This window comes from Epinephelus moara, chromosome 4, assembly GCF_006386435.1.
Source record: "Epinephelus moara isolate mb chromosome 4, YSFRI_EMoa_1.0, whole genome shotgun sequence".
Lineage (NCBI taxonomy): Eukaryota > Metazoa > Chordata > Actinopteri > Perciformes > Serranidae > Epinephelus > Epinephelus moara.
The window spans coordinates 9281061-9353149 of NC_065509.1; the positions used below are offsets into that span (position 1 = coordinate 9281061).

General features: G+C 39.2%; 4 protein-coding genes across 7 annotated transcripts in view; all 4 read right to left on the reverse strand.

The window, feature by feature from the left end:
- Window positions 1-15226: 15226 nt before the first annotated feature.
- Window positions 15227-24287, reverse strand: LOC126388674 (caspase-3-like). Its single transcript, XM_050041894.1, has 7 exons — window positions 24167-24287; window positions 21642-21722; window positions 20622-20782; window positions 18649-18777; window positions 17691-17866; window positions 17081-17201; window positions 15227-16911 (listed from the first exon to the last, which is right to left on the reverse strand). Exons 2-7 carry the CDS (start codon window positions 21716-21718, stop codon window positions 16682-16684), a joined length of 894 nt encoding a protein of 297 aa, XP_049897851.1. The 5' UTR covers window positions 21719-21722; window positions 24167-24287; the 3' UTR covers window positions 15227-16681.
- Window positions 24288-24397: 110 nt separating this feature from the next.
- On the reverse strand, window positions 24398-33729 carry cenpu (centromere protein U). Its single transcript, XM_050041893.1, has 13 exons — window positions 33627-33729; window positions 31894-31948; window positions 31543-31630; window positions 30913-31144; window positions 30324-30417; window positions 28608-28697; window positions 28398-28488; window positions 28168-28294; window positions 27924-28002; window positions 27231-27278; window positions 26514-26575; window positions 26047-26203; window positions 24398-25852 (listed from the first exon to the last, which is right to left on the reverse strand). The coding sequence occupies exons 1-13, from the start codon at window positions 33629-33631 to the stop codon at window positions 25739-25741; spliced, it is 1242 nt and encodes a 413-aa protein (XP_049897850.1). The 5' UTR covers window positions 33632-33729; the 3' UTR covers window positions 24398-25738.
- A 566-nt stretch (window positions 33730-34295) lies between these two features.
- LOC126388759 (long-chain-fatty-acid--CoA ligase 1-like) lies at window positions 34296-59073 on the reverse strand. Of its 3 annotated transcripts, none has more exons than XM_050042025.1 (21): window positions 58989-59073; window positions 51918-52320; window positions 48804-48918; window positions 48042-48106; window positions 46621-46722; window positions 44587-44686; window positions 44300-44475; window positions 43907-43939; window positions 43755-43806; window positions 43525-43598; window positions 40431-40508; window positions 40139-40273; window positions 39859-39993; window positions 38521-38616; window positions 38226-38298; window positions 38018-38106; window positions 37818-37934; window positions 37532-37675; window positions 36281-36385; window positions 35775-35846; window positions 34296-35626 (listed from the first exon to the last, which is right to left on the reverse strand). In XM_050042025.1, exons 2-21 carry the CDS (start codon window positions 52110-52112, stop codon window positions 35486-35488), a joined length of 2097 nt encoding a protein of 698 aa, XP_049897982.1. In that variant the 5' UTR covers window positions 52113-52320; window positions 58989-59073; the 3' UTR covers window positions 34296-35485. The 3 variants fall into 3 exon arrangements, with proteins under 3 accessions (XP_049897982.1, XP_049897981.1, XP_049897983.1); XM_050042024.1 differs by lacking the exon at window positions 58989-59073 and adding an exon at window positions 55263-55418; XM_050042026.1 differs by lacking the exons at window positions 40431-40508; window positions 58989-59073 and adding exons at window positions 40669-40746; window positions 55263-55418.
- Window positions 59074-63479: 4406 nt separating this feature from the next.
- Window positions 63480-72089, reverse strand: part of st3gal5 (ST3 beta-galactoside alpha-2,3-sialyltransferase 5) — a 22639-nt gene continuing 14029 nt past the window's right edge. For both annotated transcript variants that reach the window (XM_050042238.1, XM_050042237.1), the window contains 4 exons: window positions 67281-67417; window positions 66930-67116; window positions 65565-65723; window positions 63480-64501 (listed from right to left, as the gene is read on the reverse strand). In XM_050042238.1, coding sequence (XP_049898195.1) covers window positions 64244-64501; window positions 65565-65723; window positions 66930-67116; window positions 67281-67417 — 741 coding nt within the window. In that variant the 3' untranslated portion in view covers window positions 63480-64243. The remainder of the gene's footprint in view (window positions 64502-65564; window positions 65724-66929; window positions 67117-67280; window positions 67418-72089) is intronic.

A 72089-nucleotide genomic window follows, 5' to 3' on the forward strand; every position in this document is an offset into this window, starting at 1 on the left:
GGAACATGTTGCATTATCAGCCAATCAGTATATAGAATTAAAAATTAAATTACACCATGTATGTGTTGGATTAAGCACATTGCCATACCAATAGCCTATGAGACAACTGTAGTGCAAAACAAGAGTTTGAATGCACTAATGCATTGTCTTGTATTGGTGTGGCAAATGTGCTTCAGCATATTACCAAGCAGTATCATTTATGATCGTATAGTTTTGGTGAAATACCTAGTTAGAAATTTTAGTTATTCTGTGTCATTTAATTTCTTATCGGGGACATAGCACCAAATTCTGAGCTTTACATAGTCTATCTCTCGATCCATGTCTCACTCATACACCTTTAATTTTCTTTTTTCACCGAGTCTATTTGCTCTCTATACCTTTCCTTCCTTCCTGTCTTTCTTTAGTTATTTTCCTTTTTGGCACTGACAGTGTATATTGGTGTTCCATGCAACATAAGCAGTCACTAGCTTGTATTTAACTGCATTTAGAGACATCTGGGTGGGAGGGGCCTTACAGAGCTTCAGCTGTTTTTTTACACAACGATCAGTCTCTCAACCAATTTATTTAGCCAATTTTAATTTAGTTATGGCACTAATTACTTAGAAATAAAATTAAAAAATCAAACAAAAACAACCCTTATCATTCCAGGCTTTTTGAGCCCCCCTCCCATGGGGGGCCTGGATAATCTGTCCCACTTTTCCTCAACTTCAACGCCCCTGTGTCTTTTATATCTTTTGGTTATGGTTTGCCTTTTTATGTTCCCCCATGCACCTCAGACACTGTCTATACGGTTGATATTCCACCTGTACACAGCTAAATTACCAAACATGACAAATACTATTAATGCCTTCTATTAAAAGGATGAAAGATTGAGTAAAAAAACAGTGTGAACCACCACTAGTAATGTAGTCTAACTGCAGAGGAGCACATGGGGAAAACTGCCGGCCCATCGTTTTCTGTTGAAGCATAGACGATCTTTGAGCTGGATTTCATTTTCACTTCCTCTAACCTCTCCTCCTCCCCTCCTCTCCACAATCTCCCCATTTCTGCATGGCTGAAGCTGGAAACGAAACAAGAAACTTTAAGCAAGTGTACATGTGCATGTGTGTGTGATTAGACGCCCCACCTGCAGTTATTTGGAAGATTCACATTTTCACTATATTTGCCTGTGTCCTTTGTCCCATGGTTAAAAATGGGTTAAAGAAAAAGGCCAAAGTGCACTTTAAACTGAACACAAGAGTTTCAATAAGGAAGTCTGCTTATAGACTAAAACTGCACCGTTGCAGTTTCTGATGAAAATGTGTGCATGATTAAAAACGCAACTGTGTCTAAATAGTAAATCATGATATTGCTAATACAATACAAATAATGTGAATTTATTATTAATTTGTAATAGTATTTACATGTAGATAAACCCCAAAGTTATATTACAGTTTTTCAGTTCTGCAAAAGTTCAACAATGGCATTTATATCCTATCTAATGTTATGAATTATTTAATTTTATGCACTTTAAAATAAAAAACATAATGTATGAATAGCAGCTATCCACGCTTGACATGCAGCATACATATGCATTTTTAGATAAGGTTCTGATCATGAAATTCCTGTCATTTCAGCCACACTTTGCCCCGTGCATGGCCCTTTCTGTTTACAACAAAGAGAAACTAGCTTTTGAAAATACAGGAACTGAAAATATGATGTTTGAAAAACACTGTTATGTACTACCTACAAACTAAATACGTGCTAACGATATCAGGAGGCTGTTAAGAGCAGTCATACTGTCAGGACACAGCCCTCTGGACTGGCAGATTCAGGGTTATCTCTAACACACACACACACACACACACACACTGCAGCCAAGACTAGGTAAACTAATAGAGGAAGTTTACACATTAACAACAAGACTGATGGGTCAAAAACAAGAGCAGCAATATAGACAGGAGGGAATATATCCAGGTAGAAGCACAGTTATATCTCACATCATACATTTAGTGTGTATTATACATAAAGAGGGATTTAACCAAAAACCCTTTAAATTATTGAGATACACAGAGACAAGAGTGGCAGCTGGAGTCAAACATGGCACCTGCTCATCTGCAGACACACACACCATGGAGAAAACCTTATTTATTTTGTATGCGATGCATGTTATCTGTACACCAAGGGTTAAATGCAGCCAGAATTTCAGTTCCTGGAATAGCACTGCTGATTCATTAAAGCCCCCCAGAGCTACTCTCCATGTTTCTCTGGCTTCCTCTAGTGGTTGCACGTTCACATGTCGCCACTAACTTAGAAAACAAGCCTGATAAACTGTCAATCATTCATTCATTTAAACTGTTTTTGACAATTGTCCAAATCAAAGTACACAGCAGGCTCAATAACAGGCTCATTAGCTTTATCAGTCTTCATGTATGGACAGGAAGTTCCAGGTAATGTGTTGATAATTTGGAACAAGGTACACAAAAAGTTTCAAACGTAGGACACGTCTCACTTTTTAATAGTAAGCCAGCAGAGAGTGTTATGATTCCACACCTTAATGTCAATAGGCTGAATTCTTGGCCAGGAAAGCAGCCCAGCAAGACAGTACATTAAAGATGTCATTTTGTTTGGTGCCACCTTGAATATGCTGCCACCTTCTGGTAAAAAAACAAAACAAAAAAAACAAATGTCTCAAAATAAGCTTATGAATGTTGTATCTAAATTCCATCTCTGTACACACTTGGACCTGACATGTTTCCAGGAACTTTTTTACAGTGGAAAGCCGAATTACTCAAAGCAAATTAGGTCTCACTAACAAATCTGAAAAGGGTGCAGTTCCTTGTTGCTTAATTCAACTTAAAAATTAATTTTTAAAAAACAACAACCTAAATTCAAGCTATGCAGGTGTTTACTTTCATGGCTTTATATACAATTTATTTATTCAGATATTCACATTAACAAAGAGCAATCACTTGGACATTAATTCATTCAATTTGGTGGTCAGAGGTCAAAGGTCAAGGTCACTTTGACCTCATAAAACATCTTTAAGCTGTAACGCAAGAATTCATTTGCTAACATTTTATACAATTGTCTAACAGGATAAAATGATGAAGTGATGACATCTTAATATCCAAAAGGTCAAAGGTCAACATCACTGTGACACTATAATGCTCTGCAAAAGCACGTTTCTGGCCATTATTCAGCATCATATCTCAGGAACACAAGGGTAAACATTTGGTCACATACTGAATTGCTGACTCTAATCTTGAAACTGTGCTGATTGTATAGATCTTCTGTGTGTGAAGCGTCCATGTTTTCACACACATGGATGGAAACTGTCAGAGAAACTTGACTGGTGTGCGGAGTTCAGTGATGTCATCCTCAGCTTTGAGGAAGATCTTGAACCATGTTACCTTGTGCCTTCCTTGTTAACACTACTCGACTTAAGCCCTGATTTGCCACTTGTAAATAGTTGTTGGAGCTCCCTAACAGAGGTTCTAGATAAGACGCAGATCAGTGTTGGCTTTGCACTTGTAAAATTGGTACTCGAACGCTAACTGTTCAAAGATGTGAGGCCAAACGTTGCCAATGCAATGCAGATGCACTCCAGATATCTAACATGCTGAGTATCTGGACCTGTCGGGGACTCTGTCGGCGAGCTCCAGCTGATGAGAGCCCAAGACACAGGTTGAGACCAGAGACAAGAACTGAGCCCTGTGGTTCCTGCAATCATATCACAAAAGATGCACTGTAATGTATTACTTTATCCAACAGTACATCAAGTACTTACACTTCAACCTGCTGCAACAAACACTGCTCATGCACTGAGATTATAATCAAATAACAGGTCTGTACAATAATACAACACTTACAGGGATCAAGGAGTTATTCTATATTTGATACTTAAAGTACATTAAGCAAATAAAACTGATGAAGGCAGTACTGTTACTTATAATGGAGTGTGTGGTATTGCTACTTTTACTTAAATAAAGGACGGACTTCTTCCATGGATGACTCTCATATGTCTTGTAATGACTTTTAACAGCTTTTTGTATCTAACATTTAATGCTTCAGTTGTACTTGCTTAGCGTTTGTGTTTATAAAGGTTTTATGGTATAAGATAATTCTTAAGGCTTTAATGTCCTTTTCCTCATCACGGCCCAGAAAGTGATTAAGGGGGACACACTAATAATCAGTCTGACACTTTCAGAATAAAAGCACTTAGCTATAGCCAGTTTGCACAGCGTGTGTTGTATTGGCTTTACTTGAAATGATGTGTATATTTTGTTCAAGAGATAAGGATTGCTAGCCAAGCACTGTTTGGATTATTCATGTGTTTGTTTGTTTGTTTGTTTGTTTGTTTGTTTATTTGCTTGTTTGTTTGGTGGTACACAAACAGTATATGGGTTTTACTCCTGTGACTTGTCTTTTATATTCCCATTCTTATTATTATTATAGATCCAAACTGATGTGTAGATCATAGAAGTCATGGCCTACCTTAATAACTTTCAGACAGTCACACAAATGGTGGAAAGATGAAAACACTGCATTACAAGGCATTGGCTGTAATATATATTGAGGGAGACATCCCCAATGTTCAAATATGACCCCTCCCCCACCCCCCAGTATATTGATAAAAATATATATATATAACAAAACAATATTGCTATGCTACAACAGACAACCCTACTGCTGTCCAGAATAATCAGAAGTAAACATAATCATAATCAAATATAAACTAGACTAATTATCATTATTATTACTGCTGGTTCTGGTATTACAGTGTGCTGCAGATCTGCGTGTGGTTTGTCCAGGTGGTGTTGCCATACCTCAGCAGAAGCTGTCAAACACTGTGCTGTCATTACTTTTCAGTGTGCTATGAAATGAAAAACTAGAATATGGGTGTTACAGTGTCAGTCATTAATGTTGTGCTGCATGTGTCATTTTTGTAGACATTAGCTGTCATTTATTGTATTCATAAAGGCTGTACTTGCTTCTGATAAATAATATAGAAAATGAGTTTTAATTTATTGATTTATTTTATCTTATTTTATTTATTACATTTTAGTGTCAACATTGGGTGGACCTGGCAGATTTGTTCCCCCACAATAATAACTCCATGGCTACAGTCTTGCTGCATTATAATGCTAAGGGTGGCTATGGTTTGATTTATAATGTTTTTAGTTATTCATGTAGCAGTAGCTAATTACACAGAAGCAGCAGCTACACTGTCATAAAAGAGAGATAGATGCTAATGAAAATCAGTGAAAAATAAAAGAAACAAGTAGCCTAAAAATAAAATGAAGATATGAACAAATATGAAAAGATAACTAAAAAATGTCAGTCTTTCTGTCTCTGTCACTCGCACGCGCTTTCTGTTTCTATGACACCAAATGCCATAGAAACAGAACGGTGACCCGGCCGAGGTCACGTTTATAAGGCCTTCAGATCATTGTGATCTCTCACTTTGCACTTGGATTTGGACCAGAACCAACCTGTGGAAAGATTACTCTGTGAGATTTGAAGCAGAAAGCACAGCTTTTTCAAAAACACTTTTCAACCTTTCGGACCACTCAACTTTGTGGAAAACCCGAAGATGACCCCCAGCGGACCCCCGGCGGACCACCTGTCTGTGAGGGACGTCAACCCCCCAGGTAAGACAACTTCTAGATTTATTTTTAGCATTTTACTGGTTGACACGACCTCTGAAATTGCTCAAAGCGTTATCAGTGTAGAAATGAGTGTAAATGTTTGGGTTTAAAAGTTGGACAGTTCACAGCATGTTATTAGGTCTGTCGGAAAACTCCAGATTTGGTGAAAACAGAGCCAATTTCTACTGATCACATTCTAGTTATCACACTAATTCACGATTTGTCGTGTAAATTGATGTATTTGATGGACAGGATGTGTTAACGTTAAATCTACCGGGACAGGTGCGGAATGTGTTAATAATTAATATAGCCTAGTGATTTGAAATCACAGCTAATTTTGTTTGAGGGTATCAAATTATCGACATGTGACAATCTGTGATGAGTTTTACTGAAGAAAAAAAATGGCGACCAGGCTGAATTTTAAACATTATCAAAAATGTTATCATGATGTGCGCCATAGCAACGATGGAACGTCAGGACGTGAGGACGCACAGGTGTAATCAGACCAGGGCACGGTCTCCTGAGTCCGTTTGTTTTGATTGTTGAAGCCTGGCTTTTTGTATCTGGTTCTCTTAGTTTCAAAGTACATCATATTAAATAAACTTATTTTTAACATCTAATATTGAAACGCACTTCGCTCGTTAGTGTGGTATTTTGTTTGCGAGAGACAAGAGAAGGATTTGTTATGTAACATTAACTGCGTGACTGACTGTGTGTGTGTGCGTCCTGCGTCCAGGATGAGATCACCTGCTACACGCACTGTGATTTGCAGCTCATAAACTTTTTGAATAATGTGTTATAAACCTGTAGTTTGGTCTGCATAGAGCTCACTGTGGTATTTTTGGATTAATGTGGCCATGGTGCGCTGTGCGTAATGACGCATGTGTGCGACGCATATGAAATACATTTACGCTGTTTATTGCAAACCACTGGGCGTTTTTTCATCGCTAAATGTGATCACATCGTTACTGTAGCTTTATTTTATGGTATATAATGCAGCGTTAATTGATTGTCATGCCATCATCTGTTCAAACTATAGGAGGCTGAGCTGCACAGTATTTGATATTGTACATTAATAATATGTGTGAGGTTTCCAGAACACTGAAAACAATTTTATTTGCGGATGATACACATTTACTCTGCTGTGGGGATAACTTGGAACAACTTTTGGATACAGTAGGAAATGAATTGAAGAAACTGAAGAGTTGGTTTGATTCAAATAAACTAACACTAAATTTAAGCAAAACAAAATTCATAATATTTGGGAATCATTCAACTAACTCATCATCATGCAAGAAACTCATGATCAGTGATGTACAAATCGAAGGAGTGTCTGAAATCAAATTTCTTGGAGTTGGCTAATAATGGACAACAAATTATGTATGTGTTATCTGATGTTATTTACAGCCTACTGTATTGCACTGGGGAGGGAGGAGGTGTTATTTGTTGTTATGTTTACTGTGCTGTTTGTCTGTGTTTTTATTGTATGCAGCGCATGAGTCCAAGACAGATTTCCCTAAGGGACAATAAAGTACATCATAACGTATATTTAGGCGAAAATATCAGAGTCAACTGCAATATTATATAAAGTCAAAGATCTCCTAAATCAACCATCACTATACACCTTGTACTGTTCCTTCATACTCCCATACATGACCTACTGTGTGGAAGTGTGGGGGAACACATACAAAACAAACACAGATCCAATCTTCATCCTCCAAAAAAGAGCCATAAGAATCATAAATGAGACCACTTACAGAGAACCAACAAACCCACTTTTCATCAAACTAAATGCACTGAAATTTAAAACTATTCAAATCATGTACAGAGTAAAAAATTAAAAAAGGGGTAGGACTAGAAAAGTTCTCTACTTCATCCTACACACTTTTCGAACACTGAAAGGTTATTATTTGTGTGGCTTACTGAAGGTGTAGCCCCTTGTGTGTTGGTGGATTTTGATACAGATGTAGTGCAGCTGTGTTTAGTATATGTGTATGTTGTAGTGTTTTACAATTTAGATTTTGTTTGCTGTTAATTTAATCCAAAATATTTAAAGAGAGACTTCATCCAAAATCCTTATAATATATGGCTAATATATTATAAATTTGATTTTTTTTTTTCCCTCAGGTGGTGTGTTCCACGTCATCGAGCGCCCGGCAGAGGAGGACCTCTCTGAAGTCATCAGGATCCTCGACGACGATGAGGTAGGTGAGGTTCAGGTAGGTGATGTACGCGCTGCTGACTTCATTCCCCTAGTTTTCTCTGATGATGAGGATGAGTCTGAGGCCGAGGAGGACCTGGAGAGCGAAGATTCCGGGTACGGGTCCCTTAGTGAGGAGGAAGAGGAGGAAGAGGATGAAGTGGACGTTGATGATGACACATTTCGGCCAGGATGGCGTTATTTTCCTGTTCCTTCCCCGGAGCGTCCTGCACAGCCAGTGGAGCATCCTGAAGATCTGCCCCCAGTCTCTCCTAGGTCTGAAGACTCTGCTCCCCCCGCCTCCGGCCTCAACTCATCCACCAAGAGGAGCAGGGAGGACAGCAACACACCTCAGGTAAGTATGAAGAGGCAGAGGAAGACCTGTGAGGACTGCGATGAAGAGCCAAGACCCTCCACTTCAGGCACCAGCTCCTCCACACACAGAAGCGGAGAAGAGGACTACAGGAACTCTGCACCCTCCACTTCAGGCACCAGCTCCTCCATGCCCAGAAGATATTGGCCGAGTTCTTTCCAGTACCCGAGGAGGCCCGATGACAGCGACTCTGATGAAGACTGACGGGGAAACCTTTGCGTCTGGAAGGACAGATAAAGGCCCAGGCAGCCTCTGCGTCTGGCGAGGCTAGCACAGCCCTCGGTAGCGTCTTGCACCAGGGCTTTTTATTTACATTTTACTCTTTTATTTTCGTTGATATTGCTGGATGCATCTACCAGTGATTGGGTAAAGCCCCATGCGGCCTCTGCGTCTGGCGAGGCTAGCACAGCCCTCGGTAGCGTCTTGCACCAGGGCTTTTTATTTACATTTTACTATTTTATTCTAGTTGATATTGCTGGATGCATTTACCAGTGATTGTGAAACCTTTGTGCCTGAAAGGACTGATAAAGTCCCAGGCAGCCTTTCCGTCTGGCGAGGCTAGCACAGCCCTCGGTAGCGTCTTGCACCAGGGCTTTTCATTTACATTTTACCTGTTCCATTATAGTTGATGACACTGGATGGATGTTCCAGTGGTAAGTTAATGATAATAATAATAATACACTATACTTATATAGCGCTTTCCAAGGCACTCAAAGGCGATTTACAAATTCAGGGACAAAACAACAACAAAAAAAACAGACAAGCAAGAGGAAGGGATGAGGAGAAGAAACTGTCAGCGATTACATAAAAGCAGCATTAAACAGGTGAGTCTTGATTGATTTTTTGAATACGGAGAGAGAAGGAGAGTCTCAGATGGATTTGGGGAGTGAGTTCCAGAGGATGGGAGCAGCGATGGAGAAGGCCCCCAGGATTTGTGCTTGTACCGGATGGGGGTGAACAGGAGGTTGGCATTGGCACAGCGGAGTGTGTGGTTGGAATGTGATGACGGAGGAGCTCAGACAGGTATTTGTGTGTTATGAGGAGAGTTTTGAAGTCCTGCAGCTGAGGAGGAGAGGGATGGATGGAGGCGGGCGATGTTCCTGAGGTGAAAGAAGGTTGTTTTGGTGATGTGTTTGATGTGCCAGTCGAAGGACAGGAAATGGTGGAAAATGACGCTAAGATTTCGGATGTGAGTGAGGTGGATACTGTGGTAACGGCGATGTTGAGGGTGAAGTTATGGGTTGATTTGGTGAGTGCTTTTGGTACAATGATGATAATTTCAGATGTGTGGCAGTTTAATTGAAGGAAATTGGTTTGAAGCCAGGATTTTATTTCAGTGATGCAGTTTGTCTGGGTTGAGTGGGTGGCAGTGGTGATTGTCTTGGTGGAGATTAGGAGCTGGATATGATTGACGATGCAATGGAACTGGACACCATGACGGCGGATTATGTGACCAAGGGGGAACAGGTATTAAATGAAGCGGAGGGGACCAAACTGAACCTTGGGGGACACCTTGGAGAAGGGGAGCAGTGGGGGATTTGCAGTTATTGATGGAGATGAACTGAAGTCTGTCTGAGATATATGATTTGAACCAGTTGAGAGCAGTGCCAATGATGTTAAAGACGGTTTCAAGTTGGGTGAGAAGGATGGAGGGATTGATGGTGTAGAAGGCGGCACTGAGGTCGAGGAGGATGAGGATGTTGAGGTGTCTGGCATCAGAGAAGAGAAAGAGGTCGTTAGTGATTTTAAGCAGGGCAGTTTCAGTACTATAGTTTGATTGATATCCGGATTGGAATGTTTCATACATGTTATTGACAGAGAGGTGGTGTTTCAGTTGAGAGGCTACAGCATGTTTCAGTAGTTTGGACAGAAGGGTAGGTTGGAGATTGACCTGAAGTTATTTGGGATGTCAGGGTTGAGTCCAGTTAACAGATGAAGCATGCCATACTGTCATCTATTTTCCTTTAGAGGTGGCTATACCCGAGAACGGTAAGTCAGGACTTCATGACAACATCAACACAAGTCTCACTGACCAGTATAATAATGTCATTGTCTTTTTTGCTCACTCTGCTGAATTGTCCTGTGTTTTCAGGTGGAGGTGGATACAACAAACAGAGGGAAAGTAATTATTACTAACAGAAAGAAAAGTCTCCAAGTCTCTTTTATTTAGGTATTTATAGGTGTACCAGATCCCCCCCCCACACAAGATGAAGCCAGGAATAGATGAGAAGGATGGATGACTCCAGGACCAGATGAGAAAGATGGATGACTCCAGGACCAGATGAGAAAGATGGATGACTCCAGGACCAGATGGAGAGTGATGGGCATGTTTCATTCAGTGGGCTCAGTAAGTAATCTCCTCACTAGACTACAAAAGTACCATAGTGACATAAAGTGGTGCTGAGATAACGTTAACTTTACATATGTGAATCAGTTTTATTAGAGGAGCCTTGTTGAGTATCATTCTTTGTTTATAATATCATTCCATGTATAGCTGAGTTCAAAAGTCTTCATTACTTGTGTTTCTGTTTTATAGGACAGGACTCCTCTGAGGTTTTGGTGCTCCTGGGGCAGCTGAGAGTGGACGTCAATCATCTCAGGAAGACCCAGCTCCATAGCAGATCATTGACCCACTCTCAGCACTTGAGTGAGTCCAGCATGCCCCTGCCCCTCCACCCCGACCCAGGACACCACCCACCCTCTTCACTCTCCAGACGAAACGAGGGGTGCCCTGTCCCCACCAGCTCAGAGGACGCTGTTAATGTCTGCTTCCTCTGTACTGGTGGATTCATGGCGCTCCTCACAATGCACCTACAAGCACACACAAATAGCTATAATAATAATAATAATCATAATAATAATAATAGTAATAGTTATAATAATAATAATAATAGTAATAACAATAGTAATAATAATAATAATAGTAATAGTAATAATATAATCATAATAATATTAATAGTAAAAGTAATAATATAGTAATAATATTATTATTAATAATAATAATATCAACAATAATAGTAAAAGTAATATTAATAGTAATAATAATAATAGTAACAGTAATTATAATAATTTTATTTGTATCACACTTATCTGAACAAGATTACAAGGTGCTTCACAAAGTGCATAAAAATAAGAACAATCACAATAAAAAAAATTAAATAAAAAAATGTGACTGTGTGTGTGTGTGTGTGTGTGTGTGTGTGTGTGTGTGTGTGTGTGTGTGTTGTTAAGTGGGCCTATATACAGTATGGGGTACACCAGTGTACAGGTTTCTGTAGATCTACAAAGAGTAATTTTCACATCAGATTTTCTGTGCCATTGGCCACTGTGCCGTCTCTTCCTGTCAAACATCTGCTGTGTGCCTCACTCACTCCTCCTCTGCTGCAGACCTCCATCCAACTATAAGAGAATGAGGACTGTCAGTAATGTCCTGACTGGCTCCTCCTCCATCAAACACCAATCATAATCTTTTGATCTCAGATAAAATCTATGACTAACAAAAGTAAGAAAAAGGTTTACCTGGACAGTAGGATTCACATTGTGGCAGAGACTGCACAGTTTTCACAACTATAGAATCTGATTCTCAAAGTTATTTTTGGACAGTAATGGTCCTCCTTCAGAAACAATTAAATATGAAAAAAAATCCTGTGCAATGGGCAGACCTTCAAGCCTTGCAGAAATGAATTTGGAGGGGATGTGACAAAAGGTGTACGGCACACATTTGAAAACCTTTCTGTCAAAAAGAGACCTTAGTGGAGGATGAGGGTCTTTGAATAGCTTGAGCTGGATTCTTCTGGAGTTAGAGGCACTGAAGGATTTGTGATCACCATGAGCTTTTGATGTCTCCCAAGAGAACATGAGAGCATAGCAGGAAATCCAGACCATATCCACCCTAAGCACATGACAGTGAACGGCATTTGTGACTTCTTGTGAAGCTCTCCAGGCTCTTCTGAAGTTTCTATCCATCTTTCTTGTCCTGCCTACAGTTAGATTCACATCACCAGGGGCCACATGTTGGTTGTGGGCAGTTAGTGTTAGTTGGTATTGTTAATGTTGAACAAAGATATTACATAATCATTCAGATCTTCATGTTATTTTAATTTGATCTGGTATGTGAAAATATTTTGTTGGAAGAATACTGAAAGGTAGCCATGGCTCAGCAAAGATGACTAAAAGAAATAATGGGGGGATTTATAGTTGCTGAATCCTTTCATACATAATTTGTTAGAAACTGAGAGAAGTGTTTTGCTTCGTGGTTTTTAGCTGCGACCAGCAGTTCTACAGTTCACTCTGTCAGCTGGTTCAGTCGCTCGGTTGGTACAGTTCACTCTGTCAGCTGGTTCAGTCGCTCGGTTGGTGAGACCGTTATCAGATTGGCTTAATCCTGCCAGATTTTTTTAATAACTATTATCTTCTCACTGTTATGTTACTGGTAGATTGCAGGTGACACTAGTTCCAGATTTCAAAATAAAGGATTTGAAAGTAAAACTGCTGAATGTTTACTTAACATTAAGAATTAAAAATGAAATGATTATAGGTGCTGCACAGCAATGGGTCAGGGCCGGGCATTTTGAGAAGCAAGAAGAAGAAAAAAAGGGTCGATCAGCACAACTTTCCTGACCAGAAATCATTAAACACTGAAAAGGGTTTTCAATATAATGTTAAGCTACCTGAGCAGTGGGGAAAAGACTGAGGTGACTTTACGCTAAGACTTGCACAGCCACTTGGGTTGTGATAACTGTCCATGCAAAGTAAACCATTAAGTTCCTCTGCACTAAAATGCAAGTAGTATATTTTAGAACTAAAACACCAGCTAAGTCGATGCCTGTCCAGGCTAGAATCCTGCAGGAAGTAATGAGATGTTCCTTGTTCACCTTCTTCCTCAAAATCCAACTTTAACCCTCTGGACCCCACATACATATTTTTGTTCAGCCTACGCCATTGTGAGCATTTATACTTGTGCTGGTCTGTGTCACTCTGCAGTTACAGCTCTTAAACACTAGTTGGTGGTGGAGTTTCTGTGAAGTGCTGTAAAGTTTAGTTGTTTCAAACACACACATTAAACATGATTTAATAGCAACAATTTCAAACACAAGTACACAAATCGGCTCAAATGTAACTCACAGCATTCACAGACAAAACACTTGTCTTTATCTGGACACATTTTCCTCACAAATACAACATGCTAATGTTTTAGCCCAAGCGTATGGCATTTTGCATTGTATAAACTAGCCTAGAGGCTCAGATAGATTTCCTCTGCTCATATGAAGCCTGGGACAACAGCAACATTTAACAAATAGTTCAGTTCCTGATGTATTTTTAGTTCAAAATTCTTGGGGAGTCTATAAACTATTAATTTTTGGAATTGTTAGAACATGAGGAATATGAAAGCTAATGTTTCCATTTTTTTTCAAACTCACTATGGTGGCCATTTTGGATTTTAAAAAGGGTGAACATTCAAAACACCTTTAAAAAAAAGAAAGAAAAAAGGTGAAGTTCCAAGCTATGCAGGTGTTTACTTTCATGGCTTTATATACAGTTTATTTATTCAGATATTCACATAAACAAAGAGCAATCACTTGGACATTAATTCATTCAATTTGGTGGTCAGAGGTCAAAGGTCAAGGTCACTTTGACCTCATAAAACATCTTTATAGCTGTAACACAAGAATTCATTTGCTAACATTTCACACAATTGTCTAACAGGATAAAATGATGAAGTGATGACATCTTAATATCCAAAAGGTCAAAGGTCAACATCACTGTGACACTATAATGCTCTGCAAAAGCACGTTTCTGGCCATTATTCAGCATCATATCTCAGGAACACAAGGGTAAACATTCAGATACTGAATTGCTGACTCTAATCTTGAAACTGTGCTGATTGTATAGATCTTGTGTGTGTGAAGCGTCCATGTTTTCACACACATGGATGGAAACTGTCAGAGAAACTTGACTGGTATGTTTCACACACATGGATGGAAACTGTCAGAGAAACTTGACTGGTATGCGGAGGCATCCAAGCACGACACCGTAATTCTCGTTAAAGTAATAGTCTGTAACTGCTAAATAACTTACTGTGTTTAACATTAGCTAGGTATGTCAACCAGTGGTTAACACTAGCTACTCAGGTAATCTTTGCTGTTGTTGTTGTTGTTGTTGTTCTGAAGCCAGCTGCTAACACAACCTAGCTACTTGCCAAGTGTAGTAATAAGAGACACATTAACAAGAGATACAGCAATTAATTACCTGATTTAAAAAAACACATTACAGGCAGGTGCAGCATCAGATTCTACTTTTAATGTATTGGAAATGGTCCCATCTGTTTCTTTGGCTTGAAAAATTTGCAGTTAACTCCTAAACTCCACCTAAAAACAGGTTACTGATGGTCGCCATTTTGAAAGTCCAAGATGGCCGCCACAGAGACTTTTTTAAAAAAAAAAGAAAAAAAAGAAAGGAAACATTGGTTTTGGGGTTTGTCGCACTCTAAGCTTTCCAAAAATGTATAGTTTATAAACTCCCATAAGATTTTGAACAAAGGTTGAAATCAGGACATAGTGAACCTGACTATACTGTTATTTTAGATTTTAGTCTTTTAGATTCTGGATCAAGATTCAGGAGCTGTGGGACAAAAATACATTTTCACAAAGCTTCCAGGATCTCTGAAGCAACAGCAGACTGACTGGAATTTAAAACTTTGTTTCTTGGTTGTGAAATAGTACATCATAGGTTTGTTTTGCATGTTTTCTTTTAACCTTTCTTACCTGACTTGCATGGAGTCATATTTGTGTCAAAATCCCTGGTTTGCAATGGGACATTCTAAAGCACATGAATCATGCTTTGCAGAGAAATTGTTGGAAATTTAATTTGAGAAAAGTCATTCTCATATTTGCAACTATCCACAAATATTAAGTGCTCAGTATTAACCTCCATATTAACTTGATCCAGATACCATTCTTCTGGTGCTCCCTTAGTGACTACTGGACATCGGACTAGACACAAAACAGCCAATCAGAAATTACCTACTTTTTTTTCCACTTATCCTTTTTATTGATTTGTCCACAGAGTACAATACATTCTTACATAGAAACAAATCCCAACTGGTCCATTGTTACAATTCCTAATTTTTGTTCAGCCACACCTCAGTAAATGAATATTGAAACCAAAATTCAAGTAGCATGTGTCAAGCAAAGGTAAAAACCGGCTAATCCAGGGTAAATAGGAAACAAATGTAATTTTAAATAATTAAGACAAATAAATTGTCCTGGTTGTGATTTACCTGATCCTATGGTTTCTGTTTTCTTTCCTCTCTTTACTTGGTTGCTTTTTAGAGTTGTTTCTGGAGAAATGCTTGACTATATACATAAAATGAAAAAAAAAAAAGAAAAAAGAACGTAACAAAAGATGGAACATAAGATGAACAGAGCATGTGAAATATTTTTTTGTGTTAAAAAGTTCCATTGCAGGCTCAGCATTAACACAGATATAATGCCACGGAATTTAAGATCTGTTGTTTTACCTTTCCTTTTGTAACGAGGACCATAATGAAAATAAATGTGTAGTTTTATTGTGTTTATATTCTAAACAATGTAAGTGTATGTCAGGACTAGTGACTACAGTCTTGTATGTACCTATATTATTACTAAATAAATCCTTATCTATTATTAATTCTTGTTTAGGTATATAGACGTCCCCAGAGGTAATGACAGTGGTAATGCAGTAATACATAAAAACAAGACCTATGGACACCTGAGAAAGAAAATAAATATTCCAGATATTCTACAACAGTATTCATGTTATTTATTATTAGCATTAGCATTGTGTTGCTCAGCTCAGTTAAGATGGACTTGCCATCATCACAGCTACATAAACATTAAATTGCTACAAGGACAGTGATAGGAGTCCATATGTAACCTTTGGAACCACCTTTTTTTCTGGTGTGTGTTATGGCCTGATATTTTGTGATGATCTATTTGTGCTTGTGCATTTATTGCATCCAAAAACTGTTAAAACGTAGATAAGTTGTAAGTGGTAAACTCATTGTTTATTCTATAACTATACAGTATTGCCTTTGTGTAGTCGAAGTAGAAGTCCACATTTCCACAACTACTTAATCACTGAAAATACACCCCCACACCCTTTAGTATCTTTTCTGCATCACATGATGATCAAAGATAGAATAAAAATGCTTCAGGGTTCCGAAAAAACCCAACTAAAGACCTCATTACAAACATCATGAAAAACAATGAGAGGGAACATTTGGGTTCTCCTTGAAGTCACAATAAAATTAATTTTATCCTGTTTTACATGAACTATGCACAGCAGGACTGAAGTGTTTGGCCAAAGAGGGTAGAAATCAGGCACCTTTAAAGGATGGAAGGATTTGAATAGATGGATATGAAATCGGTACTATCAGCCCCGTCACTTTGGACTCAGCTCACAGGTAAGTATATTCTATAGGTGAAAAAATATCCATCTTTATGAGGGAAAGTAGAAGTCTTTGGTCAACATTGAGACGATACAGGGTATCTGCTTCTTGCCACTAAATCCAGGTAGGTTGGAGGAGGACTCAAAGAATAGCGCCACCTTGCGGTTGACCCGGGTCATGATCTGCATCAGCTCGAGCTCTCCACTGAAACGCTGCAACATCTCGCACAACGACTGCATGAACCAGGAGCCGTTGTATGTGTTTCTCCATGAGTAGTAGCCTGAAGGACAATACTGTGTTAACGCTGTACAAACATACTGGATACCAGCTTTATGCGGATATAAGCTAGTGTGTGTGTGTGTGTGTGTGTGTGTGTGTGTGTGATTAAATGTATACAATGTAGTTTTTTTTGAAAGGGCAGAAATATCAACGGGACTAAAAAAAGTTACCTGGAGCAGTGGAATACGCATACAGGAAATCTGCCTCCACAGGAATCCTCGCTGATGTTTGCTCCTCTACACTGTCGGCTTCGATAAGGCTTCCATCGTCCAGTTCTGACCCACGGCACGCCTAAAGGGGAATCCAGGTATGCGTACATTAACTGCACTGGTGTTTTATGGTAGCACTGAGACTCTGTAGATGGGGCTTGTTGTTTAAAATGTACAATAACAACCAGTGGTGGTTGTTATCATTTACTCAAGCACCTTAAGCGAAAGATTTAATTGGAGTCACATCTCTGTGATATCTGTGATGAAAGCTGCAAACAGCACTACCACAGGCCAAGTATTGGCCCGTTCCGAACAGGCATGTTTTGAAGGCTACACTAATCAAGTTGTACAAGAAGCATATGTTACTACTGAGAGCCCTTTTGCAAACTTAGACAAAGTATATAAATTCTTACACTACATGACGAGCATCTACAAACAGTGGTAGCAGGGATTTTGGAAATCAGTGTCCTCTTCAAGCATTTCAAGACACATGATGCAAGTGATGGCCTAAGATGCACAGGTATGTGTCAACTCCTACAAGTGTGTGGTAACGCTGGTATATTTGACTAACCTGTATGAAGAAGAGCTTCGGCTTCCCCACCAGACCCATACAGCGATTTCCTTTAAAGTATTTCGTCAGCTCTTCAAACTTTTCACAGCCGTCAGTGCCGTATATTATCCCCTCATCTCCGTGACTTAGCAATACACACGCAAATGATGCACTTTTACTGTGGTCCTCCATGGATACTAGAGACACAAGAATAGATGGAAAACAAAGAGTCACATCACCAGTCCAGATACTCTTTCCTCACTCCCTTGTCGGGTGCCATCTAGTGGTGGCTGCATGCTCCTGAGTCTATACAAGTGCAGCAAATATCAGCTGATAAGTGAGCACCAACAATGAAAAACAACATGACTGTCAACAGTCAGTGATAACCTAATCAGTTTACATATTGATTCTGCTGTGTAAGAGAATAGATAGCATCTTTCTTTAAAGGGGAACTCCAATATGTTATCTCCGTGGCCTAGGAAAGTTCAATCAGTATTTGTGAACATGAGCTACTCTCTCTAAAACCAGAAACCAGAGAAGTAAGTCTCAAACTTGTGATGTCATCAAGTATAACGTCTCCATAAACAATGAATAGGAGACTGATTTCATTCTATTTTCATGTTTTTAGCTTTGAAATAGAAAATGTACCCATACAGACAATATTTGGTTGTTTAGACTTTCGGTAGAGAACTCCTCTGTCACGCACATAAAAAGAAACAGCTTTGAGAAAGCGCTGTCTTACTCGGTTCCTTTTTAGCTATCTAAACTCTTGTCTAGACTTTATACCCTATAACATCACTTATTTGTGTTTTAGCACCCTGTTTTGCTTTTTTCATTTAGGAGAGCATTCTTCATGTTTACTAATATTTTTGGACAACATGTATGAACGTGTAATAATATGTATGAATTTCAAAAATGCGTATTTCCCCTTTGACACAGTGGCAACTTCAAGTAAATGAAAAACTGTAACTTCTATTACCATCTCGCAACAGTTGTTTCATCTGTTCCACGGTCTGATCATTGGCCACCTGGCACTTATATCCCAGCTTAGAGAAGATCTGCACAGCAGCAGCAGCATCCACATCCGTCCCGTTACGGGCATTCATCCCTAAAGAAAAGACACACAAACACACAAGGACAAATGCAGTAGACAGCAGCTACAATATGGTCCAATGACCAGGGATGTGAGCTCTCCAGCACTGAGTCTGAGACTAAAGCAACACAACCTGAACCTTCTGAACTCACACTACCTGACACTTTGGACAGCTACTGTTTTATATTGTAGACCAAAGAGAGCAGAGAGCTTAGACTGAGTGACTTTTCCTGTTGCTGTCTCTTAACTCATTGTGTGTGTGTTTATGTAAATGAAATGGCAAACACACCTAATTACTGTGACTTCACTTAGTAAGTGAAAACAGAGGAGGCAGACGTGGCATGGCTATGTTGAGGCTTTCAAATGCACTCATGACAACTAATGCTTTTTCTTGTTTGTTATCTGCACCCAGTTATGCACACTTAATTCAAAAATATGGAGTAGATGTGTGGAACAAGTAGGTCCATCAAAAAGGTTTTTTGTTTTTGTTTTTTTCCTTACAGCGGACATTTTTGACTTTCAAAGTTGGAAAGGAACAGGTGTTATTAAAGGCTCTGTTATATTCAAAGGCCACAACAGTGACAACTTTTAAATGCACAAAGTATTCTGGTTTTTGCCCTTATTCTGAAAAAGACAATATTCCTACTAAGCTGTTGACATGGCAAATGAATGAGGAATATTCCACTAATATTCCTGTTTACATGCAGCCGAACATACTTCGAATAATGTAATCTCAGATGTTGGTTACCACATCTAAATGGAATAATGAAACAGCTGTCGCTTGCGCCAGAATTTGTTCAAAGTTTTCCAGCACAGCCTCCCACTTTCATTCCTTTAACCACTTTCCTGAAAAGGTCACGATTATGAAATTTGCACATATCCAAAACCTGTTTATATGAAGTTCTTCCTCATATTTAAAAGTAGCTGTGTTTCTCTTTCCAATCAGAAATGTGGGCTTTTCTTTTGGACAGAATCTCTACACAACAGTCTTACAAACTGTCGGCTTTTTGGTTTGTGTACATGTACACAATCCATGACAACCCACAGACCTGACTGTAAGGAGGCCATGTGTCACAAACTGCAGTGAAAACCCCAACTGAGACAGATATTCCAAATTCGCTCTACAGGTGTCCAAGGACTGCTGTTGAAACCCGAATAATATCGGCATATGCAACATGTCTTTAAATGCTACACTGAGAATTAGGCCAAAGTCTGAATATCCAAACAGTATATGCTCTTTACGTACATGACCAGTATCAAACTCACCGCATTGTCATTTCGAAAATATAGCAAAATATTAGTGTGCATGTAAATGTACTCAGTGTGACAGTCAGCCAGCATGCACACTACCAAGACCCTGAAACTGAAGCAGCTAAATGGAATCGAGCCATCATTCATTCATGTTATGATTCACACCTGTGCTCTTCCAACTGAGACATGTCAAAACGTCCTCCGTGGAAAAATACCTACTTTATCTGTTACAGGCTTGAAATCACAACTTGGTTTCAGTCACATTCCTCCCATCTTGGTTTCGGTCATCCCATCTCCCATCTAAAATCGATCTACTCTCTTACAAGGTTGTGCATCTGGCTCCTGAGATTAAATCTGGAGTAACATGCCAGGTCATTGCTCTAGATTCTTCACCCGTGGATATCTAGACAATGGTTTTAGAAAGTATGGAAATCTGGGTGATATACAGACACATGTGAGAATTGTTTGTTGTCTACATCATTAGATTCACAGAACATTTTTCAAGTGAACATGAAATGAAATAGACAGGTGTGTGTGCATCATTGTGTGTGTGCATGTGTGTGTGTGTGTGTGTGTGTGTATGACACTTGCTGAATGGGTGCAGCTACCTGTGTCCCTGTCGAAGTTCTTATTGTTGATAATGAGACACTTCCCGAGGCAGGGGTAGTCCATCTTGTAGCGGAAAGGGTCAGAGCCTGCTGTTTTACCGCTGGGGGCAGAGTCCACTTCCTCAGGAGTCTTACCATTGCCTGCGGGTTCTTTACCCGACCTGAAAATGTACACACACACACACACACACACACACACACACACACACACACACACACCCTTAACAACAGTCTGAAATCTGAGGAACTTGTTTAGCAACGTCACACGACATTTTAATCCGCCCGTCACAGCACGCTGTTTGATTGCATTATCAAAACCGCGCCGCTAATATTTCGGCCTTGCTTTTAACTTATTCCACCAAATACCGAATGTGTATTCCTATGTGCATCCCTATTTTTTGGAATATCTCATTATACAGGGTGATGTGTTAAAGTACCGGTATTATAAATGTTTCAACAACTGAGTCAATGTGACATAATCTTTTTTTTTTTTTTTTTTTATCTTAAATTTAGCATTTTCACACCTTTCTCATCTATCAGGCATTCAACTCTTTCAAAAAGAAAAACAAGGGCAGAAACTCCCATCTAGCAGTTTATGTATGAAAGTGACTGACTGACTAATTTGAGAGGTTAAATAAAAATATTACACATAGCAATTTTAAAAGGGCCTGCACACCTGTAGTACACGAACACAGCTTGTTTCAACTTGATTGTGTGGGAGTGTGCAGACTGCGTTTGATTTACATCTTCCTCACACTCCCGTTAGCTTTGTTGCATCAGCCAGGGCAGGACAAACTACACCTACATCATCCGTATCATGCACGGAGTGCAGCAAGGCTCTGCCCACCTTTAACCTAAGCAGAGGTCTAAGTCAAAATATCTGTGCAAGTGTGCAGGGCCCTCAGAGTCATCAAATGCTACCTGCATGGGACTAATTACTCTATTTTCAACAGATAATACATACAGGTTTAGCTACAGAATATATGTGCAATCAGATAGTCATCACCGAACAATAATTACCTCTTTCTAAACAGCTTTAAGGCGTCCACAGTATCCCCACCGCTCTGCACGCCACCATCGCCACGAGGCTCAGCCATGTTCCTGCAGGCATGAATGCATACAGACAGTGATCAGAAGGAACCACATGAAGAGACCAACTTGTTTCTAGATTCACAATCCATCTTTCTCAACCACTTCCTGCTATTAAGTATCTTGCACTCTGTCAAAGCATGTGCAAGGTTTATGAAATTACAGAACTTTCAATGCCATTTAAAACAAACCTTTTCTCTTATCGGCAAAAGCAACTTCAGAACCACTGACACTGATTAATATATACAATTCGATAGCTGAGCTTTCACACGATTATTTTTAATTGTTCAAATACTGCTGAATGCTGGAATGAAACTCTTAATATCTTTCCAGAAAAAAAGCAAATAACAATGACAGCTATAGCATGACCAACAATACTGGGGAGTTTACATGTCATTATCCTTTTTTTTTTATAACAATAGCTATGTAACATAATACCATGACATAAACAGAAAGCAAAAGCCCTCAAAAGAACAAACAAACAAAAAAAACCTTAGATTTCCAAGAACTGGACAGGTTTTCGTTACAGTAAGTAGTTTAGCCAATTTCGTTAGTCATCCAGATCCAACCAGAACAGTCACCCTCTATATGGCATGTGCTGTATGGAATACCCATTGTTTGTGTCCCCCCAGTTACATGAAATATATTCTATGTTAAAGGCGGTGGTCTTTGTTTTAAGTGAGGTGGCCCATCTCCGCTCTTCCATAAAACACTGCTATATTTATTGGTTTTTAGCTAGTCTGTAACAAGTTTGCTCACAAAAATCACAGAAACACTTTGCTTACTCACCACAAGTGATATTTTGGCACAGATCTTGTTTCCTTCCACACAAGGACTATTTCTTAAGTAGAAAGCAATTCCAGTGAAAACTTGTGACAGTGAGGTCTGTCTGTCCGGTGTTTTGGGCAGCTGAACAAAAGTTTATTTACCACCATCAAGGATGGTAGCAGGAATTTCAAAGAGACCCAAGAAGACAGCTAGGCTATCTGGGGAAATGTATTTTTTTACTTTGCAATTTTGGTGAAGTAAATGACGTCCGTTTAAAGATTATAAAAAGAAAAATATTTTTCCTTGACAAATGGCATCAACTTATTAAGTGTAATGTATTATTTGAAAACTTTGGTTACTAGTTACTTTACAAATTAAATTTTTTGAGCACAGCCAATGTTAAAAAATACAAGTGCAGCTGAAATGATTGGTCAGTTAAATATAAATTAAATACATTCTGATAATCATTTAAGACTTTTTCCATGCAAAAACAATTGTGGTTCCAGCTTTGCAAACATGAAGACCTGCTGCTTTTCTTTTAATCATTTCTATTAATTAGATTTATTAAATTGATTTAAAATGTTCTGCATTGAGTTTCATACAGAATCAGACTTCAAACTCAAAACCAGTGAACCACAAAGGGCAAAACCACGATGGCTGATTCAAACCAGACTACTTCTTCCTGGAAGCTGATCACAGTTAGTCTTTTTTTACTGTGGTTAGTATGGTGAACACCATGGAGGGATAATACCTGTACCTGATTATGTATAAATCTTTCATTACACCATGGTATCTTGCGCTTCACCAAAAACCTTAAATGTATTATTTATAAAACAATATGTACACCTTGCAATAAATAAGTTACAGTGGGCAACATGCAATAGTGTTAGGTTATGATGTAAGTGAAACTCCTCTGACATGCCAGTAAGACTTGTAATAGTGCCCTGTATTGTGCAACGTTTGGTCAGTAGGAACCGAAAATGATACATGTTCTTTATCACCATGACTCTCTGTTTTTAACTGTGTCCAACTGCGTAATCCAGCTGTCAAATGCATCTGAAGTTAACGACACATTCATCGAGCTCCATGCTGCATATCAGGGTGTAACGTTAGCGTTAATGTTCACAGATACTCTTCTCTGTTAAAGAGGTTAGTGGGAGCACTGGTACAAAGGTTAATGTAACCTCTGTTGTCTTTACAGCGTCATGTCTGTATGCCTCTATCGATTCAAAAACAGTGTGGTCATTCACATATGAACTGTGACCTTAGCCTCTCTCCTTCAGGAAGAAATATAAAGTACAACGGACACATATTAGCGCTGCTAGCTAACGTTAACTGACACATGAGATTCACAGGGCTACAAATGACCAACAAATATAACGTAAGGTGACATCCAACTAACTTATAGTATCTGTCCTAAGAGACATTTCGTTCAGCTCTGTAGTTTTAAACACCGAATGAAGTCACAACTACACTCTCCAGTTACATGCTCAACGTCACATCTTTAAACTAATTTATTCCAGGTGCTAACTCATTAACGTTACCTGCAGTGGGCGAAGTTACCAGAAGTGCAAACTCATATGGCCACTCCTGTTTAACTACAGCAAACACGACAAAGTAGCGCTTCGTCAAACGCTACGTGTGGATAATAATTAAAAATGTATACACTTTTACCAAAATTAACGTACCTTTCTTGTGAGACGTTGGTGGAAATAGTTGTTAGCAAGCCTCCCTCCTTATCATGAATACAAGGAAATGTCAAACTGTTCAAAGTACTGGCCTAAAACTCTCAGCCAATCAGGAATGCCGTTTCCTATGTGGGCGGGAGAAACCACACAGAGCCCTGAAGACTGTCATGTATCATCCTGACCAATCCATGGACGTGTCAATACATGTTAAGGAATCCAGAAACCGAAAATACTGTATTGAATGAACATGAGCATTTAATGCATCTGTCAGAGAAAATTACTCATACAAATGAAACCAGTTTGACTACAAATATTCAATTACACCCCCTAATTAAATTTTATATTCTTCTGTAAGAAAAACACAGGGGAAAAAAATCCTCCTATTATCATTATTTTTACTATTATTATTTGCATTTGTATTTATAATACTTACAGTATTGATTTTATCTAGCAGTGACTCTAAATCCAAACCTATGATCCAAAGAAATTCAAGCTGGTTTGAGTATTAAAGGGATAGTTCAGTTTTTTTTTTAAAGAGGGGTTGTATCAGGTATTTAGCCATAGTCAGTGTATTACTTACAGGAAATGTCTATTGACACACCCACAGTTTGGGGAAAGGGCTTGAGTGCTGACACAGAAGCTCAGCAATACACTGCTGTGGATGGGATCAGCAGCAAAACATATTTTAGCCACCCTCCAAAAAATCCCACCTTATACAATAAATATCAGTTTAGGTATAAGCTATATTGAGAGTATTACAACTGTTTTACCTTTCAGACAACCCATTCCAACGGGGAAGTTGTCAACAGCTCCACATCTAGCCCCAAACTCCAATGACATAAGCAGTAATTTTGGTTTACACAGGAGCTGGTGGTCTACCACTGTGTTGATCAGTTAAGACCCTGACACTCCAAGCCAATGGTCAACCGTTGGTCAAAGTTGGGCCATTGGTGAGCGTCTGCCGACTTTGTCGCAGCTGTGTGTCTCATACCATTACCCCTTGTCGCCCCCTGTTGGTTTGGTGTGCCTGGGCCTTTAGTTAGTTTGTGTTATTGTGTGACTTTGGTGTATAGGGTCAGCTCAGATTCACCAATGTCACACAATAACAAGAAAACAAACTCTGACCAGCAGTTCCTGTGTTCAGCGACGTTAAATCATTATTTTTTTTTTTAAATCAAAGCAATGTAACTGCTTTAGTTCCCCGTTGGAAATTGCTGTCTGGCGGAAAGGTAAAGCAGTGAAAATACTCTAAATGCACTTAAACTGATAGACTGTTTTAGGTGGGACCTTTTTGGATGGCTACAGTATGTTTTATTGCTACTCCATTGACAGCAGTACATTGCTGAGCTTCTGTGTCAGTAGTCCTGCCTGCTTCTCCAAACGGAAGGCGTGTTGACTGCCATCTATAGTAGGTAATACATTGACCATGGATAAGTAACTCATATGACCCCACTTAAAAAAAAAAAAAAAGAAGTATCCCTTTAAGGCTTTAAAGGTTCCAGCAGCCTTAGTATTGCTCATAATATCTTAAGTCTTTATTGTGTGGATTGCGTATTTGTATGACACAGCAAATTATTTCTGAGTCTTATTCTTCGTCAGTCGGTTATTGGTTCCTCCCAGCTGATGCTTCGCTGCCTGAATATGCTTGGTCTCCAACAACAGAGCCGGCAAGCTGGACGCTCCATACTGGACAGGAGGAGAAGAGGGAAAGATTTATTAAAACCCTTGAAAAGCATCAGCTGTGCATTAAGACAAAAAGATTGTATTACTAAAGCTGTGGCCAAGACACATGAGTAACGAGGCAGTATTCAGGTCATGATTTCCATTATTTCTAAAGTCATTATTCACATCATCAGAGCATGTGTAATGTGTGTGTTTACCTTCTCTTTTGCTTTGGGGTGTTTGTGTCGGTAGTCCAGGTATTGTCTGTTGAGCTCTCTGATGTCATTCAGGAAGGCTTGGCCTCGTCTCAGATCAGCTAATCGGGTTTTAAGTTCAGCTTTCTCTTTTTGCAGCAGCCACACCTGCCTCTCGGCCCTGACCAGTCACACAGTGTAAAGGTCATAGTGAGTACTGGGATGGAAACAAACTTTACAGGAATATTTACTTTTGAGGAAAGGCAGGTCAATAATGATTGTTTTTTACAATGAAAAGACATTTTTGTGTTAATTATGCATATAACTAGTAACAACATGGATGCTTTAATGACTGAATTATTTTAGAAAGATTTACATTTAGTTTATAGACACAAAATCCTTACATTAATCTCATTCTGTGGAAATAAAATTGGTGTGTGTGTGTGTGTGTGTGTGTGTGTGTGTGTGTGTGTATCTGAATTCCCTCTCACCTCATTAGTTCTTGTTTGGCATTCAACAGTTTCTGTGTCTTTGTACGGATCAAAGAACCCACCTGACACACAGGACAGAGGACATAGTAAACACAGACCATGGTATCTGACTTTTGCTGCATCCAAATCATATACTTTGCACTACAAACACAATATGAGTACTGTCATTAAGCACACTTTTGTGATAAATTAACATTAGAATGTATCTTTTGGATGCACTGAGCTTCACACCACTACTAGCAATTTAAACATGAATAAAAAAATATATTACACCAGGCAAAGTAAAACCTAATACTTGCACTTAAATTTTTGTTTTGGACACTGTCTGCTCTGAGCGTTGTCGTATAGCATCTATTGTGGGATAATTATGCCAACTTATTGTCCATTGTTTGCATACTTTATTTACCAGAAATAGTGCTCAATTCACGTACTATTGTTTACGAATTAAGGTTTCCGACATATAAATAAATCTCATATAGTGTATTTAGCATACTAAATGGCATGCTTGTATGGAATTTTGGACACAGTCTGAGTCTAAAGCCATGCTAGCAGCTCTGTGAGGCTAGACATGTGCACACAGTGGTATTTTGTGCTAAATGCATCAGCACAATAACATGCGCATAATGGCAGTGCTACCATGCTAATGTTAACTGCATACTGTTTACCATGTTCACTTTCGTAGTGGCGTGTTAGCAAAAACCTAGTCGTCATAGTTACCTTGGCATTTTCTCTTTTTAAAACCTTAAACTCCTTGAAAGAAGAGATCTGGAAGACAAAAAACAGAGAACATACATGAGTTTGATTTAAATTCTGATATTAATCAGCATCATTCACTTCTGTGTCGTAGTATGATCACATTTATTGTTGACTCAATATCACGCTGGTGTCTTAGGGGCTTATTTTTGAGTAAAACACCAAACAACTCATTTCTTTGTGTACCATTTTTTTAGCACATAAAGGTGGTTATAAATTATCAATTTGTTTTTGTGAATCTGCGGTTTAAAATCCAGTGTGTTTAGATCCTAATTGGCACTTTAAATCAACAACACCTTGCAAGAATTCATGCACATTAGCCTTAGCCTGATGATTCAAAAACTGATAAAGCATAGCACTGTCTTCCTGTGTTTCACAACAAACAACTCTTTCACAATGTCACGTGCGACACAATGCTTAAACAGTTTAGAAATTTGTTTGTAATTCTGTCCTAGATTCTCTAATTGGGGGTCTATTTCTTTACACCCAGACTGAGTCAAGTGTATGTTCAGTATATTCATTTATCTCTGGTGAACAACAGTAAATCTAAACCTCTAAATGCCAACCAGAAACATTTTGAAAACTACACAGAGTCCAGTTTCTCTTTTGCTTTAACTCCTCTTTATCAAATATTAAATAGAATTTTGAGAGTCTGACCTTTGTCAATAGTTCCTCTTTCACAGTGGAGGAGAAAGAATCGATGGAGTGTTTGACTGCTGCAGACTCCACGGACTCCCTGAAAAACAAACGCACATCAAAACAATGTAACCATCTCTAACTGCAAGATTTGCAAAAGAAATATTAAAATTGTTAACAGAAGTGAGAATAGAAGTATTTATTATATGGTGACATGAAATGGAAGGGTAGATTAGAGGCTACTTGTTTAAATGTCTAAATATACCTGTACTGGTCACAGAAGTCAAGGAAGGCATCCAGCACCACATCTAACTCTGTTCCTCCCTGATGACCACGTCTCTTCTGTCTCTGCTCATCAGTGTTGGCCTTCTCAATTTCTCCAGATGCACTGCCTTCATGTGGAAGAATTAGGTTTCGGTTGTTTAAGTTTCATGAGGAATGGTAAACAGTGATGTCTGACTTTGCAGCGTAGCCTCTTGAGCTCTTTTCCCTTACCTGATGAAGACTTTCTAGATTTAGACTTATCAGATGAAGACTTTTTAGTTGTGCCAAGACTATACACCCTGGCCTTATTTGGACTTGGGCGCTGAATAAATAACATAAAGCAAAAAACAAAAACAAACAAAGTTAAGAGTCAGGATGTTGGCCCCATTCCTGTTGATGCTAGGTTCCTGGCTACAACAATCTGTGGAAGTCGCTCCTTACCCAACTCCTGTCCTCATCTACCTCTTCCTCCTCACAGGAGGACAGGACTTTCTTACGTTTCTGCTGGGCTGTGCCAGCGTCAGAGTCCTCCTGGAAGAAAAAACAGCATAACACTGCCTCAGTATACTGTAAGTACAGTCTCCACTCAAAGGTGCTGTATGTAACTTTCAACATGTAGTGATCGTTTTTTATTGCCAACAGGTGAACATACCGTAACGTTACTTAAAAAACCTGACTCTCTTTGTTGCCTATAACAGCCTGTGGACTGATTACTGTAAAGACTCGGGAGGAATTTTTTTTAGAAAATCCAAAAGAGTTGACGTTATGTGTGATCCCAAGTGCCTTGCCTCCCTTTAGCTCTGCTACAGCGCCAGCAGTGTACAATACTAGCTAACATTAGCTAAGAAATCGAGTCTACAAACGACAACAAACAACCCACCGCAACGCAGTATCCACACATGCTGTGTTCCCATTATATACATTTTGTAGCGACAGCCTGGAGACAGACCTTCAGCAACTCAAATTTGCAGACCAGAGCTGGCCAGTCTGTCTGGTCTGCTCTCCTTCCAGCGATGTAGTATCCTAGTGGCGGGGAGTGAGGCAGAGGGATTGCTGGGTGCAATAGCTAGCTAATCCTTGTTTCATGTGTTGTCTGACAAAAAGTAAATCACCGCCCCCTGGTAAGAAGACAAATCCCACTGGAAACATTGACGTGCGAAATATATTGTGATATTGTGGTTTTAGCTGGCTAATGTTAGCTAACGCTAGCTTGCTTGCTAATGCCGACCAAATGCTAGCTAATGTAGCAAAATACTGTTATGGATGGATAAGGTCTAGGGCTGACCCAAAAAATTCAAAGCTTCAAAGCTTCATTCGATGGCACGGGATTCGATTGTGAAAAAAAATTCTCCTGTTTTTTTTGGGGACCTTGAAATTCAACACCATCTCCGACAAGGAAATAGAAAGCCCGACGTGCAATGAATGGAGACCTATTGTCCTGCTTGAACACAGACAACTAAATTCTTTCAACAATGTGACTCAAAATAATAATAAAATTAACTTTTTTGGGGCTTTTTTTTTGTTTGTTTTGGCTCAGCTCAGGTGCTTGCTCAAGCCAACAGAGTGCGAGCGTGAGCAACGGATTGCTGACTGCAGTGTGGTCACCAGTGTCATTAATAGGGCTGTCAACGAATATTCTAAATTCGAATTTAAATTTGAATTTGAAAAAAAAAAGGACCTTCGAATGTGAAAATTGATATTCGATTGTGGAGAAAAAAAAAAGCAAGAGGTCCGCGGTCATTTATAACGTAATGTTATAGATAATTGTTTTATGTGTTTTAATGTGTAGGTATGTAAATGTTTTCAAAGACGTTTATGTTGAAATAAAAATACCTACAAGTAGTTATGTTTCCTTGTATTAATACATATACAAGTATGTTTCCTTGTATTAGTTTGCCCTCATGTGGACATAATGCGAAAAAAAAAAATTCAAATGGTTCGAACCTATGAGTTATTTTTAGAAGGAATATTCGAACGTCATTTTTGAGCAATTTTGACAGCCCTAGTCATTAATAACAAGGCCCTTCTGAAAGTTGCAAACAGAACCTTTAACTATTGACACAAGATGTTTGTTTCCTCATTTTTCTCTAATGTTGCTTTCATTATGTCTCCAGTAAGACAATTCCGAGTTACTGAAGACATGATTCACTTCTTTACCTTTGACTCTGGGTCACTGGCACTTCCACTTCCTGATTCACTCTTCTTCTTCTTCTTCTTCTTGCCTTTCTTCACCTGCTGATTTTTCACTGGCCTTGTTGGGACACAGAGGCAGATAAATAGTTTAATGGCAAGACAGGATATTAACAAACAGAAAATGCATGGCCAGTGCACCCACATCAGCCAGACTATGATGTGCCACATCATAATTTCTTCAAGTCTCTGTCAGCCTTTTCTCTAATCCCTGTCCTGCTTCCCAACAGTCCCTTGGATTCTTATACTGGATTTACTGCACTTAGTGTTTGACCAAGAATAATGGATGTATTTTTGGGGGCAAGTTATGACTGTGTTTATAAATGTGAGTGTGTTTGTGTGTATATGTATAACTGTATATTTGTTGACACACTGACATGGGTTTATAGGTCTCTACTCAAGAGTATGAAAGAATATGAGCTTTCTTTTTAAATCATTTTAACTATTTTACTCAATAATAGTAATACATTCTTTCTATACCTGATACTTAATTTTCTACACATTTTTTCTAAAAGAAAAGAAAAAAAGCTATGAAGTAACCTCTTTGTGACCTCACCTCGCTGCAGACGTTCCTCCAGTACTTTTCCTACTCCTCTTTTTCTTCTCCCCTTCCTCCTCATCCTCTCCGTCTCTCTCTGTCTCCTTCCTCTTCATGGCAGCTCCGCGCTGTTTAACATTACTTTTCGACGTCTGAGGAACTTCCTTTTTCCCAGCTTTTCCCCTTTTCATCCCTCCCTCCTGTGCAACATTTAAGTCTTCCTCCACGGCGGTACTGTGCAGAGGGTTACCTAGACAACACGAGAGTTCTCTGGTGAGCACAGGATTGGTGGTTTGGCATTATGCTAGACTCTAGGGTTACATTAAAGATTTATGAAGAAACAGAGGCAAAGATAAAGAAAAGAGTTTGCCAGTGTAACTGTGAAATCTGCTGCATTAAAATAATACTTTGTCGAAACTATAGCATGAGGTTAGAAGTAGAAAACCTATTACACAATACAATGCACTATTTATCCATTTATCCATCCTCCGTTAACAACACATAGTTTAACACCCATGTTGTAGCTGTGTGTTTGGCTTCAACTGGTCCCTTTCAAAAAGGTGTTAAATTCAAATGGTTTGTTGCTTTTTCAAGACTCGAGGAGACACAATGACACTGAGATGGATACAGTACAGTGTAAACATTTACCAGAATCTTTCTGCAGTCCATCCAGGAAGCTAGCTATGTCTATTGCAGACAGGTTGGGAGAATCCATATGATCATTAGATGAACCTTTCTGGATGTGAGCACAACATAGCACAATAAGTATCCAATATTTACAGTCAATTAGGACAGCTTTACAGCAAGGTGTGATAACACAGTTGCAGACATAGACATCAGAATGTTGCATGGAAAATTTCCTGCTTGTGTTTTTGACTGAGAGAAAAAAACATACAGTTGACAAGGGAATTCCACATTTTCATTCCTTTGAAAAACAAATTATAGGAATGTTCATCAAATCAGTGGAGCAAATGCGACAGTGACCATTAACCAACTCACCTGACTCTTTTGTTGTGGCACAGGGAGCACTTTAGCTCCTTTGCGCTTTTTGGCACTGTGGAAACAAAGAAGACATGGGCTCTTCATCATTATGAGTCTCAATATTTGCCACCACCAGCAGGTGACACCTCCAACCAAACGACTCTTGTTCCCGAGTCGCTGAGCATCATCCCTGCTGAAGTAGCACAGTTCCCACCAACTCCAAGCTAGTGTTTGATTTTTGAAAGTGTAATAGAGCCTGAAAATCTAAATCCAATCAAATTTGAGCTAAATTTAATCAAAAATGTAATAAAATCGAATAATGTAATATCTTGACCAATACTGTAATACAAAGTCCTGACTGATACTGTCGTAACATTACCACTAATGTAATACCTTTCACATGTTTTTTTTTGTTGCAATAAAATGTAATAAAAATATGGTGTGTTTTTTTTCTCTCTTAAATGTAAAGTATGTTGGTTTATAATACTTACAGTGTCATGTTAGACTACTGACAACACTAATATTTGATGCTGATTTTATGTTTTGGTAATGTAAACTAGATCTAGAGTAGATCTTAGATTAGACACCATCAGAGGATGACTAACGTTACACAAGCGAACGATGAAGACATTCAAATTGATATCAGTCATTCTGAGTCTGCACTGATTTTTTGCCTCAGGTGATATCTAGCCTGATCTTATTACTAAGGTTGCAGCTGTATACTGGTTTCAAGGTATACTGTGATATGAAAGTTGACAGTTATCACACCGTGAACATTTGCTTATCTATGATATTGAAAGAAAATGAAACTGGATGGAGAATCTCACATTTAGTTATTTACAAAAGGAAGATTTTTTTTTTTTACATATACTTACATTAAAAATGGTGTCAAGTTTCAATTTTAGAATTAAATGTTTGTTCAACCAAGAAAAAAAACTCTTCTGTTTTCTTTAAGGGCCATTCTGACTTAAAATAATAATAATTCTGTAATGCCGTCATACCATGAAACCCTGATGTTTTTTGAGACAGTTATGGTACCGTGAAATCTACTGTTGCAAATCTACTTATGACATCTCTTCATTGAATTTGAACTTGAGTAAATTGGACCCCCTTTCTTCCTTTAAAAGTAGAAACGTATTGACTTTTACTCAATTACAACCCCAGGGATTATGATAAGGAGGTCCAATCACAGATTTTCTAGTTTTTAACTTGCCTGACTCAAAAAGTTTGAGAACTAAGTTACCACTTAAAAATATTACATTATATATATATATATATATATATAAAACCATTTCGATCAAGGTAAGTGCAATTTTTATAGAATTTCCGGGGGTTATTTTAAGGAAATTATTCAACAATGGGGGCTTATTCTGTCAGATAGTTTGACCACTTTGTTGTTCTGTTCCTACGCACGTCTTACTCCAAATTATTTTACGTTATTTACGTTAGAGTGGCGAAAACACGACTTAATTCATTAAGTTGTAGCTTAGCTGGTGTACATGAGTGTACATGCCGAAACTAGCAGCACAAAAGGTGACCCGGCTTGTAAGGCAAGTGTATAACGTTAACGTTAACGTTACTAATATCATACGTAATGTGTAACGTTAAAGGTAAATTTCCCAGTAACTTAGGTAAGTAGTGCGACGTCATACTTCTTAAGGAAATGTGACTTTACCAACAAACGAGAGTGGTGTGTATCATATATACATATGCTTTTTGCTAACGTATAGCTCATAATTAATCTTTCTCACCTCATTTGGACCCACTTTGGCTCAGCTAAGTAGCGACTTTGTTTTGTAAACACTCCGTAGCTTGGTTGAAACCGCTTCCCGCGAATTGATTCAAGTTCCGGACTGTACCATTCCAGATACACAGGGGTGGACAGTAGTACAATTTGTTACGACGAAAAATTCAGTTTCAAAATTAAAGTTTGTGAGGATAGAATTAGAACGCGAAATGTTTAATTTTGCCGGGAAATAATATGGATACGTTTTATTTAAAATAAATATTTGCACCGAAAATGTTTAAAAAGGTATCCACCCCCTGCGGATTCGCATAAATGTCGGCCCTACGGGAAGGGAAAGGGTTCAATATTTGTCCTGACCGATCTTTATTTCAAGGGAGCGAAGTACAGCAGAAAAGTCTACATTCCTGAGTTTATAAAGAGCAGCGCAATTAGAAAGTAAGGCCCAAAACACAGACGATTATAGTTCCAGCACCTGAACAAGAGAAAATTATGTTTTTTGATTTGTTTTCCCTAGTCCACTGCATAGGAACAATAAAATACTTATCAAATATAATATCATCAGGATACATACGTCCTGACCTCATTAATATCATACATACAGATCTCTTGTAAATATAAAAGGACTCACTTCAACTGAACCATACATCTGAATGGTTTTTTTCTGTACATAATGATGCCAAAGACATGAGATCACACAGCTCTTTAAATGATTTTTAATTAAATTTTTTACAAAACAAATGAGGTGACAACAAAAAAATTACAGCAAGACCATAGTCAAAGGATCTCCCATGAAATTAAAACTACAAACATTCAAAAGGATTTAATTCGGGTTGTGAACAATGTCATTTTTAATGTACTGTATATGTGTATTTCACCCTATGGCAGCATATTATAATAATTTAAGAAAACTGGTTCCTACAGCAAATCTTTTCCCTTTGTGTTAGCAACATAAATAAATTAAAACATTGACAGTTTCCCTGGCTGTTCTCAAGCACCTGAATCCCCTGTTTACAGTTAGCTTTGTTTAGATTATCTTTAATATGGCTTACTCTGCTGGTTCCCCAGGTCCTAACTGAACTTCATCTTATTCGTTAACAGATTTAAGGACACTAACAATCTTGTCATCCATAGGAGATTTCACATCTCTACCAAAGAAACTCAATAAACATAGTAAAATAAAACAACATCTAACAAATAAATCTCATCCTGGATCTGAAAACTTTAAATTGTGGTGTGTAAAGCTGTTTGGGTTACAGTGATCAACATGGCTCCTTATCCAAATTTGACCCTCAGTGAACCCGTTTTAGTGGCCTGAGTCTTCCGTCTTTATCCTTGAAGTTAAAAGGCGTGTGTGTGTGTGTGTGTGTGTGTGTGTAGGAGGTACTGTGTGTGGTTTTTGACACTGAAGTCCTGAGAAGTCTGAGCTGCACTTTGACATTTCCCTTTAAAACACCCTTAATGGAACTATTGTCAGCAAAAAAAACGATTAAAAAATCAACATATTATCTCTGAATTCGTACTGTACATGACTTAGGCAAATGTATTTCATCATAGACAATATTATTTTACGCATAAAATCTACTCCGCACCTTCAGAGGTCATGTATTCTGTGCCATAGATCCTATAGGTCATTAATTATGTTCTAAACGCTCTGAATCAAATTCTGTTAAAAGCTATGTCGCCTACTGTTCCTGTTGTTTCTCATGTTACTGAGCATGAGGACTCAACAGATGATAATCCTCAAGGTCTGACAGGATCTCTTCATTTGCTTCCCCACGTGTGCTCTACCTTTTCCCTTCATCTAAAAACACCTTTGGTGGAGCTTTAGTGTCTATTATTACAGTTTGCTCTCCTCCTCTCTGTCTACATTTTGATCCCAGCGTACAGCTCGTCTATCTGGGATCTGAAGTGTTGCCGCAGATCGTTCCTCTTGGCCTTCAGGGTCGGAGTGAGCAGGCCGGACTCGATTGAGAACAGTTCGGTGTGGACGTAGATGGCCTTCACCTAAAGAACACACACGTGTGGGCAGGTTGTTAGAGACCATGATAAAACAGCATCTTGTGCCTGAACAAAGAGGAACACTACAAAGGCTACAGAGACACTCAGGAAAATGTACGTCAAATCCCAGTTGGATTATGAGTGAGTGTTTTACCTGCTCAAAGGACTTGAGGCCTCCTTCCTTGCCTAGTCGCACCATATCCTCCATGATGGCTCTCTTGACATCCTGAGCAGACAGATAGAGAGAGGTACCTCAGAATGATGATGTCATAAGTTCTTTCAATTAACACTCAGTGTATGGGTTATGGTTTTCTAAAAATAAAATCAAGATTAAATATGTGTTTGGCCCAACTCACAACCCTCAAGCCAAGTTCTTAGTTTCTCATTCCAGGCAATTTTTGCAGTCTTGTACACAAGCCAAGAACAGTTGTTATTTTATTTAATGCTGTTTTCTCAAGATCACAAGTTAATTATTTCAACAGCATAAGTACCTCTTAGTGTACATGTATCCTTGGTATCACTGCTCTTTATGAAGAGACTGGTTGGTTAACTCTATTAATGTGAAGGGAAATGGATTGACAGTGTGGGCAGTGTGTGTAAATAGCATGTATGCAGTCTGAATGTCACTGGATACTGTGACCAAACTCTGTGAAGTATTACCGCTCTGCCACATAGTTCCTGGTAGCTGCCCTCAAGCCCCATGGTCCTCTTGGCCCAGCCACACAGGAAGTCGGGATCAGGCACCACCACTGCTACCAGACATGCCTGGAGATAAACACAATGTTTACAAGTTAAATACAGCATGTTTCATGGTACACCAATCCCACTAAGAGCGGGGCTGGGCAATTAATCCAATGTTATTTCTTAATTATGGTTTTGGCTTCAAACGATGATGAAAACAAGATAATAACGACACATGCCATTTTGCAATGACGCTCTTGTTTTGTCTTGTGTTATAAATCCAGTGCACACCTCTCCTTTACAGACGTACTCACAGTGTTGCTAGAATTAGCGACTTTTCAGACCCTCTTGGTGACTTTATTTCTAACAACCAACTAGTGACAAACTTAGCAACTTATTCACATCATCAAGGAAAAAGTTATCGCAGTCTACGGCTCTTGTGGCAACAGCGCCGGGTCTCTCCCTCTCCCCTTGCACTGTGTGTATATTTACGATATAGATAGTGTATTATTTATTTCATTTATTTATCTCAGTTTTTATTTTATTTTTTTTATTTTTCAGTTGAATTATATATAAAGTTCAAGAATATCCAATGGTAAATAGAAATTTAAATAAAAAAGTTTGTGATGATGCATGATGTTTCACAAGTCACTGAGTAATGCTGTTAATCATGATGTCAGCACTGACCAAAATAATTGTGATTATGCTGTTTGCAATAATTGAGCAGCCCTAACTGAGAGACACTGAAGGTTTAACAAAGGGAACAGAGATCAGAATGAGTCAGGACTAAAACTGTGGGCAGAGCATTTTTCTCATTGACAGTTGAAGAGGTAACAATATGACACACATCTGCGCTCAGACATGTTTACACCTGGTCTTATCATGTGTCCTGGTGATCTAATCACAAGCAGACAGCTCAAAGTCTGTCAGCTCACACCTGGCAATGAAAAGTGTCTCCACATGTGTCTCTCATGACCCCTTGTGATCTGATCTCATGTCCCTGCTCTATATGCAAATAAACATGGACCAAATGTGTTGTTGTTAATTATTGTTTAAGTTATCTGAGTAGGTGGCCCTTTAATGTGGCCCAGGACACATTAGCGTACACACTGCTGAAAGAATGTGGCCATGTACATTTACATCTGTACTGAGAGCTGTTGACTTGTGATCTGATCACTCTAATTCCAGCTGTACACACACACACACACACACCGAATTTCCTCCACCTACCTGCAGACTGTCTCCATGCACAAAGACCTGTGCCAATGCATCACTCCTAATGTAGACATTCTCTATCTTCTCAGGAGCAATGTACTCCCCCTGTGCCAGCTTAAAGATGTGCTTCTTCCTGTCCACGATCTTTAGCGTGCCGTTCTGTAAACACACAGAATTACATTTTAAGCTGTCAGAGATACAGAATTTTATGACTGTAGCTATATGAGTAAAGTCAAGATGAACAAAGTGAGGTTTATACAAAAAATATGTGAGTTTGAACTCAACCAATAAATGAACCTACAGGAAGCCATTTTCCAATGTCTCCAGTGTGAAGCCATCCATCTGCATCAATAGCCTCCGCAGTCTTCTCGGGGTCCTTCAGATAGCCCAGGAACACGTTAGGACCCTTCACACACACCTAGAAACACACACACTTATGAATGACATACATCATCGTAACATATATAAGAGGCACGACGTCTGTTTGTCTTTGTGCTTCACCTCTCCCTCTCCGTTTGCAGCCAGGTAGTTCATCTCAGGCACATCCACCACTTTAAGTGAGTTACATGGCAGAGGAGCTCCAACGTGACCTGCAGACATGAGGTCAAGTTTATTTACTTCAAAGCAGAGTATCAGTCATCTTTTACAAAGCTACATGCTGTAAGTTAAGAATATAAAAGTTATGTTGAGAAGCTTTTTTTATCATTACCTGCAGCCCATTCCCCAGGCATGGTCATGGTGCATCCAGCAGTACACTCCGTTTGTCCGTAGCCTTCATAGAACTGAGACAGAGAGAAAAAACTATGATTGTAATTACTATCACTGCTGCTACATGCATAAAGTAATGCTATGTAAAATGTGGGAACAGAGGAGTGTGGAAGAGGAAATGATATCAGATCAGACGGCAGTATTTCTACACATTACCTACTGTGGTGCATGGCAGGATTCCAGAAGAGGTGATGATAAGAGACAAGATAACATGTTAACAAGGGCTAAACTCTTACCTGACAGCCCATTGCAGCTCTGAGGAAGGTGAGGACAGCAGGAGAGATGGGAGCAGCTCCGGTTAATATGAGACGCACACGACCTCCAAGGCTGGCCTGTAGATAGCAGCATACCACATTAATAAACGATGACACGCATCAGTTGCATCCACAACAAATTAATTAAAAAAAAATCATGTTTATACCAAAAATGTTACTAAAAGACTCTAAAATTCAGACGCTTGGTTGATTTTGAAACTACACACAACATGCATGAGCTCAATAACAAATCACTACCACACATAGGCCAAACGTGAGAGGTCAACATGATTTGAGCGGAAGATTTTAAGAAACAAACGGTCAGGACTAATTTAAGAAATATTTCTGCTTATTGAGTGAATTTATTGAGCAGTTGTGGCGAAAGTCTGATGTGTCACTTTTTGACTAAAAGTAGCATTTTTGGGCACACTGTAATAACTCAGTGTTCACAGTCTAAACATTAAGCAATGTCACATGTTCATATCAAACAAGGTGGCCAAAGTTTCAAATAATGAAGTAAACCTCTGTAAACAAACACTTCTTGTTTTCTTCTACGTCTGAGACAAGCTGACATCAGCTGTTTGTGGATTTCTTTATATGATCATCTCCTTCAGGCATGCTACAATCTTGGAACCCATCAGCTATCATCAGACTATGATAAGCCTCGAGGGGCAAGGGCCAATATTTCGTGCTGATTCAGTGCAGCCAGTGGAGATCTGATCTAAGACTTCGTCCTCCATGCTCCGGTCATTTCAGCTAATCTTTATTAACAGCCATCTGCATACACATGCCGTTCAAATATGATTGGTCAATACTACTCAAACTACAAATGGAAACCAGAACACACAGAACACGGATACCATAATCTTGTCTGTTTATAGAGATTAAGCACACTACGGCATGTGTTTTCATTATATACACTGCTACATGTAGCCACATGCTAACGTCAGGGAAACATGTAATCTTGGTTGCCTATATTTCCTGATTTCAGATGATAATCCTGCTGGAATATGTCCGGTTGTGAAGATTTTGGTTTTAACATTTTTATTGGGGATTTTTCACGGTGGAAAGTGACACTATACTCAGTTACGGTCAATATCTTTCTTCCTACTATGGCACAAGCATGACTCGCCCCACTCACCTCCGATAAGCTCACCCTTATATTCTTACCCCAACTCTAACCAATCTGACTTCTCATGCCTAAACCTAACCAACCCAATTAATGAAGGAAACGAGTACTAACCAAATCAGAGGCAAAATACAAGTATGAATCTGAGAATGAACATAATAGTTCCCTTTAACTGTGCTGGCTCTACGTACCTGGACCTTCCGGAAGATGAGTCGATCCCAGATAGTGTCTCTCCTCATGATGCCTTTCTTCATCTCTGCCTCCTTCCTCCTGTAGGCAAATTCCAGCAGCCAGCGCTTCAAGGAGGTGTTGGCCTGCCCCAAAATCTACAGGGACACACAAACACAAAAGCTCGCCATAACTACTGAGAACAGCTTCATCATTATCCTGAATGTTTATGAAGCATGTGCTTCGTCTAAAATCTGAGCTAACACTCCTGTTTGTAAGCCTGTCATCATCGTGCCCACCTACCTTATCATACATTCTATTTAGAAGTCGGGGTACCACAGGGAACACAGTAGGTTTTAGTGTGGTCAGATCATCTGACAGCAGACGAATATCTCCCTGGAAGAAGCCGATTCTGGCTCCCTCCACTATCATCAGTGCCTGTCAACAATTCCAGAAAGACACAGAGGGTTAAAGTTCAAAGAGGTCACCATAACTATGAAACCATTACTAAGAGAGGTTAACACACAGGGATTGGAGGATTATTAATCTATCTTTAACACAGGGTGACTATGGGAACTAAGGGAACATACAATACCTGTACTACTCTCTCAAACATGTGAGCCAGGGGCAGGAAGGATATATGGACGTCACTGGGAGATATTGGACAGGAAACCTAAAACCCGTGCACACACAGACAGAAATACAAACACACACACATGGGGGGACATTGTTGTACAAACACATGCCAATGGACATGATCCAGACAGAAGGACAGACAGACAGGGAGACACACACACACAGGAAGAGAAAGCAATCAATGTTAATGTTTGTACCTCCACCACCCTCTCAAACATGTGGGCCAGAGGTAGAAAAGACAGCATGACATCATCTGTGTTGGCCCGAACATAAGACTGGAGAGAAGAAGGAAGAGTTTACCAAAGTCTCTTGCTCTTCAAAAATAACACTGACGTTTTTACCTCTGAAACTATGGTGACACTTTTTACAAAAACAAAAAATAACAAAAAAAACTAGAATTACCGCCCTGCAGTTGTATGCCTCTACAAACCAGTCAATTTGCAGTTACAGGTTACATCCATGTCTGTTCAGACTCATAAGAAGCCATGACAGTTGACAATGCCTTAAATAGGCTATGAATATTATTTTATTATAAACGTGGATGCTTAACACACATCACAACACGGCAGCACAGAAGGTCTATACAATCAACAAAGTTTCAAGGTGGGCAACCAAGTTTGGTGGCACCTGTACAGTTCATCATTTTATCCTATTAGACATTTGTGTGAAATTTTGTCATAATTAGTGTGTGAATTCTGAAATAAAGGCCAAAAGATGTTTTCTGAGGTCACACTGACCTTCAACCACCAGAGTCTAATCAATTCACTCTTAAATCCAAGTGGACGTTTGTGCCTTTTTTACGGAAATTCCCTCAAGGTCTTCTTAAGATATTGTGTTTATGAGAATGAGGCTAATGCAAGGTCAGAGTGACCTTGACCTTAGACCACCAAATTCCAATCAGTTTATTGTTGAGGCCCAAAGGACATTTGTGCCAAATTCGAGGAAATTCCTTCAAGGCCTTCTTGAGATATAGGGCTCTAGTTTCTCGGCGCAGCACAGGGTGGCGAACCCCACACAGAGCTAGTTTCGAGCAGCGCAACCCGAGGCACGCTCAGTTTGGTAGTTTGGCAGACCGAGGTGCACTGAGATGGGTGTGGCGGCGCAGCAGGGGGAGGTGTCGACAATCCAGCTTGGCGCAGTGACAGTTTCGTGCCAAAAGGCTTCGCCGAAGGTGCGCTAAAAGCTTGCCAGCTGAAACCAGGTCTACTGTCAGCGCAGGGGGAGCGCAGCCGGTGTAAGCCGAAGTTTGGCTGATCGGCGGACAGTGCGCACACATCACCAAAACCTCACAGGCAGGTTTCCAGAATATCAGGCACATTAATGATGCAACAAATAGCCACAAAAACCACTATTCAATGCAGCTATCTGCAGTCAGCACATAAATGTATCTCTATATCGACTGTCTCGTCACATCTGATGTCAGATCAAAGGGGATTGGCACGTTTGGCATGTGTAATGGAAACCCAACTTGATTTGATTAACACAGCTGCAAACTAATGAGTTCACATCCCTCTCAGCCAACCACAAACAGCCACAGCATCAGATAGGGAGTATATATTCAGCATCTGTCATCTTAGAAAAGTCAAAAGAAAAGAAACAGAGTGAGACTGCGAGAGAGAAAGAGAGAGCGCGCGCACGCGAGAAACGCAACATTGATTTACAATTGTGGTGACCTCCTCCCAGGCTACCTTTGCATCATCAGCCCGTGGAGGTCTGCTCGCAGTTCCGTATATTCGGACACTGGGAGCTTGGACCTCCCAGACCAAAACATCAGTTTCCTCCTGGGAGAAGTTTGGCCGTCTGACGCTGCTGCTCTCTTTCGCCATGGCAAATTGAGTAAACTCTCATTACGCCTTCGCACGACGCATTTAAGGGTGAGGAAAGGGGCTCATTTGATTGGTGTGATGTGAATGGGCTGTGTAAAACCCACTCCACGCCTTCTCTCCTCCCTCTTTCCGACTTGCGCAGGTAGGAGGGACGGAGGTGGGAAAGATGAGTAGCAAACTGTCCCAAACTTGCAAAATCCGCCTGGCCACACCCAGTTGGCGAAGCGCAGGTGCGCTGCGCCTCCGCCGCGCCCAGTCTGCGAAACTAGAGCCCATAATGTTCACAAGAATGAGACAATTGCTAGGTCACAGTGACCTTGACCTTTGACAACCAAAATCTAATAAGTTCATCCTTGAGCCTGACCAAATATTTGTCCCAAATTTAAAGACATTTCCTTGAGGCATTCTTGAGATAATGTGTTCACAAGAATGTGACAGACAGACCGCCTGAAAACATAATGCCTAAGGCCACAGCTATCACCAGCATGGAGGCATAAAAGCTTCATCGCAGTCAGGCTGCTTTAACCTCCCACTCTGTTTTGTTTACTTTGCTGTCTATCTGTGCTGTCACTGCATCTCACCATGTTCCAGGCAGCCAATCTGACTTATTTCCAAAGAAGACAGTCAGCTCCCACATACACACACATCATCTCTGCACTGATTTATTTTCAAAGTCATCGTTTCGGTCACAATGACCTTTCACAAGATATATTTAATCTGACACCAAATCTGAGTTACTCCTGTCCTGAATTACATTTTAATCTTTGGTTTCTCCTTTGTGTTTTTTCGTGGTAAATCTGTTGAAGTACAGCAGTGACAACAGCATGTTAGTTATACCTGTAATATGGCAGAATTACAGACACTGTAATAAATATATTTTTTACAAGTTCTTATCCTGTGTCCCTGTGTGAAGTGAAGTTAGTTATCTCTTGTTTAATGTCACGTTTGATGTTTATCTTAAAAAAATGTCCAGGAAGACAGAGAAGGAAATCTACCTCCTGGTTGATTTAAATCCCTCTAAAACTTGTATTACTACAGAGATCCTAAAGTCTCGAAAGGTGATATTTCTTTAACTTTTTCCTACAAGATCATTAACTTGTGCCCACAAAATTAAAAAAATATCATCTTTCGGGACTTTAGGGGCTCCTTATATCACAAAAACTAAAGATGCTCTAACTTTTGTTTCACTGTAACTTTAACTGTTCAAGTGCCACATCAGCGCCTCACCTTTGTCAGTTTGATGAAAGCCGAGCAGTTGGACACAATGTTCTTATGTGTGATCATAGCTCCCTTAGGGTTTCCTGAAAGCAAACACACACAAAGCACACACGCATCTTCAGAGGCTGAATGTACATGGGGTATGAATTTCCAAATACTCATGGAAATTACATTAGGTGCAGTTAATTCTGTGTGTGTGTGTGTGTGTGTGTGTGTGTGTGTGTGTGTGTGTGTGTCACCTGTTGTTCCGCTGGTGAAGCAGATAATGGCCATGTCGTCAGGTTGTGGAGGCTGCGGGGATGGGGGTGTCAACAGTCAAACATCGCTACATAACACACGTCATTTAAGGGGTGACTAGTACTAGGTCATTTACTGGCCGGTATTTACTTACCACTGGTTGGCGATGGTTGGCCTTCCCGATGGCCTGCACAACAAGAAAAACACATTTATGAAGGCATTGTAGAGGGAATAAAGAGACAAAGTAAGACAAGAAAGCAAGTAATAAAGACAATCTAATAGAAGAAAAACAAGATAAATGGAATGAAGAAAACACAAGAAGAAAACTAGCAAGAAGAGAGCACAAATTAAATGAATTTGAACAAAAGCAATATATGAAAGGAAAGTAAGAACAAAACAAGCTGGCAAGAAAATTAACGCAAAAATACAAAAAAGCATGACAAAACAAAAACTAAACAACAATGCAAAGACCCAGAAGAAGAACTAAGTTAAAGAGAAACAAAAACAAGAGAAAATGGAAGGTTAGAGTAAAATAACCGAAGCTGACCTCCATCTCCTGCAGGCTGAGGATGTGGATTCCAGCCTCTTTTCCCCTGTTGACCAGCTCGTCACTGGGGGTCTCCATGAGCACGATGGTTTTCACAGTGTGTTCCCTGTCCCCGACACAGTTCAGTACGAGGTTAGCTTTATCCACCACGTCACACACTATAGTCGAGAGGGAAGCTGCAGAAACAACAGACAGATAAGGTCACATGAAGGTCTTCACCAACAACAACACTGACATATATGAAGAATCGGAATGTATGAGATTATGTTGATGATGCTGTGGTTTACCTTGGTCTATGATGTAGTTGATGGCTTCTGTTCCCAGTGTGTCGTACAGAGGCACTGACACCAGAGAATAGGTGTAACATGCCAGCTCACTGATGGTCCACTACACACAGACAAACACACACACACACACACACAGAGTTTATTGTTGACTTTACAGATAATTTACTACTATGTTTAGTTGCGCTTTTTAGCCCGCCTCAATTGGACTATGGTTTGTTTTTCCTCTTGGTGGAACAGGTAAGATAAGATAAGATAAGATACACCTTTATTGATCCCATAATTGAGAAATTCCAGTGTTACAGCAGTCAAGGAGAAAGAGTCAGATTAAAGATTTCAAAATTAAACTTAAAAAACTTAAATAACTAGGCATGCAAATAAGTACAAAAATACAAGAGACGGCGATAAATAACAATAATAATAATAATAATAATAATAATAATAATGATGAAAATAATAGGAAGTGGATAATAATGAGCAGCAGTGAATGAAAATGAGCAAAAAATGAGCAGTGGATAAAGGGAGCACATCTAGTGCAAGTGATTGTATGTGCACAACAGCAGACAGCTGTGGTGTCCATAAAGTGTAGGTATGAACACAGTAACAGAACTTGGGTGAAGACCAAAACAGTAGCACCAGCTCTATAAACGCTAAAGTCTGTCCATGAACGAGCGATGACGTTACACCATTGGTCAGAATGGCTGATGACATCAGAGTTGGTGCTTCCCCATTTTGAAATGAAAAGGTGCAGACAGAACTGTGGTGAGAAAGACCTCGTTTTGTAAAGTGAACACTATATCCCTCAGTGGAAACAAAACTTTGATCTACTTTTATTTCACAGATAAGAAACAATAAACTGTAAAGACAATAAAGCCCCCATAAAATTGCATTGGAAGTCTTGTGTCTTGTTATGAGTAGAGGAAATGTCTGCTAGCTGCTAGGCTAATTAATGCAATGGTAAATATCATAGGCTTGTGCTTATAGCGTTAGCATGTTGGATTTGTGGGGAATACATGTCCTGCAGACTGCTTTATCTGTGAACCTTGTGAGCCGAATTGAAGTCCAGTTCTGTACTTTGTTTATTACTGTTGCGGTTACGCCATGTTTCATGTGTTTTAGGTGTGTTTGTTGAATAAATCAAACTTCACTGCACTTCACAGAAACTCAAAACAATGGCATTGAAACCCCACCACCAACTTGAGGGCGGTGTAATTGTATAGTGACCTTGATACATCACTGCACATGTATAGATCCTCATACAATCTAAGCTAAATACTCTCAATGGCGTAGGCCACTTGATAGTCTACAACTATAAATCCGCCTTTACATCACCAGCCAGAGCTGAAGAGGGGAGGGTTGTGTTAAATGGAGCAAAAAGAGCTTGATCAGTAGGTACAGCTCCAGAGAAAGTAGGTCCTGTCTGTTGTTTGAGTGTGCACAAGTATACTTTTCTCCTTTTTCAAATGTAATTTCATTAATTTTTTGCCTGGACTGCCACAGTGGGGCCAGTGCTGTGGACAAACATCTGTGACTATTTCGCCACTTCCTGTTTCAAATTTAAAGCCATCCGTTCAAATTAAAAGCCCTCTAACATTCATACACAGTCCAGCTATATACCAGGTTCTGGCCTAGTCATGTTCTTAGTGAAAAGAAAGCGAACCAGGGTTTACAAACTCACCAACTGACTTGACTGACAAACACACTATGGGTGTGAACCATTTTTTCTAATTATGGCAAAATGGCACCAAACATAGGCTGAACTAGCTTTTACAAGTTCCCGTTTGAAGAAACTGAAGAAAACGTCAGGCAAGTTCTGAAGTGCTCTGATTTCTAAGCAGATTTTTTGACGTTTATGCGCAGTGGACATTGGAAATAACAATATCCTCGGTAAGTGTAAGTCGCACTGAATCTAAAAATATGCACATGTGTCTATGTGTTCAGATTTAACGGAATTATGAGTCAGAGAAAGAGTGTGATTTTGACGCAAATTTGACGCCTAGTAATTGGGCACTATGGGTAAAGGGTACATGTCTGTACCTCCGGTCTGTTCTGAGAGAAGATGCCAATGTGGGGATCGGTGGTCTTGGAGTGTCCTTTGTGGAGAAATGCCGAACCCAGATTCTCTGTTCTCTCCATTACCTAAGAAATACACACACACACACACACACACACACACACACACCTGTTAATGCTGCAGCAACAAACAACGACATAAACTGAGCTTTGTTTGACCTCATTTTAAATCAAACATAAGGGCATGTGCCTGCAGCAGTTGGCGGTAATAAGTCAAAACACCTAAACACAATGTGTTCACTCACCCATTCAGTTCACACTGGAATGTTTAATTGATATTTCAACAATAGTTGTCAAGCTCAATTAATGTTTAACGATCAGTGACAGACAATTAACAAACAATTCTCGTCCCTATAAAAAGTAATAGCTAGTAAATGCAAACTAATTTTAAATGTGTTGTGGTTAAAAAAATCACTAAATCACTAAAACCTCATAGTCCATACAGAAACATTAAAGGGATATTACACAAAGCTCAAAATGATTAACTAAGTGAATGCAGTGGCCCAGATTAAATACATGTTAATGGCATTTACTATCAGTATGCTTGTAACATACATCTGAATTAAACAATTACTTTCACTTACCAGGCGACGCCTTTTTATTTATTTATTTATTTATTTATTTTTTTTAAAAACTCTTCTTCACATCAAAACAATGAAGAGTTGAATATTAAAGTGACATGTTACTGATAGTAGAGTTAAACATTACCTCTTACATGCCTCGCTTACATAACAGTAATATGATAGCTATAATAAAATTAATTTCACATTTACAGGGGTAACTGAGAGATTTCATGTTGCACTTCCATAACATTAGGAGACTTAGTAGGAATTCTTTTAATGGTTAATGTTTGTGCAGCAGAAGCTGAGATATCCTGACTTTTCATGACTGGTATGGGTAAATCTTTGAAAATACTGGAACCTACAATTCCCATAATGCACCTTGGTAGCATTTTCCACCAAACTCTTCCTGCCACATAAATTCCCATGACTTTTAAACCTCACAATCCTAGTTTGTAACATAGCCTTTCTGTTACACATCTGTAGACTCCCACCTCAAGCTGAGAAAATAACCCTGATGACATAACCTGGGTTATTTTCTCAGACCTGACAAAACTTCAGAGCCACAGAGGACATCGGACGACTGTTTTAACAAGCTAAGTGATACTCATGACTTGATGGGTAAAACTGGTGAAATTCCCCTTTAATTATCATTTACAGAGCAAAATAAAATACAATTCATCAAATAAGCTTTTTTAAAAACTAAATTCAAACATAAAAGCATGCAGGTTTTATTTGCCTCACCATGTCAACCTTTGGCTCTGTTGCTGTCGAACCGGAGGCTATAATGTTTTAATAAGGTGAGCTGCTCATGGTGACTCTTACCTCTCTGTAGGACATCCATTCATAGGGCTGCTTTGGTTTCCTGGAGCCCAGACAGGGACCATTATCTTTAAGATGGAAGGAGAGCAACAGAAGAGGAGAGAAGAGGAATCAAAAACAATGAGAATTTTAAGTATATTAAATCTTAAATTCTTAAATCTTAAGTTAGTATATTAAATGTTCAGAATCAAGAATAAAGAATCAACTTCAGTGAAAGTAGAAGTAAAGTAAATGTTATCTTAAATCAAGATCTCTAGTCTCGCACTAGTTTAGTGTAGTTACAGGAGATCAAAGGGATAGTGCACCCAAAAATGAAAATTCAGCCATTATCTACTCACCCATATGCCGATGGAGGCCCTGGTGAAGTTTTAGAGTGCTCACATCCCTTATCAGGGCTGCAGCACACTTGGATCACTACGGATGACCAGTATGGAGATACTTTGTGGTTTCAATTTTGTGTTCTCGGATGTTAGTCTGGGGCGCCATCTGCCATTAGGTGTGCTAGCCGCTCCCCCCGCCGATCTCCGCAAGGGATGTGAGCACTCTAAAACTTCACCAGGGCCTCCATCGGCATATGGGTGAGTAGATAATGATTGAATTTTCATTTTTGGGTGCACTATCCCTTTAAGCAGATGATGTTTGAGCCCCATGTATGAGGAAGGGCTTATACTTTTTGGTCAACAGCAAGTCTGACAGGCCCTTGAGTAACTCAACAACAGAAAATATATACATCCATAGTCATACAACAATGTATTTGTGACTTACTGGAGAGTCGGACCCCTCTGAGGAAGAACTCATATATTGTTCTGGCATCATCGTAGACGTGTGTTAGGTGACTGTCTCCGTTCTGCAGAGCTGATCGTCGAGCAAACTCTCCGCCCTGATAAAATAAACAAATATGGGTTGTGAAATCTAAGAGTGATCCTATAGTAATGCCAACATCAGTCTCTTGACTCTCGCTTGGACATTTAATCGCCGAAAAACAGCACTAAACCAAAAAACATTATTTTTTACATTTCTTTCATGTGTGATTTTCCAGGTTTCGAGGGGAACATTGATTAACAAATACATATATCATGCTGTATTGTCTTTTATATATGTTTTAATTATCTTTTGGTACAGTTCACCATGTGTATTAAAAAATAAACATAAAAAATACTGCATATCTGTTAACAGGAAGTAGAAATGCTGGCTGCTACAAAACTAGAATTACTGCCTCATGGTTGAATGCCTCCACCAACCAGTCAGGTTACAGTTTAAATCCATGTCTGTCCAGATTCATTCACATGTGGATGTTGCTGCAAAGAAGCTACAATTTCTAAATGCTTCACACACATCTTCAACCTGGCAGCACAGATGATCTATACAATCAGCACAGTTTCAAAGTGGACAGCCCAAATCAGTGTCACCAATTCAGTATCTGACCAAGTGTATCCCCTTCTGTTCCTGAGTTATTGAGTTATGGCATTGAATAAAGGTCAGAAAACATTGTGATGTCACCGTTTGACCTTTGCCCTTTTGGATAGGATAACTGTCATCACTTCAGCATTTCAGCCTGTTTGATATCTGTGTAGAATTTTGTCATAATTAGTGTATGAATTCTTCATGTTTTGTGAATTCATAGTGACCGTTGACCACCAAAATCTTAATAGTTCAGTGGTGGGCAAATTTGAGGAAATTCCCTTAAGGCATTCTTGACATATCGTGTTCACAAGAATGTGACGAACAAACAGAATGAAAACATAATGCCTCTGAATACAACAACGAGTTGTCACATAAAAATGAAACTGCAGTTCTAAAATGTAGTTTCCTTTTTGAATTCACACTGAACATGGTCTTATATTAATGCAGTGATTAAGTCACGTTACAAGACCCTTCACACCATGACCTCAACTCCAAACCCAAATAGATATTTTCAGTTCCTGAACAACTCAATTTTAAGAGCTGGAGCCTCTTTAACTTCTCAGACATGGTATGTTTGGCTTTGTGCTCTGAAGGTTTGCAACCAAATGAAATCAGCAAAAATATTTTAATGATGAGACAAGCTCACACACACCCTTTGCATATTCCTGTTTGCCTCACATGCACGAGTGGTATTACTACAGTGGAACACTGTGTCCTCTCATTCTTGCTTTAACAGCAGGGCTATTTTATTAACCGCCAACTGTGACAGTCTCTGTCAATGTCCCTCTCTGTGTCATCTGACCTGATGACTTGCACCTGGGCTGGCAGCAAACTTAAAGTGGGTGTTTTAGAATACACATGCATTTGTCTTTTTTGTGAGTAAAGTGTCGGTGACAATACTTTACATCCTGTGAGATCAGCCAACACAGCATGGGCTTTACACTTCAATTAGGTTTAATACCTGGCAGTTTTTTATGTTTAGTTAGTATCGTACCAGCTTGTTTGTAGACGTTTCCTTGGGGCTTTTGTTTGTTTATACTGGCGTGTACTTAGATTGCCTCTTTGAAAAAAAAAGGGTGGGGCACACAGTGAAACAAGCTGCACCAGTAACAGCACACTTTAACAGCCCATCTGTTTGGGCCAGGGTTGTGCCTGTCTGTATGCATTTGTTGCTAAAACAGATGCATATAGTAGGGTTATCCTAGCTGTTTTCTTAGTAATAGCAATGATCATTTATGAGACACTGCATGGATCAATGTAACTATCCTGCTTTAGTTCTGATAACATCTTCATCATTTTTCACAAGTTTTTACATTCCATTCATTGTTTTCAGCAACAGCACAATTACAGTGTGAAAAACTAATGATGCCTTCATCTGGCTTTTGAGATAAAGTCCATACATTTAACCTGCAACCCTTTAGAATACATTCATACTGCAGACAAATCATAGTTGTTTCTAAAATCGTATATTTAAGAAAGACTGTTCGCACTATTCTTTGCAAGTGATCAAATTAGCTTTTTGTGTGTCCAGACCTCACTGACCTATCTGCAGGGGTTGCTGTGGTAACAACGCAGTGCTGCTGACACAACTTTCCAACACAGAAGCACGAGAAATATATTTCAGTGTCTGTCCACAGTGGAGTTATTATGATTTTTATATTTCATTAGATTTTACTTTATTTCATTTAAAATGTTTGTTTTCAATTCAGTTTACTTCAGTAAGTTTTCAGTTTATTTGCTTGTGTCCGTTTAGTTTTCACTGTAAAGATGTTTAGTTTTTATTAGTTGCAGTATTGGTTTTAGGTTTTTTTATTGATAGCTTGGGGGTATTTGTCAGAGGTTCAGAATAGGTATGACAATACAAACACAACACTTTGCAAAAGCACTTGACTACAGTCATGTAGACATTACCATATGCACCGTTGCCTTCTTATGCTTGCTGTGTTGGCAATTTTGACCAAATTGACAAAGAATAAAAATAAAGACAGTTCCTGTATATCTTTATCTAATTTAAATGAGTTTTATAAGTACACAATATCATGTCACTTAGTTTTCAGTTTTTCTGAAGTCAAGTTTGAATTTTTATTTCAGAGAACTAAAATGTTTTTTCGCCTCTGGTTTTAGTTTTTACCTTAGTTTTAGTTACAGATAATAAACTTGCTTCACTTGCTTCACTTGCTTCTGCTCAGCACCTCCATCACTCTAAATTTAATGCTGTCATTGTGTGTCACATTCAAAGACACCATGAAATCTGATTTGAGCAGCCACAGCGGCCGGACTGAGACATATCTATATAAATCTGATTGGAATCACATCATCAAATCTAATTTGCAAGAACTACATTTCATGTGTTCTTTTTGCAAATCAATCTAGATACAATCTGGATATAAAAAAAATGGATTCAGACTGCCAGTCTTAACAAGGCCTTAGATAACTGACTGAATTGATTGATAACTGAAAAAATCTTTAACTCACCGGAATCTCAACTGACTGCATGTTGAGGTCGCAGAGTGGCAGGAGGGCCTTGGGCCGTGTTGCCAGATAGTAGGTTGTCGCAGCAGCCACCGCTCCCATGCTGACCAACATTGGGGTGGACACATTCCTGATGTACTGGCTGACATCAGCCAGAACTGGCAACTTCAACTTCTGCAAGAACTCCTGGCTCAGCATGATGCTGCTGATGAGGTAAAAGGTGAGTGTGTGCTTGTGGAGAGTGAACCTGCTAGTGCTTGTGTGTGGAGTGGAAAGTGTTTGTGTTTTAAATGGTTGACAGGTTGTGTTTGATAACGCTGAGCACTTTCTGTTGGCCCTGAGGTAAAGTTAAGAGTGTGTGTTACAGGGAGGAGTGTGTGTGGAGTGAAGCTGACCAGGAGGGGACCTAGAGGGAGAGGAGGAGGAGGAGGAGGAGGAGGAGGAGACAGGTCATTCATTTGTTTACATTTAACAAGTTCCCACAGCAAGTTTTATGGTCCCTAATTGTTTTTTGGAGGTTTGTTACTTTTAACCACTAAGCCATCACATGTGTCATTTTGGGTTTGTTTATACTGTGATTGTTAAACACAACCCTAGCCTCTAGTTATGAAGCATACATACAGTTGTATCCTCAGGATACAGAAATGAGCAGAGGTGAGACAAAATTGTTGTTTTGCGAGTCCTAAGTCAACGTTGCTGGCAGAGTGTAAATAGGTGACACTCCCACTGCAAAGAATTTGCACTGGCACAGGGGAAAAACAAAACAAACTCTTTGACGGAAACACAGTGCTAACTACTGGAGTGCACTGTGGCCAACTGTGTTCAACAGATTTAGACAGATTTAGATCTGAAGATAACATTTTTTTTTTTGCCCATCGACCAATCGCTTGGCTGGAGTGTAGGTGGAATTTCAATAAACCAGGATTTTCTTTGGTAGTACAGTGTAAGCAACAGATTTGTTTGTTTTTTGTTTACCAAAAATGTACCTCTCATGGGTTAGTGTGCAACTTCTGACACCTTCATGATGTAAACATTGAAAGTGTAAGCCATCTGAGTTTCTGCTTTAACTTGGAAGACTACACATTTTGAGCAGGTGCAGGGACCAGCTACCACTGGCAAATGATGTTAAATGGGCCCCTGGGCCCGAAGCATAAAAAACTTCCCTACCCCTTCAGGGCAGGTACTTAAATGGCCCAAATTGCTTTGAGCACTCAGCACTAAAGTCCTGTAGATAAACTGAGAGGTTAGGAACACTCTTAAAATGTATCATGATGGTTTCTTTCTTGTGTCATCTTCAAAGTGAATGTTTAGGCTGCTGCTTCAATTTGTCTTTTTGAGGACTTTTGAGGACTTTTTTTTCCTCTGTGCTGGGGTACTATTTCAATAGTTGATGAGATGAGGAGAGAGTAAGCAGCCGGCCCAGCGTCTATTATCGGAGCGCTTTTTTGTGCTTCCGCTCCCAGCGCTACTAGTTGAAAACTTCTAAACTTTTCAGAAAGGTGACTAGGACGTCACTGTCACTCCTTCAGCTAGTCTACTGTCACAGCAACCAACAGAAAGGCCCATTTGTGGGAGAAGATCAGCCAGCAGACACTGGATGTCGCATGGGAGTGTCATGCTTTTATTATCACTCATGTTGTTAGATTGACGATAACTGTGCAGTCAGCCCTGTTAACATAGCCTTACGTTAGCTACCTAGCTAACGTAAACGTCACAATATTGTTGTCAAGGAAACAAAAACCACACACTGAGCATCATTATCATTATGAACTGCTGGGATGAAGTGCTCCCTAGCACCCTATCACTGCTGAAAAATGCTACGTTAACACACACCCTACTTAACAGCTACTTCACGCAGAGGCTCTGGCTTAGGGGACCCCTGAGCCCTTGGGCCTGATAGGCTTGTTTGGTAATACACAACAGGCCTGTTCCTGATTGGTGGAATGCAGCAGACACCCAGAGTGACACAATATATTTGTTTATGTTTACAGTAGCTAACAGCTTTTCAGTTCTGGGTTTACACAGTCCAACACAACTCTGCGTACCAATATGTTAATGCTTTCTTTGATTATGTGGCACAAAAAGCACTTGTGCAGTTTTTAAATTCTTGACTCCATTACTCACTCAAAGCAAACCACCAGCGAAACTGAGTTTCTTTCTATTTCTACTGCCAATTCCAGAGACCTCAAGCAACCTGTTCTGCAGCTACTACCATAGAATAATAACAGGGGCTCATATTGCAGTATAATTAGATCTTATATCATATATTTAAAAGACTCTCTGAGGACAAGTTTAGCAGGTGTCGTATTCCCATGGTGTGTGTTCCTGTTAGACAGGGGGTTCTCAGTATTGTGAACACACAGATGAGGTGACAGACTGAAGGAGCTGTTTAAGAATAAACAGATTAGAAACAGAGTCTGAGGTCTTTAGAGGACAAAGAAGGGACAGGTCCACCTCCATGTGAACCTTGAGGATGAAGACAGTGACCTTAGTCCCACATTACAAGTTAACAATACAAACGGAGGGACACAATGTTCACATCAAGATGTGATGGCCTTGACCTGACACCAAAGTTTACAACATCCAATCAGTCATCCATTATAGAGGGACCACAGGTCTGTTACTGTCATTCTTCATTTGATGATGAATGTTTCCACGTATAAAGCATGGAGATTACATTCTCATGAATCTTCTTAGTTTAAATAAAAATAAGAGGATTCTTATTTGTCTTATGTTGCACATAACTGAATGAAACATCTGACACTATTAAATATTTTTCATTTTTCAAGTTGGCCTTGGTGTGGTAAATTCCCCCCATAATATGGTTAATATATAATCAAACTTGTTACCATGCCTATCTTTTTAAAGAAGAATTTAAAACTGTGAATGACAGGGCATAAAACCACTGATCTGTTGATCTTTACGAACCCAGACTCAGTGGTCTAACAATGGTATGGCTTTCAGTGGTGGAAAAAAAATGTTTAAGTTCAAAAGTGAATCAAATCCTGACTTTGAAATTAAAAGTCCAATCAAATTGTGGATTTGGAGAATGGTGACACCCCTAGCATGTTTTTGTGATATTTGTACTCCTAACAGTAAGCCACTATAGACCTATATAAAGGCCCAGTCATACAAAAAACAAACAAATTTTTTTTAAAAAAAGTGAGCCACCATGAAACCAACAGAATTTTAAACAATACTGGGATACAAACTTTTGGTCATACCGCTCCGCACTTATCTATAGATTTCAATAACTATAACCACATTGTCTCTATCCTCTATAAGCACAGAGCTATTTCTGTATGCCAGTGTGCCGTTCTGTTCCCACTGATTTTCCTCCCCACTCACCTGTAACAGAAAGCAGCCACAAGAACCACAAGCTTTCCTTTTCCAGCCAAACCTCCCGTGACAGCGTCCCTGGGAATGCAGTCGTTACTGGTGCTACAGCAACCGGCACGCTCTGCTCTCACAAGGAGGATGCACAGATATACTACTGGCACCAAACACTTGCACTGCTCCTGTTACAGGCTGATGTGTAACCTTGGCTAATCTACCAATCAAAGGTCAGTCTGGCTCCAGGGAGGGCTCTGATTGGCTGACAGTCATTGTGATTGACTCAGAGACTTGATGTAAACAATCAATGACCCGAAGACAAGATTAATGAGATAGTAAAAGTTGGGGAACTGAATCACTGTGAGTTTTGGATCTTTGTGATTGCTGTTACCAACACAATTAAACAAATCGCATATTTATTTAATACCACAATACAGCATTGTGCATCAACACACCTTGTTTTCTTACTCATCTCTGCATTAGCCAATCTGATTCTAGTAGACATGAATAGAAATTTGACTTCCCTAACTAAGTGCCTTGCAAAAGCCAGCAGGTTCAAGCAGTTGCTGGCTCCTCTCACCTTTCCCCCAGTGACCTCTGACCCCTGTGTGGGTAGCTGACATGATTAGACAAAGTGAGATAAATGCTGATGAAAGGGGAAAACTGCAGAGTAGCGAGGAAGCTGTCCTGTTGACTTATTTAGTTGTGGCATATTTTGTTGCACCACATTGGGTCTGTGCTAAGAGTCCATTTATTAATTGTTTGATCCATAAAATGTCCCCAAATACTGAAAAACGCACACCACAATGTCCTAAATTCCAAGGTGTAGTGCGAGATTTGTCTGACCAACAGTTCCAAACCCAAAGATATGTAGTTGTTCTCACATCCTCACAGTTGAGGCGATGTTTAGGGTTTTTGCTTGCAAGCTTGCCGATTTATTTTCTGTCAATTAATGAATCTCTTATTCGACTATTTGTTTTAACTGTGAAAACATTAGCATTTAAAATCACATTGCATTAAGATTTTGTCAAGGACCTTTGGAAAACATCTGCTGTGTTCTTTAAGTGTTTATGCTCGACATCTAGGCTGGAATTGTGTCACTGATTTGTTGTACTTCTATCATATCGTATAAGACAAATGCCTGAAGTGATTTATTTTACAACTACCCTATATTACTGAGGTCTGCTGCTAAATTCGGCATCATGTTTTACTCAGGATGAGCAGAAATTTAGCCGAGAAACATCACATTTATTCACTTTACACGGACCTGAAATGAACACAGAATTATGTTAAATGTAAGTCATAAGAAACCTTAAATCATCTTTAATAAGAAGTAGATCTTTACTAAATTTAACATGTTAACAAAGCAAGGCAAGCTAATCGCTAACGTGCTTGGTTAAAAAAGAAAACAACCAATGCTTTGAGATGGCTGTCAGACATGACAGAGGTGTGATTACATTATCCCGCCTGAGGTGTAACAGTGGTGTGTTCCACATTTTATTTCCCAAAGAGGATTAGCGTACTGTTCAGTCCCTTTACTGCCGGAAAACGCCGGTTCAGGTTCAGCGCCTAAAGTCATGTCCATAATTCACGCAAGGTAGCATGCTGGTTAAGAATAAGGTGGATAAGTATGGTGTGACAAACATGTCTCAATCAGTCAGTGGATCAGATGAGTGAGTGACTGACTGACTTAGAGAGAGACAAAGGAGAAAATAAGATTAAATTTGCTGTTGCATTCATTCTATGAAAGGCTGGATTATCAAACAGGTAAAAGGGGAAAAATACCTAAGGGTTAAACCCTCAGGAACACCAAGACCCCTGGTTTGACATGACCTCAAATATTGTCCGTTGCGTGTTTGATGCATGTTTGCTTACGTCAGAAATGTACTAATATTTCAGTCGATGCCAGAATAAAAACTTAAAAGACTCAGGCACAGGTCCTGAGCATTTTATTACGGACGCTGCATTTTTGTTAACAGAGCTCGTTTTTATTCATTGTGTTGGTTGTGTGGTTTTATTCTATTTCTGTTTTAACTATTTAGGATATTTCAAGATATTTTTCAAATTCCAGTGTCTGAGTGTTCTTAATATAATAGCATGATAATGCAATCACTCTGTTTTAAAGAGCAATGAACTTTACATTCTTATCATTATATCATTAGGATAAAGTTTTTTTAAAATGACAGTAATATTGTTTATCACGATTATTTCTGGGACACCATATTGTCCAGCAATAATGTCCCAGGAAACTAGTTATAGTGGCAGGCCCTCTTCTACTTCAGTACATTTATTTTAACTAGACAAACTTGACTGAACCCAAGTGTTTTAAGTCATTAAAAAAAAGCATCACTTTACAACAGTAAGATGCTGTTTATGCATTGTATTAACAATCATGTAATACATGCTAAAACATCAGTTACCGAGGCTAGTATCAAATACTTAAAGTACATTTTGCTGATACTTCTGTACTTTCACTCAAGTATGATTCTAAACGCAGTCTGTTTACTGGTAATGGGGTATTGGTACTTTTGTAAAGGATCTTATTCGATCAGCTAAAAAACTTGAGTACAAGGATACACAAGTACCACATTAAATAAAGTACTCTGAAAATTTAGAAAGAGAAAGTTTGGTGGGCAGATGCAGCATCTTTAGAAAATATTCTTCAGCTACTGCATAATCAAATCAATGTTGTTGAAGCACTTGATCTCTTTATCATAGCAGCCAGTCCATCTACACTCTAGCCTGAGAGCACCAGCCAGCAAAACGAGCGCCACCACAGAAAACATAAAGGGGGGGCACTGGCAGAGCTGTCCAAGGACCAATGGCAGTAGGGTGGGTTGATGGAGGCAGCCAATCAGACACAAGTGACCTTTCACCTCAAAACCTGCACAGTGCCACTTGCAGTCATCTTTAAGGTCTCTGTCCACCTGCCTCATGTTTGCTGTGTGTACTGCTGTTTCTACACAAGGTCAATATTATCTTTACTGCATTAATGCAAACTAACACATATGCATGAACACACACCCGCCAGCCACCAGAATGCAAGTCCATGCTGAGCCGGTCATTGACCTCATATCTCACTGATAAACTTAATCTTGATGCTGTATTTATCTTGATTGTACACTGGACACTAGTGTAACTCTCACAGGACACAACTTGCACTGTTCATTCTGCTGCTCTGCCAGCCTTTAGTCCTGCTGACAGCTGTGACGGGACCTAAAGGTCATTCAGGGAACCGTTACAACAGCAAACAGCAGACTGAGTAGAGTCAGTGGCAAACTGCATTCAAGTCTTTTGAGAAGTGAAGACAACTCGTACAGAATCACTGAAATTTGGAGCCATTTAGACGCATAGCCAGTCACCTCGTATGACACCGTATAAGCCTCTATGAACTAACTTAAATGTCAACCACAACTGGTTGGCTCCGCGGTGAAGCCTGTCTCAGTGAGAGGAGACTGTGGCTACGAGAAACATTATTTAAGTGTACAAAGTGTTTAACGCTTAAAATAAAACATATGAGACTCTGTTGCAGGTTTTTCTGTCACAAGTATTCATGTTTTCTCATTAACAAAGTGCCATTAAACTGAGTTCGTCCTGACCCAACTTGAACAAAACGTTTCTTATGATACATTTATACTTTTTTTTACTAAACATGTAGTATAAGAAACTACTGGACAATCTATTATATGGTCCAGTGTTTATAAAGCAACAATATCTAGCTAGTTTAGAGTAGTTTCCCACCTGTTAGCGGCAGATCTCCCCGGCTTCTTGTTCCTCACCACGCGCACCTAATTTTAGAGTTAAAAAAAAGAAATACAACTTCCGGATAAACGTTTCAAAATAAAATTCGTTGTACTTACACAACTTTTGGAAAGAGTATAAGTGCGAAAAGATTTAATTGGAAAGATTCTGATTCACAAGTAAACTAAAATACAGCTGCAGTGTTCCCAGATTGTCTTTTGATAGTTTTCAATTTTTTTTCCTACATTCCAGTTTGAAGGTAAAATTGCCTGATTTCCGGTCACTAGCTTTGTTATGAAGGAGGTTGATGAGTTATTATTGTTTATATATATATTTTTTTTACATTTTTCATGGAGGGGTTGGTTGTCAAAGGAGTTGTTGTCACTGTGCTTATCACAGCCACATAGAGGGCGCTGTGACACTGTGTTGATATCAAACAGTTAGCCTGACATCCTGCTCAGTTTTGCACTGGTCATTGTGTGGAACACACACAAAACAGTGAGGTGAAGACATTTTCTTTTTAATTTTTATGGGTCAGAGTAATTTTTCATGTGGGTGTTGTTTTTGTATTAAAAGCTTGTAGGTTATTAGTCATTTATAAATCAAACTCGTATTAAAAAGTTGGAGGTAATAGCTTTGATTGAGTCAACTTTAAGCTAGCAAGCTAAAGCTAGCTTAAACTGTTTGTCAGTAGGTCAGTTGGGCACAGTTGTCTCATTGCTCTGGGGGTGGCAGTTCACAAAGATAGTCAGCATGGCAAACATGTTATAGTCCATATGTTCTCAGGTGTTTTTGATCTCTCTCTCTCTCTCTCTCTCTCTCTCTCTCTCACACACACACACACACACACACACACACACACACACACACACAGTGCTGCTATAGTTCCTCATAAGAAAAGTGTATCTAAACATTTCATCAGTCTCACTGTTTTATTTAAAATTGAATTCATAAGTACTTTTTTATGACACAATGGCTTTAATTAAGGGCAGATTCCTCATTTTACTTCAATTACATAGGATAATTCAAACAATCACCTTGTTCAAATTCATGGTTTAAACTCAAGGGGCATGGTTACTACTATTATTATTACCTCATGTCAGAGTGTCTTTGATGGTTAATTACTTCTTGTTACTATTGTTACTACTATACTTGTTACTATAAGTTGTAAAAATAGAGGGGATACCCATTTCAAGCCAGGTCCTTAAACTTTCATTTAATGAAGGAATGACTGTTGAAAGATGTTTGGATGGTGAGCAATTCACACGAGAGTAAAAAGTGTGACAACCAACCCTGGTCTCCCCCACAAACAACATGGCTAAACATGTTTGCATTAGATCAAAAGGATCAGGTGCATAAAAGACAGAAAAGCAAACAGACAAGACATTGAATTGTTACATTTTATAAGATATTTAATAATAAAATTGTAATAATAATAAAAAGTAATTCATCCATCTATTTTCATAACCGCTTGTCCTCTTGGGGGTCTTGGGAGGGCTGGAGCCTATCCCAGCTAACGTTAGGCTTGGGGCGGGGTACACCCCTGACAGGTTGCCAGACTATCGCAGGGCTGACACATAGAGACAGACAACCATTCACACTCACATTCACACCTACGGACAATTTAGAGTCACCAATTAACCTGCATGTCTTTGGACTGTGGGAGGAAGCCGGAGTACCTGACGAAAACCCACGCTGACATGGGGAGAACATGCAAACTCCGCACAGAAGAGCTCCCTCCTGGGATTGAACCAGGAACCCTCTTGCTGTGAGGCGAGAGTGCGAACCACTACACCACCATGTTGCCAATAAATAGCAATAAAAAATAGAAATATAAGAAAAATGAATAAAGGACAAGGACTTTTTTTGTAAATCATATTGTAAATATATTATGCTAAACAGTTCCATTGCATTTTTATTCTTAATTAATTTGAGGCTTTTCAATAAAGAAGAAACTCATTAGCTCATGAAGTGATAATGTGATAGTGACCTTTATTTATTTAATCTCCAAACAAAGGCAAATCAAGACATAAGGGACTGTTCATTATTTGTGAGAAGGCAGGGGCTGGCACAAAACAGGGGAAGCACTTAAGTAATCTTTAAGCACTGGGGGAGGGAGTTATGTTTTTTGATTTGGCTTAGGGGTGGGACATTCAACTTGACTGATTGTCACTTGGGGCCGGTTGCACAAGGCACCTTAAGTTTGAACATAATCTCTTAAAAGGTCAATAAAAGACATTAAAGCATTTACTGCACTGAAAGAGATTTCACAACAGTAAAACTACTGTTTCCATGAAGAACATGTTTGCTTGCATTTGTGCTTGTGACCATTATCACATATTTATTATTACGTATTATGTATGTATAATTACACTAACTATTTATAAGTATTTTAACAATAATATATTGGGGTTTTTCAATAATAACAAACATTGCATAGCCTATTAATTAAATGGTTAGTCTTTGCAGCAAAAGACCTACAGTGAAAATCAAGTGAAAAGACAAGTAGGCCTAAATAAAAACATGGCGAGCAAAACAGGTGAATATAGCCTACAGATGCTACATCTCAGGATGCCTTCATTTTTCCTCATCAATCACCATAAACTCAGCCATGTTGTGGTTACGATGCAATCAGAGGTACCTTATGTTTTTTTTCTTACTTTGGTTCCTAAGGTCATCTGTTTAACAAACTTTAAGCAATTCCTTAAATTCAAGAGCAAGATAAAGAAAAAAAACCTTTAAGAAGACTTAAGGATGTTTTGTGCAATGGATTTTATTGAAAGGAAACCTGAATTTGAACTACCAGCAGTCTCTCAAGCCTTGTCAGTCTATGACTGTGTTTAGTACTTTCACAAAGTGCAGTGTACAAGCTGTTTGATCCTGTCTCTGAGACACAGAGAGGCTGACTCTGATTTGTAGTAATATCTAACCTGGAACAACCTGGGCTGCACACTCTCCTTTATACTTTGAAAAGTACATTTATCGCTTGAGGCACATTTCACTTCTGCTTCTTCAGCGTGAATCTTTAGAGCTATTTCTGAAATGAGTCATGAAAAATCATTCATGTGTTCAACCATATGTACATTTTAATAACAAGATCCAAAAGCAGTGCAATAAATTAAGTATGATAAAAATCTAAAACTGTCCTGGAAATGAAAAGCGCATCATAAAACATCAGTCTCTCTTGAGGTCACACAAGGGTTGTGCAGGTGTGTGCATTCATGTCCTTCTGTTGATCAGACAGTCAGTTGGTTGAAACAAGGCTACATGATTGTAAACTCCTTGGAAATGTGAAATTCACATCTGAATATGACTGTTTTTAATGTTTACATCTTCTTTTCAAATACCTCATGCTGATGTTAGCTGTGTTAAATATTTGAATAGATACATAAAAATTGACTTTCACTGAAAGTACAATATGTTGTGGCGACTGAAATGGATGAAATCTAAAGCTTGACATAAACATACATAAACAAATGTGTGTGCAGTGAGTGGAAATGTTATTAGCTACATTACAAATAATGCAAGAAAAGAGCAACAACATACAATTTATAACACATTTCATTTGTGCACTGTTTTACCGACCAGCCATTTTATAAGACTGCAGAATAAACAAGTACAATTTAATGTACAGTGGAATAATATAGATGTGCTGATAAATATTGTGTGCTACAATATTCTGTAAGCAACATAGAACTTCAACTATTTGAAGACATCTTGGACTGATGCAGAACAATCCGCTTTTTACATTCCTCTTTAACTTCACATACATATCCATCTGTTCCAGTGTTCATAGGAATAAATAATATGCATGGTAACATATTTAACTCTGTCTTTAACTCTTTCATTTCATTTGAAAGTGAACAAAATGTCTTTATAGTGGAGAAACAGGCTTGGTTCAGTTTAGTCTGCTTACTAGGGATGTTTTGATACAACCATTTTACTATGTAATTACTATCATGAACTAACAAGATACTAGACAACATCGTATTGCCAACTGAAGCAGTCCTCAGTTCAAAAGTAGGTGAGCTTATGTACACATTGAGGGCCCCTTCTCATCTACCTTGTTTGGTCTGGACTTTTGGACTTTGATCTGAACCAAAATTACAGGTGTGAGACCACTGTCTGGGCCAAACAGCCAAACCTTAGGTCAGATGAAAGGAAGCGGTCTCAGTCTGGATATAACTGAAGCATGGCTCTGTTTGTTTCTGTTGTGAAAACATTTCAGGATGGTTTGGGCTTTCAGACCAATTACAGGAAATTTTGACAGGCTATGGTCAAGTGATAAGAGTAGTGTAGCGCCTCAGTGTGTAATGTGTGTGGTTTAGCGACAGAGAGAGCGACGGTTGCTGCACTCAGGGCAGACAGCTATTTGCGATCGGAGCAGAGCAGAAATGAACAGTTATCAAGATGTAGTAAATGTACAGTGTAAGTTTCAGTTTGTCAATCAACAAAGCCACATAACAAAATGAGCCATGGTGGCACATGGGGGGAGAGGAGGGGACAACTTTATAAAGAGTCAGTTGGAAAATCTCACAAACTTTTCAGTTATTTTCCGAGTGGATGTGAGAGAAAGGACACTACAGGACTGACTCGTCTACAAACCAACAAATGTCAAGTGCTGGTAGAGGCAGCTCATGAAGGACACAGGTATGTCATGTATATTTCTTTACTGCGCTCACACAATTGCGATGTAAAACCAAAACTAAACGTGTAAAATCTATACAGTGAAACAAAAATGAGAACCTTGGTTCGGACTTTCAGATGTGCAAAGGCCCTAACACTACCTACAGAAGGCATGTTTGGGGCCCATAACTGTCAGAAATGCTGATATGGATTAAAGTAATAATAGAATTCTAATTGAACATTTCAATATGTACACTGACTTTTAGTTGGGTTCATCAGCAAAGACACTTTAAGAGCAATTGTTGGTTTAAAAGTTGATGGGTCAGATCAGATCAATGAGACTGCTGCTACACAGCAAAAAGAGAACTGTAAAATGTAAATACTGACAGACATGTACGGCCCAGTGGACATCATGTTACTCTCTTTCTGTAATCGTGTCCTTTGTTCTTCAAGAAGCACTTTGTGATAAATATTACATTTGTTTCTGTCTTTATTCCAAGTTTCTTTCTCACCTGTTTTTTCTTCTTCCTCGTTTGTAAGTCCTTTAGTCTTACTGTTGTCTTTGTGTGTTTTTGTACAGTGTATTCTTTCTTTTTAAAAGCACTTTACAACAAAGAAGTGCCATGCTGTCAGCTGGAGCAGAAGGAGCAGTGAATCCCTCCCGTCAGGTCAGTGATGGCTCCCTCTCGGACCAGCTCTTGTAAGAGTTCAGTCTCTCTGTCCACATTGTGGGAAGTCTGCTTCAGCATGGCAGTCATGGGCAGGTGGTCGTAGTAGTGCAGTGGTGCCCCCTGCTGGGAGAGGTTGTAGCCGAAGCCTGCCAGGCTGACCTCGTCGCACAGCAGGCTGGCTAAATTCAGTGCAGAGACCCCCATGGTGGGCACATTCTGCCAGAAAACAAAACAAATATGTGAAACTGTTATCATGGCGAATACATTATAGTCGTCATTTTTTATTAGGTGGGGGTTTTTTGCGTACTGATAATATTATGTTTGTTCACAACATGAGCAGCAGCTGGTCCAGTGGTAAAGCTGGACATGAAACTTTGATGGGTTTTAAATTCAAATGTCAAATCTGTGTCCAAATAACTTAACAAAATAACACAACAAATAAAAAATGTTTTTCCCACATAATACTTTGACAAGGGGCTAGAGAAAATGTCTACTAATTAATTACTGATTAAGAGGTTCTGGATCTAGCCTCCACCACTGCTTCCTTTGCGCATCAAGATGGCTAGAATAAGCGTCAAAGGTAACATTGCAGAGATTTAGCCATACATGTCTGAGCCTCAGTCAGACCCAGATTCAGATGAGGAATTTGTTGTGCACCAAAATCAGCGACTAGCAGACGTATCGGAATGGTGAGTGTGATTAGCATCTCTTATTTATGTTGTTATTTTAGCTTGTTAGCTCGTAACTGACAGTGGCTGACACAGCCTTAGTGTTTGTGAAACATATAATAACATCTGCTACGATAAAAGTTTTTGGTAGAAGGAAGATCCAGGGTCCACTTTACGCCCAAAAACCACAAGTTCTAACATATTTGCTGTCAAAACTTTCACTATGCTGATACTAACTCTGCTCTCTGTAACAAGTCCGCTCTGCACTGGAGGTGTTGAGGTCTGCTGTCCTGTCTATATGCACTTCCCTTAGTAGTGATTGGTTTACATATAATCTGACTGCCTGCTGTGTATTTTAATCTCAAATTTTAGGGAAGTGCACACAAATTCAGCAGAGGAATGTGAAAACACCTCTCTTGTAACAAACTTTGCACAGAAGAAAGTCAGGCTAGTGACAGAGTTTTGGGTGGAGGGGGGCTTTAAAAAGTGTCTGTAAAAAAAATAACTAATTATACTGTATACAGTTTGTATTGTGCTGATTCTGTATTCAGTTAACTTTGGCTTTAAGACACAGGCAGACAGATTTAATCTCCAGTATAGAAGTCTATTACCTGGTCTCTTCCCCACAGGTGTAGTCTGGGTGGAGGGTATTTCAGTAGATCCATTGCAGTCTCTCTGATGATTTGTGGGTTTAGAAGTCTGAACCTGTGGCGTTTAACAGGGATTTGATCTGGAACCTTCTGCCAGAAGAAGAGCCAGTCCCACAGAGGCTGAAACACAAAGCACACGTGTGTCCTAAGTGTCTTAAACACTGCAAGATTTTTAAATAATTATTTCTCAAGACAACAGATCAGCTTCTGAATCTTTCTCCAAAGCATAACATATGAGTAAACCTGACACCTTTAGGTCTGACTGAATGAAGGTGGTGAGCTGGGTCTAATCCTTGTTCTACATCTATGTGTAGCTTCATTTTCAAAGTTACTGTCTGAACTCTGTGTGCTAACAGATCCATTACTTTTTTTCTGATGTACATTATGCTTAGAAACACTTTATATTTTGAGCTATATTTATACAATTTAGGTGATTTAATTTTTTTTTACTATTTGCTCACTTTTCAGGTTTTGAATGTTCTCTCTCTGCTCTTTCCAGTTTATCTTTAACTGCATTCAAAAGTCCCTGTTCATCCCTCTTTGATCATTTTTCACATTTTTCCAAATTCAGGTTAAATTTGAAATTTATATTATTAATTATTAATTTATTTATTATTAATTATATATTATTAATTTATTATTATATTGTTGATAATCATCACTTTGTAAGATTGCTAAACTAATTTGAGTTCTTAACTCCTGATTTTTAATCTGTAATTTAATTCACTTTACACAAGATTTTAATTTATTTATTTTCTTACAGATGTTTTAAATCTGTTATCTACTGAAAATGTATGAAAATATAACTTCACTCATTTTGCTTGATATCTGACAAAGGAAAGTCTCTTGATTTCAGATACGTTACATCCCTGACCTTTTAGTACAATAAACTACTGTAAAATACTGCTACATGTGAGGGTGCAGCCAACTTAGTGGAGTTTTCTGATGGTCAAAAATCATGCTGATAATTTTTCATTGCTATTCAATATCTTTAAATTTTTAAGAATTCAGAATTTCCCTGGGACTGTAAGCTCCATTGGAGAGAACCCACTCCAAATGTAGATATAAATGGATCATTCTAAGGTAACAAAAACACAATGATTCTTAGTTTCAGGTGATTATAAATGGATGAAAACATAGTTATGAATATTATATTCCATTTATGCCAATATATCCCCCTGAATCTCACACACTGGACCTTTAAAGTAACTCAGATTAAGGCTATCCTATACACAATAAAATGAATATTGTTTCATTATTCAAAACTTATGTTTGAATAAACTGCATCATAGATTTATTTAATTAACACACACCACCAGTACTCACCACAGAGAGCTTGTTGACCATAGCAGAGATCCAGCTGATGTCTACACTTTTATAAACCACAGTCACAAACAGAGTGTGTGGGTCTGAGTCCATCCAGTGCAGCGGTGTCCCCTCCGGGTAGCTCATCCTGATGCTGGTTCGATTTCCGACGTCAACACTGAACTCTCCCAGAGGACCGCTGTTTAACCTGAAGAAGGGAGACACACAGAGTCGTTGGTTTTTAATGTAAATAATTAAGTCATGTGGCTTTGTTTGTTTCACACTGTGGGAAGTGTCTGTGATGATAAGAAGTACCACAACATGCGGCAGTAGATTTAAAGTGAAAATCACATCATTACATTTGTTTCTAACCTGATGATGGTCTCAAAGCGGTCGATCAGTGGGCCCAGCTCCAGGCCTCTGACAATACCTCCATTTCCCATGACCACACAGCGCTGACATTTATCTGATGTCTTTTCTGGCAGGGGCACGGAATCAGAGTCTGGAAGCTTTAAAGGAAAATGAACACACAGAATCATCAGGTTTATGATCCGAAAAGTGCTGCTGTACTGACAGGAAGATAATAATGCACTTTGGTTTTGTTTTGTTTCTTCTACAGATACATGCTCTTCACTTTTCTTTATGAAGTATATGAATCATATATGCCACCACACCATATGGTACATTGCTTGACACCACATCAGCCAGCAAACTGTAATTGCAATAGCTGGGTTTCAACCAGTAGAGGGTAGTCACTATGCATATTTTATAACACACAACATAACTAAATACCTATACACATTAGTGGTTTGGGGATTGAGTTATTCTTATAAAAATAATTATATCATCTCATTGCTCCCTCTTCGTCTGCAATGGTTTTGCAGCAGCTGACTTGAGAATTAGAAGCACCAGCTGTTTATCTCAGTTTAGTTATACACACACAATACATTTAGTTTAAACTTGATTTTTGGGACAAACATCTGCTTAATCAACACCTCCCACCTCCAACTCACTATATGAGACCACCAGGTCCCTCTCTCATGCTGCTTTAAGGAATCTATTACCAGTGCTGAATTTGCCGATAACAGTGGCACCCAATTTGTGAGCAAATAGTGCATTGAGGACCTGAGCTTAGCTTTGGATAGGCAGTCCCTCAGCTGTAGGTGCAGCCAGAAATCACTTTTGTGTTTCAAATTTCCAAACAAGAAATTAAAATCTTCCAACAGGAAATGATTCCTCCTCTCCTAATTTTGGGATTGCACCTGAGTGAAGGTAAACTAATCTAAAACATAGAAGATTTTGTTTGTGTGTTGTAGTGTAAGAGTTAATCATTAATCAGTTAAACGCTCATATTGCATAAGTTGATTAAGGTTGAAGTTCATATAATAATGTTTCTTTTTATGTATCCATGTGTGGCAAAACACTTTTACACAAGTTCATGTATTCAGATATTGAGAACACACACACACATACCATACTATGTACTGCCTGGAAGTGTAATAATGCACACACACACACACACACACACTAAAGTTTATATTGCATGAAGGCACAGGGGACCTTATAGTAATAGTCCCCAAGTTCCATATGTTTTTAAAAAAACAAGGTGAAACAGAGTTCAAACCTAATGGTGGGAGAGTTTGGGGATTTCCAGGCTGAGGGGAAAAAGATTACACCATTAGGACATGCCTGGGCATGTTCTGAACAAAAGCAAAAAGGCCTGCCACCAATAGGTTTGGGCTCAGGTAGGAAGGACTAAAGGAAAAGGGTGGAGATTCTCTCGAATCTTCACCAGCATAAAAAGGAGAGCTCAGAAAGCGAAACGTTAGTCTTGCTCCGGAGCCTGACTCATGAGTTGTAAGTGTTGAAGCTTGTGAACACATTAAACTCGATTGTACCAGATTCTATTTGTCTCCAGTGTTTCTCTGAGTACCAGCCAACCGAACCTAAGATACTAAACTGACACAGAAGACGGACTGAAGAGAAGGTGAGGACGAGGTCGGGAGCCATCTGGCCCAGACACCGATTTTCACCTCTACAGTGTGTGCATGTGTGTGTATGTAGTGTGCCAAATAATCTCTGTGGAAGACATACCGGTAATTGAATTCTTAGTTTATACATATACAGTATACACAGGGTTGAAATGATTAAAGCTGTTGCACTTCTGGCCCCATGCCAAACGCTGAGGTAAGAGAGGACTTTTGTCTACATTCGCACGTTTATCAGTCCCTGGTCAGTCAAGGGTATTAGTTGGACAACGTTTGCATTGTAAGCTCAGAAGGTTCATCTAATCATGTGACGAAGGTGCTCTTTGGTGGGAATATAGACATAAAAAAAAAGGGAAATCCAAGGCACTCTTCTTTAAATGTATAGAAAGCCTTTATTCAAAAAATGGCTGTTTCATTCAGAAAAAGTTAAAACATTATGAAAGTGGGTTACAGCCCACGCATTTCGGCACAAAAGCCTTCCTCAGGGTGTAACCCTCAGCACACTAATGCTCCTTATACAACAGTTAGTTCTGGCCCTGCAATCTGATTGGTCGAGAGACCAATCAGATTGAGAAACCGTGATGATATTGGAGTACAACATCACGGTTATTTCACTGTGTATGTATCACTCCGCCTCACAGCTGATTGCAATCAACAATCAAATCAAAACTGACGGTTAGTGTCAGTTAGGTCAGCAGTTGCGTTGTAGGCTAATTAATTCATCCACTGTCAAACAGCCAAAAATATGGATTTATTTCCTAAAATAAGTTTTGAATTGAACTATGAATGGTCATCAGAGGAAGATGAGGGAGAGGAGAAGCTGAATCCATCTGAGCACACATCCAGGTTTGTCAGTGTTTCATCAGCGGAGCTCAATGACTTGGAGAAAAGCAACATACTGTCAGATCAGAAGGCAGAGTCGGCTGTGCCTGTGAAGCGACAGTCCACCATGCAGTCACCAGAGACTTATTTCACCGGCTGCACAATTAATGGAAACGTGCAGATAAATGTGTATAAAGAGTAAGTGCCTGGCGCACCATGTCTGCGTTACATAGTAACGGTGACAGCGGAGTCCTGAGGGAACTATTTTTGTTGGCGGAAGACAAATAAAATGCTTAAATTATCTATTTTGTCCTCATTTTTCAACATTTCACGGCTACGTGCGAATCACAGCCGTAACGATATCACAGTACAACATCACTCCCTCTCGTGTGATATTGCTTAATTATATAGGATGATTGGAAACAACTGAGTAGGTAGGAGGACAATGGAAACATGAGAAATAACAGATCATGACCAATAGGTGGCTCCACCAATTGTTAAACAATTAAATACAGAAATAAAGAAACAGAAAAAAACACTGTATCTGTAATGACAGAAAAAAAAGTTACAAAAAAGGACTGAAATCAATGTCTTCATTTAGACCTGGATAGATAGTGGCTTTCATTTGGTAAATATAAAAAGTCTCNGGAAACATGAGAAATAACAGATCATGACCAATAGATGGCTCCACCAATTGTTAAACAATTAAATACAGAAATAAAGAAACAGAAAAAAACACTGTATCTGTAATTGACAGAAAAAAAAGTTACAAAAAAGGACTGAAATCAATGTCTTCATTTAGACCTGGATAGATAGTGGCTTTCATTTGGTAAATATAAAAAGTCTCTCTCTGCAAAAGTAATTTGAGTCTGTCACCACCTCTAATGTTTTTTGAATACTTTCTAGGCCTTCAACCTTAAGTGAGCCCGGATTGCTGTCATGTGCTTCATAAAAGTGCTTAGCCATTGGGTAATCAAAGTTTGCTTTTCTGATAGCATACTTATGCTCAGAGACTCTGTCTTTTAAACGTCGCTTAGTGCGGCCTATATAAAAACAAATGTGGCTTGTGCCAATATCAAAGAATGTAAACAATTCAGTGACTTTAACACTAACAAGGCTTATGACATCAAGTCATTCATTAACTGTAATACTATGTTTGTGGTAGGGATGCACCTAATATTCGGTAACCGAATATATTTAGGGTTGGGTACCGTTCATAATTGAACCGATACGGTACCGGTACCGGTATCTGGAATTCGGTACCGGTACCAAACGGTACCTTATTTCGGTACTTTTTAACCCTATGGGCCCTAGGCGTTTTTGGGGTATTTTTACTGCCTTTACTTTTAAGCTCATATCACAGTCATTCTAAAGGCTACATACACATGCTATATCTTGTTTTTTTCAGGACAATCTGGGCTAACCAGATTTGCCATCATTCCATGTCCTTCTATGTGCCTGTATTTTATATTAATCATTGAAAAAAACAAATCTGTGTGCCTAAATTCTTACATTTTTACATGTATCTCAGCATAGCAAATTGGAAAATGACATATTCTGCCATATATGATGAAAGCTGTATGAAAGCTCTGTTATACATCATTTTATTGTAATTTTTCGCTGTGAAAACATTGGATTACCGACAAGTGCTTGGCCTTGTCGGAAAGCTACAATTCTGCTGTTTCCGCTGATATGCGTGGCTTCTCGCTATGACGCACGGTCGCAGAGAAAATCCACAGCGAAGAACGGGTGTGAATTTGGACGCACTATGCATCGTTCGGGCCCATAGTCTAAACTTCTCAGTTTCAACATTTTATTGAGAACATTTAGGAACACTGCTGCACGTTAACTTTTGTCTGCACATTGTTTTTGTCGCCATTGTTGCTGAGTCTGAAGTGCCAGTCATGCGCTCTCGCTCCGCCTCCACCTCAGGTACCGAAATTTGGCACCGTTTCATTTTAAGTGAATCGGTACTCGGTAGTACCAACGTAAATCGATACCAAGTACAAAAAGTACCGAGTTTCGGTACCCAACCCTAAATATATTCGGACGAATATTGCAAAAAAACACACATTCGGTATTCGGTGGAATAAGTGAAAAGCAAGGCCGAATAGTAGTGGCGTGTTTTGATAATGCAATCAAACAGCGTGCGCTGACGGACGGCGTAAAATGTCTGCAGTGTGGCGATATTTTACTCCGTCCGTCACTGCATTCGCATTTGCGACTAAAAATAGTAAATCATTCAGCACGCTGTGCGAATACAGATTTCAACCAGCAGCAGAAACGAAACGGCGAATCCCGCCGGTTGTGGGTTGAACGGGGGTCACAGACACAGACAGGAATACGTTTTCCTGTCAAATACGGCGGCGCA

What these genes read in the sequence shown, in the direction of transcription:
- LOC126388674 (XM_050041894.1), bottom strand. Translation starts at nt 21,718, where the DNA reads ATGGCTGAGCCTCGTGGCGATGGTGGCGTGCAGAGCGGTGGGGATACT. An exon ending in GAACTTCGACAGGGACACAG is followed by an intron (nt 18,778 to 20,621) that starts GTAGCTGCACCC and finishes TCTTTTCTTTAG; the next exon opens with GGATGAATGCCCGTAACGGG. An exon ending in TGCGTATTCCACTGCTCCAG is followed by an intron (nt 16,912 to 17,080) that starts GTAACTTTTTTT and finishes ATTGTCCTTCAG; the next exon opens with GCTACTACTCATGGAGAAAC.
- cenpu (XM_050041893.1), bottom strand. An exon ending in TGCCACAACAAAAGAGTCAG is followed by an intron (nt 31,631 to 31,893) that starts GTGAGTTGGTTA and finishes GCTCACATCCAG; the next exon opens with AAAGGTTCATCTAATGATCA. An exon ending in GGAGGAACGTCTGCAGCGAG is followed by an intron (nt 30,418 to 30,912) that starts GTGAGGTCACAA and finishes TGTCCCAACAAG; the next exon opens with GCCAGTGAAAAATCAGCAGG.
- LOC126388759 (XM_050042025.1), bottom strand. Translation starts at nt 52,112, where the DNA reads ATGCTGAGCCAGGAGTTCTTGCAGAAGTTGAAGTTGCCAGTTCTGGCT. An exon ending in CTTTCATCAAACTGACAAAG is followed by an intron (nt 40,509 to 43,524) that starts GTGAGGCGCTGA and finishes CACGGGTTTTAG; the next exon opens with GTTTCCTGTCCAATATCTCC. An exon ending in ACATTGGAAAATGGCTTCCT is followed by an intron (nt 37,676 to 37,817) that starts GTAGGTTCATTT and finishes GTGTGTTTACAG; the next exon opens with AACGGCACGCTAAAGATCGT.